The sequence below is a fragment of the Sitophilus oryzae genome, unplaced genomic scaffold (assembly GCF_002938485.1).
Source record: "Sitophilus oryzae breed Bouriz unplaced genomic scaffold, Soryzae_2.0 scaffold_2016_pilon_pilon, whole genome shotgun sequence".
In the NCBI taxonomy this organism is placed as follows: domain Eukaryota; kingdom Metazoa; phylum Arthropoda; class Insecta; order Coleoptera; family Curculionidae; genus Sitophilus; species Sitophilus oryzae.
The window spans coordinates 1-67,084 of record NW_022146743.1 but is presented as its reverse complement, the minus strand read 5'-3'; the positions used below and the strand labels follow the sequence as shown (position 1 = coordinate 67,084).

At 33.2% G+C, this 67,084-nt stretch overlaps 5 protein-coding genes across 7 annotated transcripts; 1 reads left to right on the top strand and 4 right to left on the bottom strand.

Moving 5' to 3' along the window:
- Window positions 1-30,816: 30,816 nt before the first annotated feature.
- On the top strand, window positions 30,817-39,300 carry LOC115884125 (intraflagellar transport protein 80 homolog). Of its 3 annotated transcripts, XM_030902624.1 has the most exons (15): window positions 30,817-30,985; window positions 31,390-31,554; window positions 31,611-31,717; window positions 34,538-34,716; window positions 34,892-35,119; window positions 35,299-35,329; window positions 35,378-35,447; window positions 35,556-35,780; window positions 36,227-36,390; window positions 36,447-36,644; window positions 37,249-37,510; window positions 37,563-37,746; window positions 38,802-38,941; window positions 38,993-39,116; window positions 39,168-39,300. In XM_030902624.1, the coding sequence occupies exons 1-15, from the start codon at window positions 30,891-30,893 to the stop codon at window positions 39,231-39,233; spliced, it is 2,238 nt and encodes a 745-aa protein (XP_030758484.1). In that variant the 5' UTR covers window positions 30,817-30,890; the 3' UTR covers window positions 39,234-39,300. The 3 variants fall into 3 exon arrangements, with proteins under 3 accessions (XP_030758484.1, XP_030758483.1, XP_030758485.1); XM_030902623.1 differs by having other exon boundaries at window positions 35,299-35,447; XM_030902625.1 differs by lacking the exon at window positions 34,892-35,119 and having other exon boundaries at window positions 35,299-35,447.
- LOC115884127 (geranylgeranyl transferase type-2 subunit alpha-like) lies at window positions 39,258-40,656 on the bottom strand. Its single transcript, XM_030902626.1, has 5 exons — window positions 40,540-40,656; window positions 40,251-40,486; window positions 39,991-40,196; window positions 39,603-39,929; window positions 39,258-39,512 (listed from the first exon to the last, which is right to left on the bottom strand). Exons 1-5 carry the CDS (start codon window positions 40,540-40,542, stop codon window positions 39,358-39,360), a joined length of 927 nt encoding a protein of 308 aa, XP_030758486.1. The 5' UTR covers window positions 40,543-40,656; the 3' UTR covers window positions 39,258-39,357.
- Window positions 40,657-40,793: 137 nt separating this feature from the next.
- On the bottom strand, window positions 40,794-41,657 carry LOC115884124 (COP9 signalosome complex subunit 8-like). Its single transcript, XM_030902622.1, has 4 exons — window positions 41,510-41,657; window positions 41,386-41,456; window positions 41,143-41,324; window positions 40,794-41,081 (listed from the first exon to the last, which is right to left on the bottom strand). The coding sequence occupies exons 1-4, from the start codon at window positions 41,564-41,566 to the stop codon at window positions 40,831-40,833; spliced, it is 561 nt and encodes a 186-aa protein (XP_030758482.1). The 5' UTR covers window positions 41,567-41,657; the 3' UTR covers window positions 40,794-40,830.
- Window positions 41,658-41,941: 284 nt separating this feature from the next.
- LOC115884129 (5'-3' exoribonuclease 1-like) lies at window positions 41,942-60,449 on the bottom strand. The gene is given in 27 exon segments (XM_030902628.1): window positions 41,942-42,163; window positions 42,218-42,526; window positions 43,927-44,141; window positions 44,245-44,346; window positions 44,566-44,814; window positions 45,002-45,305; window positions 47,245-47,437; window positions 47,494-47,776; window positions 48,164-48,311; window positions 51,149-51,425; window positions 51,484-51,606; window positions 52,198-52,298; window positions 52,301-52,366; window positions 53,554-53,694; window positions 53,697-53,752; window positions 53,755-53,842; window positions 55,147-55,320; window positions 55,967-56,159; window positions 57,103-57,212; window positions 57,270-57,383; window positions 57,434-57,532; window positions 58,797-58,939; window positions 59,018-59,138; window positions 59,194-59,361; window positions 59,420-59,584; window positions 59,639-60,079; window positions 60,137-60,449. Coding segments are annotated over 27 exon segments (4,536 nt in total). The 5' UTR covers window positions 60,212-60,449; the 3' UTR covers window positions 41,942-42,085.
- Window positions 60,450-63,515: 3,066 nt separating this feature from the next.
- On the bottom strand, window positions 63,516-67,078 carry LOC115884128 (serine/threonine-protein kinase OSR1-like). Its single transcript, XM_030902627.1, has 5 exons — window positions 67,036-67,078; window positions 66,770-66,946; window positions 66,503-66,714; window positions 65,538-65,724; window positions 63,516-64,301 (listed from the first exon to the last, which is right to left on the bottom strand). Exons 2-5 carry the CDS (start codon window positions 66,920-66,922, stop codon window positions 64,224-64,226), a joined length of 630 nt encoding a protein of 209 aa, XP_030758487.1. The 5' UTR covers window positions 66,923-66,946; window positions 67,036-67,078; the 3' UTR covers window positions 63,516-64,223.
- Window positions 67,079-67,084: the final 6 nt, after the last annotated feature.

Sequence of the window (67,084 nt, the reverse complement as noted above, 5' to 3'; positions counted from 1 at the left end):
AAAAAAGAAGAGGATTTTAATCCCATTATTTTTGTTTTTTTTTGTTTATTTATGAGAGATTAAATTTATAAATTTATTAGAAATTTCATTAATTTTGAATATTTATTTTTTAATGAAACTACAAAGAGTAGTCAATGTGTCTATGATCGCATACATCATTCAGCAACTTTTATCAAGAGTGTCATGCACCTTCTAGATATTAATTTTCTCGGATATAGGAAGAGATTACCAAGACTTCTCCTGTCAAGCAAAATAGAACAGCATCCTGAGCTTCTAAAACTTATTATCGATAAGAATTATTTTCTTTAATCCAGTTTGCATAAATCCATCTTAAAGATATTATCCCCATCTTATTAGGAAGAGCCATTTAGGATAATTTTTAGTTTCTTTTTCTTGCGAATTAATTCTTGTAACTAGTTCTAATTATAATTAAGTATAAATATTTTTTTTTTTTTTTTATTATTTAATAATACTAGTATTTACAGAATCATTTAAAATATAAACTAATTTAACTGGTTATAAGTAACAATTGTTTACATCTAATGTGAAAGGAGCGTTCAGTCTTTTAGATGTCTTGATGTTACTTTCATTAATAAGTAACTACATAAATATAGGTACAGATGTATTTAGTTTTTTTTTCTTTTTTTTTTCTCATGGATAGTGAAATAAGATATATTTTAAGTGGAATCTTAAAGTAATACATATTGGTAACTAGTTCTGTAAAAAAGGATAATTATAAAAACGAAATGATTATCTAATTGTAAGGGCGAAAATCAAACCTGACTCCCAATACCTCGCATTTCTAAAATCTATCATTGCTACAATAATCTACGTCAGATAGGTTGACAACCCTGTATAGAAAAATATGTCCAATTAATTACCATAATTTGGCATTTCCCTCTTCTGTTGATCTTCTGTTCTGTTTCTGTGCAAACTTGTAATTCATAGCCTCAATTCTGCTTTAAGCATTTTTCGTGTCTTGTACTTCAAAATGTCGTAGAATTGCTTTCCTCAATGAATCCCGTCGCGCTTGGCTATTTCTGTCGTCGTTCAAAACACCTGATGACAATTTCTCTGCTCTTCTTCGATGGCTTTAATTTGTGCCGTCGCACCGAGCTTCTGCCTTCTCACAATCCTGGCATCTCACTTCACTTACGGCTGTTCTACGCCATGCAATTTTTCAGATAATCCTAATTTATTAAATTGAATTTTTGATCAATAAATCTGATATTATTTTTATTAACAAAAGAATGCATTAACGATTAGTGAAGACATGAAATGTGAAACAAGCGACACACATTACATACCTTTGCACCCTTTTGTCAAAATATGAAAAATAGAATAAGAACTATTCAAGAATTATAAACAAAGAGAAACTAAGCTTAACTTTAGGGTATAAAATATTATGTAAGTTAATACCTAAGTGGCAATTGTATATACCTCTCGCCCTGATATTTTGATTGTATACGGAAACAAGTGTAAATGCCGCAGTTCCTATAATTCAGAAGGAAGCCATTTCGAACACGTGTGTGACACGTTTTGTTTGATCTTGTAGTCTTTCCTCAATGCATGGAACCTCATGCTCTCTGATGCCCCTCCAAAGTAACTAAAGCAATGTGTTCGATTTCATGTTCGGATTTTCCTAAAAATTGTTCGCATGCCGCCAAGAGCATCTCCTCATTTTGTCCTTGGATTTTAACCTTTTAGGAGTTCAAAAAATTAAACAATTTAATTATTTATTAACAATAGTTAGCCTGAAGCTATTCCAGGCTGACCGAAATTGGAAAAACACTTGGCTAGTGTACACTGTGGGGCTATCAACGATTAGTGTCATGGTATTTAAAGAAATTCTAAAATTTTTGAAAAAAAAAAAAAAAAAAAAAAAAAAAATATTTTTCTTGTAATATTTACCTTTGATATTCCTTTCGCGACGCCAAAGGCCATATAAATGCCCGCACCAGGACTAAACTGGGGTTTTCGCCTAAACATCCTAAAAAAGGGGTACTTGTATAAAATACCCTATGGTAATATGTATGGATCAAAGTGAGTAAGCTTGATTTATTTCTTTTACTTTTTATATTTTTAGATTTTTTTTTTAAAATTCAAAGTAAAATGTTGTGGGGTGTTGTAGTAAAGAAGACTTATTTTTTAAGACAACATATCCATTCAAATATATTGCTACTCTCTACACACATTTTCACTGGTACAAACAACGAAAAAAAAAAAACAAATAGTACACAAATTAATCAAAATATTAAAATGTACTACGAATGCAGAGAGCACAGGAGTAAGATATTACAACGCGAAATTGACCATGACCAAAATGGGGATTTACAAAAGTATAGTAAATCTTTTAATTAAAAATCTATAAGAAAAAAGTAATATACTTAAAGATCAGTTTAATCTTAACGACTTGGTTTTATGAGCATTAAAAACAGGTGCTATCTTGTTTAGATTATACATGAACAGTTTAAAAAATATTTTATTAATGAATTCTGTTTACGCCAATGGTAACTGGGCCGAGGGGTGTGTCGGTTATTTATTGATTTCAATTGTTTTGGATAAACATTCATATTTTTAACAGAATACTAGTTCATAAAAAGTCATAAATGGAACATTATTGAGTTCACATTTATAATGAATAACATTAATATTCGTAAATTTCAGATGCAGTGTGTTTTGAAAAATGGTATAACATTAACTTTAAAAATTCAGTAAACTGTTTTGTATATTTTTTTTTTTTTTTTTTTTTTTTTTTTTTTTTTTTTTTTTTTTTTTTTTTTTTTTATTTCAAAATTAGTCTGTAAATTGAAGTGAACTTGAATCACCAGGAGTTATTGCAAATAGCTTTTCTTACCCGCTTTTTACCTAGCCATATTATGATTCGACTCATAACAGTATGATATGTGATAATATACGAATAACCAAAAAACTTCGGCGTCAAGGTGGCTTCACTTGAATGTTTAAAGGTGCTAGATGTGTGGGTGGTGCTGGGTCGGGGGGTCGATCTCATCAGATCTCCTAATGGTCTTTAAATTATGTATCTGCTCATTTATCGTGAATCTTTAATCATAGAATTAGCATCTAGAACTCTCTTTCAAGAATTGGGAAAAACCAGTATTTAATATGCACAATATGGAGTTTCTTCCAAGTAAAAATTGGGTTTATAATAAATAAAATTTGCTACAGAAACTGAATAGGGCGTTGCAAACATTCTTTCTTCTCTTGTGTGAATATTTATTTTTAACGTATTTTTTATACGTCAATTTTATTATATCGATGGAGTAGGGAGACATGGCAAGGCACGACATTTTCAAAGTGATACATCTTCATCAGCATATCATCTGAATGACCCAATGTTCCTTTTTTTCTCAATCGTTTAGAGTATTAAGTGATAATCTTATAATGCGACAGGGATTTTGAAAATATTATATGTAAAAAAAAAAAAAAAAAAAAAAAAAAAAAAAAAAAAATTTTAAAAACAAAAAAGGATGGCTTTTTACATATTACCTATTTGACATTTTCTCACTGATTGATGAGGTGAGGTAAATAATGAAGATAAATGGTACACAATGGTCCATGTCTATTTTAGAATCTATATTTGCCTTTTAGGCCAGTCAATCTGGAGGTTGAGGTGGAAACAATTAGTAACCAACCGATCTCAACGGGAATGTGTAGATAATGATGTCCTATTTAACCCCTCAAAAGTCCCATTCGGTCCCAGTGGGGGAAGTTAGAAAAAAACCGCCGCCATCTTGGATTTTTTCGTTTTTTTTCAAATATCTTCGTTTGCATAACTTTTTTCGAAAAATCTAAAGATATATTTTTTGTAGAGAATTAAATTTAGAATATTATACTTTCAACCATTTTTTTCTTAAAATAAACAGTAACAGAGATAGAGTAATTTTTTACAATACGTTTTATAAATTTTCCAGTTTTTTAAACCAATCAGCTATAATTTTTGCATTAACAGTATAACGTTAATGTAGATAAAACAAGTATAAATTTATGCATTAAAACAATTAAAAATAACGTTTAAATATTATTTATTAAATAAAATTATTGTTAAAAAAATTATTATTAAATTAAAGTTTTAAATAAAATCTGCAATGACGTCATCCTGAGCGTAATTTTCGTCCTCAACTAAAATACAAAAGTTTCTGCAACTGATTCCGTAGCACTGACCCCACTTATTTGAAAAACATTTAAGACCTTAGTAGATTATTTTCTTTTATCTATGGTCAGGACATACTTTCAGGTAACTGTGTCCTGAGTAAATATAGTTTTGCAATGTTCTCAGTTGGAGACAAATTAGCTAAATTAAAGATAGTTTTAAGGACTTGTCTTGATGTAATCCTCTATTGTGTAGAGTGTATCTCAGATGGTTAATATGTTTAATATAGCTTGGGCGGTTTGTTTAGCTTTAAAAGATAATTTAATCTTGACTAATTAAAATGTCTTTTAAAGCTATATCACTGCCCAAGCTATATTAAACATATTATCCATTTGAGATACACTCTATAGGTACCCGGTCGATGATGTAGAGGTACAGCTCTCGTCTACCAATCTAAAGCTTGTGGGTTCGAATCCTACAGCCGGTAGTTCATATCAGTCCACTATACTTAATAAGATAAAAATAGTTTGGGTACCTAGGTCGACTCAACCTTAAATGAGTACTTGGGATTCACAATCCTGAGGTAATAATAGGCGGTTACAGCGTAGTGCTAGCCACATTACCTTCTTTGTATACCGAACGGCTCTAGCATGACAAGCAGTACCTTGCTACTCCCAAGGCGTTAAACGCTATATACGGGATCTATTGTTATATTATTATTATTATTAGATACACTCTATACAACTGGATTACATCAAGACAAGCCCTTAAGACTGCCTTTAATTTAGCTAATTTGCCTCCAACTGAGAACTCTGCAAAACTCCATTTACTCAGGACATACTTTCAGGGAACTGTAATAATATCTATGAAATTATTATTAGTTGTATTTTTTAGATTTAAGAATGGGATTTGTAATAAGTTAGATCCTTTACAATATGGATGGAAGAAAGATCAAAAAGGCAATCTTACACCTATTCAATCAACAGAAGATGTGGCGCCTCCTGACCTAACTAAAATATTTTTTTTTGCAATTGCCAAGACAGCCAGTGCTCTAAAAATTCTTGTAGAAAACTGGGTCTTAAATGTTCTTCAAAGTGTGGCTGCTACGGAATCAGTTGCACAAACTTTTGTATTTTAGTTGAGGACGAAAATGACGCTCAGAATGACGCAACAGCAGGTTTTATTTGATAACTTTAATTTAATAATAATTTTTTTAACAATAATTAAACTTAATCAATAATATTTAAACGTTATTTTTAATTGTTTTAATGTTTAAATTTATACTTGGTTTATCTATATTAACACTATACTGTTAACGCAAAAATAATAGCTGATTGGTTTAAAAAAATGGAAAATTTATAAAACGTATAGTAAAAAATTGCTCTATCTCAATTACTATTTATTTTAGAAAGAAAATGATTGAAGGTAAAATATTGTAAATTTAATTTTCTAAAAAAAATATATATCTAGTTTTTTCGAAAAAAGTTATGCAAACGGAGATATTTGAAAAAAACGAAAAAATCCAAGATGGCGGCTGTTTTTTTCAAACTTCCCCCACTGGGACCGAGTGGGACTTTTGAGGGGTTAAATAGGAGATCATTATCTACACATTCCCGTTGAGATTGGTTGGTTACTAATTTTTTCCACCTTTACATATAATACTCGGCTACGTTTACTGGCCTATTTCTTTTCTTCTCATTTTTAAACTGAAATAAATAGCGTCGATTGATTACCATGATGCCGTTGATTACTATTATAATTAAGCCGACTGATATCCACGTTAAGAAAATGAGAATGAGCACCTCAAACAAATAAGTTTACTTGGGATAATTTTGTACGACAGTATTATGTTTTCAATAAGTTTCTAGATACTTTTTTGAGATTGATTTACTAAAAATACCAGGAAAAATTTGCTTAACTGCACACTGCACAAAATTGACATTCTTTATCAAATTTGCGACACGGTAGCAATTTTTATATCAAAAATGGCACAATTTATTATTAATTGATGTACCGAAGCATGTTTTCTAGGAAAAACAAATATATCTTTGATTTACTGTATTAAGAGAATTTACTCCCAGAGAGAATAATCTCCCTATACAGGGTATCCCAGAAATAAGTTAAAAACAGACGAAATATAACTCGATAGGTCTCGGTCTGAGTAATTTTTCTTCTGTCTTTCACTTATACAGGTTGTCTCAGAAATAAGTGCAGGTATTTTAACTGGTAGTATAGTTCGACCTCAGAAACACGCTTATGAAGTTATTTTCGGGAAAAAAAAATTTGAGAATTCGAAATTTTTTGAAAATTTTAGTTAAAAAACATAATTTCTTGATAATATGGCAACATAGGTATTATATTAAATTTACAAGATAGAAAATCCAGAAAAGATCCAGTGGTTCTCAAAATTTTAGCAAAAAATATTTTTTTTGGAAATTTTCAAAATAAAATAACTCCGTTATTTTGGACTTATTTGAAAAACGATAAAGAGAAAATATGTTTCTTTTATCGAGATCTACCACCCCTTAAAATATTTGCACTTATTTCTGGGACACCCTATATATTCAGAATAATGAACGCCTTTTTTAAATTCCAGAAATAAGTGCAAGTATTTTAAGAGGTGGTAGATCTTAGTGATGGGAATACCGGTTCCACATGAGTCGCGTTACAATAGCGACCGTTCCAGAAAAATACCGCGATTTTGTAACCGAAGTTCCGACTTCCAAAATGTTGCGGTCCTCGCTAAAAATATATCTAACTTATATATCTATATTTGTAGATTAATGTAACTTTTATCCGCCACTCATTTTCCAAATATCGAGTTTATAATTGTGTATAGCCACTCGATCTCATTTTTAGAAAAACGATGACATTCCTTGTTATTTTTTTTTCTTTGTCAATTTTCGTTTAAATAAAATGAACGGCTCATATTTATGTGTATTGCAATATAATATATTTAATGTTAAAATCAAGAACAAAGTCCAAACCACTGTCAAAAAAAATTGTTTATTGGTCTAACCTAACCTTAAAAATAGATATAAACAGTAAAACTTATATAAATGTATAAAAGCAAATAAAATATTTTTATCTTATTTTATTTGCTTTTGCGTTTCATCTTTCAAACAACACTATTTTATACCATGCCTAGTATACATACCAAAAATCGCTATTTCGAAAGTAACGTTAGCGACGCGCGACGGGAGTACCAACGACAATAGTAACCGACCAAATCGCGACAGGCAAAACCGAAACCCTAGAAGCGCTCCAGCGACTGCTGGAACGAAGTACGTGGCCGTCGAGGTCGAGCGTCGATAATCAGTTACGGCAGTTACTTCTGTTCGTGACAGGGAACTAAAACTCTAGGAGCGCGACGGCTGGAGCGAAGTAGGTCGCCGCCGAGGTCGAGCGTCGATGCCCAGTTACAGCAGTTACTTCTGTTCGCGACAGGGAACTACAACTCTAGGAGCGCGACGGCTAGAGCGAACACGTCCCGATCGAGATCGCGCGGCGCTACGGACATACCAGTTACAGATACTACTGTTGGCGACCGACAAAATCGCGACGGCTGGAGCTAAACACGTCGCTATGCGGTTACTACGGTTCGAGCTAACTTCAAGTGCGATTATAAATAATTTATTTGCAAATTATAAATAATTTATAATTTTGTCGTCATTATGATCGTCGTTCTTCGGTAACAGGTTCCTGTTTCGTTGTGGAGCGCGACACGACGTTACAAAAAAATACCGCTCCAAAATCGCGTTACTCAAATACCGACACATCACTAGTAGATCTGGCCAAAAGAAACATATTTTCTCTTTACTATTTGTAAAATAAATTATTGATAATAACCGAGTTAATTAACTTTGAAATTTTAAACAAAATAATGACATAACATTTTCAGAGCCGCCGGCAATAACCGATAATCAGCCGCAAATACCAAGCAATTACCAGAATCTCAGTTTGTTCGACGCCCAGTGTTAACACATCGACTAGAATGATTTATAATAAACTACTTGGAAAATTAAAATTAAAAGTAAAAAACTTACTTAACATTAGACAACGGGACTCCAACAGATAGCAAATCGATGTAATTAGGTTAGAGCGTCGTTTATCACTTTACCAAAAACCGCAACTCTACACTTAACAATACTTCATTTCATTGCGATTCTTGAGAGCACTAAACTTACACGTCTGAATTATTAAGGATTAATTGTTTGAAAATTTAAACTCCTCTGTTTTTATATCTCACACTCTTGTTTTAGTGAATAAATACCAAAATAATTGATATTTCTATTTGAATAATAGAAGTATTTTTACAGGTTTATCTTACATTTGCCTATAATAGAAGGGGCTGATTCTGAACTGTTGAAAAGCTGTTATAATTGTTCATTATTTAGTTTGATTATTTCAATTTACTAAACTGTCAAAAAGGTATTTCAAATAAAGTAGACGTTGCACTATACTTAATAGTATTCTACAGTGATTAAAAAATCTACAGAGATTAAAATTAATTCAAGTATTTTTTCGTAGAAATTTAAAGATGTTAACTTATAGATGTTACTGGAAATGTCCGAAATGCGGTAAAACCTAGGATTTACCAAAAGCAAGTGGTAGTAAAACCAACCAACCCCATCAAATAACCACCTAACCAAATGCATTAACACCCCCAAATAACCAGGCTAACCAATGCATTAACACCCTCCAAATAACCAGGCTAACCAATGCATTAACACCCTTCAAATAACCAGGCTAACCTAATTAGTTAATGCTTCTGGTAAATCCTAGGTTTAGCGCGCTTACCCTAGGTTTTACCGCATTTCGGACATTTACAGTAACATAGACATACAGAATGTGTATAACGTAGGAGGTGGCAAAAATGCATTCTCTCGAAGCACCTATAAGCAAATTTAAGAAAATTGAACAAGCGGCACTCAAAAGTTTTTCAATATTTTCGGGAAAATGTCAACATTTTTTTCGTAAAAAAACCTCATGGGCGTGTTTCTGGGGTCGAACTATATTACCAGTTAAAATACTTGCACTTATTCTTGGGACACGCTGTATATGTGTTTCTAACAAATAAATAAATGCCTTTATTGTCAAAAAATTTTACAATTTGTAGACAAAGGTAAAATAAACAAACAAGGTACACAAACAAACAAACAAAAGATAATTCCAAACATTATACAAATAATATTGTCAGTCTTATTGTTTAAAATAAACATTTATATAAATGTTCACAATGTCAAAGAATAAAAAAAATAAAAATTTAGTTAGTTTATAGTAAAAATATCAATGACCTCTAAATAAATTTATTTCGGTGTCATTGGTAAATATAGCAATAGCAAACATTAGACCAGTGTTTACAAGATCAAATTCGATTATCAAAATATAATTCATTGACGGCGTAGAAAGCCTTGTCTAGTAAATAAGAGTTCAATGCTTTGCGAAATGAAGAAAATGATGTTATGGATTTGATTTCAAATGGCAGGTGATTGTGCAACGTCACCGCAAATCGCTCCGCCCATTCATTTTATTGGCTACTTGCAAATTTGTCGAATTTTTATTGATGGGACGCGTCGTCTAATTTTTTACGAAAAACATCGAGAGAATATCGTTTCCCCTCTCACGGATACCCCGTAGCCACAGAACGGACAGACCTACTGTAGCAATGTCGTTAAAAAAAAGAAGAAACAAAATGGGGCCTAACACTGAGCCTTGTGGTACTCCACATTCTATTGGCTTGCTAGAAGACAACGTGGTATCCACCCTCACAAGTTGACTTCTGTTGCTCAGATACGACTTAAACCATCCGAGAGATGATCCCCTGAACCCATAGTGCTGCAGTTTATTAATTAAGATCTTATGATTAACAATCGAACGCCTTAGAAAAATCACAGAAAATTGTTGCTGTAGAATGATGGTTGTTTAGGCTGGAGTAAACTTTATTAAGGAGGGAAAACATAGCGTCATTTGTGGACTTGTTGCTTAGAAATCCAAATTGATATTCAGTAAGTATTTCGTACTTAAACAGAAAAGATACCAGCCTTCTTTTAACCAACCTTTCTATGATCTTAGATAGCGTTGGAAGGAGTGCAATTGGGCGATAGTTAGAAGCTTCATCTTTGTCTCCTCCTTTGTGCAGAGGAATGATTATTGCCGTCTTAAGACATTTTGGAAAAACACCATTTTGGAACGACATGTTTATTAAAGTTGTTAGGTGATTCAGAGTGCTTTCTGGCAGATTCGAAAACATTTTTAAAGTTAGCCCGTCGGTCCCAGAAGAGGATTTATTTTTGATGGTATTAATTGTACTCCGAAGCTCTTCAAGAACTACGGGCGAAAAAAAGAAACTGTGTAAGTTTACATTATCATTAGAGAGATATGAAAGCGGATCATGAGAAGGACATATGGTATTAGTTAAATTTTTCGCTACATTTACAAAGTAATCGTTAAGGTTCTCAGGTGAGGTAGAGATATTGCTAGATGAAGAAGCTTTGTTTCTTAATTCATTCACAATAGACCATGTTTCTTTAGCAACATTACCAGAATTGACTATTCTCCTATTATAATAAAAGTCCGTAGCGGCTCTTATAGTTTAAAACATTCTATACTTCAAAATTTCCGTTGCAACTGTCCAATTATACATATTATTATAAATAAACCAAGAAAATAAGTACCGTAAAATGGGGTGAATAGAAACAGTTTCGTAGGCTATTAGCGATATACCGGTTGATAAAAATGTGGTATTATTTTCCCCAATATTTTACAACATGGGTCTTTGTTTGTTCTTTGCGTATACATATAATTTGATTTTTGAAAAATATGCATATAAATATTAAATAAAAATAACATTTGTGTTTCTATTCACCTGCTATTCGGGAGAATAGAAACACACATTGACGTTAAGGTTTTTATCTATTATACTTCCAACAAGGTGATTAGAAACAGTAAATTATTACATATTTAAGTAGGTTTAACAATCATTAACAATACATATAATATAACAACTTACATGTAACAGCTTATGTATTACTTTAAAAATAAATATTTTATTTATAAAGTTTTCGCGTCATACAAAATAGGTGATAAATCGATCTAACATTTATTGATCAGTTGATTGACAGAAACAGTGCTGCCACAGATAAAAATATAGTTTTTACATTTTATTGTGTATTACCAATGATAGAAAAATTAGATATGTCGACTCTTTTTACTATGAATATTTTTAATCGTGATTTGATTTTTTTCAGAAATTTTGTTTCTATTCACCACTATGTTTCTATTCCCCCCATTTTACGGTATTGCTCGTGACTCTCGAAAAAACCTAAACGCTAAACCGCCAAATTCAAAAAGCCTCTTTCAATATCGTCTTTGTTCGCGCTTCGAGTGCCCTCAGTGTCAGCCAATTCGCTTTTACCGATCGTAAAATCAATTGACTCATCTCCGGAGAAAAAGGAAACGAATTTCCCTTAGACGTACAAACAATAAGAGACGATTGTATTGAATTTTTGCTGCCACCAGCAATTCCCTGAGGGACTCTAAATATCAAGTGCCTTTTTTCCGTCAACTTAAGTAAACTTAGTTAAGTGTATCTATAGAAGGGTGGGGGGACAATTTTTATTTTTGTCCTATCTATAATCTTTTTTAAATAATATATGATCGAAAAAGGGCGACGAGGTAGGCGTAGAAATGCAGATTGTTGATAATTGTATGCCTGGGTGATTTCTAAAATAATTTATTAAAATAACACTTAACCCTTGATAGGGCAGTACTAATTATTTTCTGGTTTGATCAAATTGACTTCAAACATATCTATACAGGGTGATTTTTAACCTATACGCATAAACTTGGGAAATTATTGCTGATGACAAATAATGACTAATAATGATTACAGTTGAGGGTTGGAACCTTTGGTGTTACACAGCAAAATAAACACAGTTTATAATCATCTGCTGATGATGCTAACATGGTTAGCGAAACGCGCGTCCAGTGTAAAAGTAAAAGTGTTTTGGTGTATTGTGGTGATTTAGTGTTTTATTTTACTAATAATGAAAAAAAAATGTTAGTAAAATATTTTTAGGTTCTGAAATAATTTGATTTTTTTTCACAAAAATTTATCAACTTTATCAGTAATGCACATTCAATTTAAGGGAATTTACGTTTTTTGTTTTTATTTCAAATAGTTTGTTATCTCCGTAAATAAAAATATTTAGTGCACATTCCATTTAATGGAATTTACGTTTTTTGTTTTTATTTCAAATAGTTTGTTATCCACGTAAATAAAAATTAGTCATTATTTGTCATCAGCAATAATTTCCCAACTTTATGCGTATAGGTTAAAAATCACCCTGTATATATACATATAACCAAACTAGCACAAAGGGAGCATATCTTCTTAATACGAGTAACAATTTTCAAAAAAGTTGAGGAGTGAGGGGGTGGTGGTCGATGTTTCAACCAGAGGCTCAAAGCAAATAGAAAATATGGAATGAATTGTATGTATCATCCAAAAAGAGTAAGTTCATTTTGATTATCTCTGTTAGCTCTCTACTCAAAAATATGCCCATATCAAGTAAATCAAATTTTGTTTTTCCAGAAACTCGCATCCTATGAGAAATGATCGAAAATAGACAGTATATATTAACGATTTTAGAAAGTATCATCCAAGCCGCAAATTTAGTGCACTAAATAAAAAAATAAATGTCACAGATACATTTGTTTCTATATTTTTAAATTTTTATCACACGAAATTTTTTTAGAAATAAAAAATAATTTAAAGAAATTAATTTAGAAAATGCTTAGACGACGATTATTACCTATATGACACACAGCAAACACAGTGTCATCAATGCTCAGTGGTCGAATATTCAATCGCTTACCTGTTACTGTTAACTTTTAAAATAATAACACATTAGCGCATATAAAAACATTTCAGCTTAATAGCATTAATGAAGCAGATCTGCTTGATGCCCTTGCTAGCATTAAATCCAATGCATCAGGCTGCGATGGTATATATCTCTATTAAGGGTTAAATTGTGCTGTCCTTATATTGCCCCCTACCTTGCTCATATTTACAATTGCTGTTTAAATAATAGCTATTTTCCGATTAGTTGGAGAAATGCCATGATCATGCCCTTGCCAAAAATTTCCAATCCTACAAGTTTAAAAGATATTCGACCTATAAGTAAATTGCCAGTTTTATCAAAGATATTGGAAAAGTTGGTATATAGTCAAGTTTTAAATCATTTAACTAAACATAATTTAATCCCTGATTGCCAGTCAGGATTCAGGAGTATATATGGTACTTCTGCCGTTTTAGCTAAAATTTTGGATAATATATTAACAGAATTAGATACAGGTAAGGGTGCAAGTCTGCTTTTATTAGATTATACTAAGGCATTTGACACCTTGGGGCATGACCTTTTACTGGCAAAGCTTCATTATTACGGGTTTTCGGAAAATGTTGTGAAATTGGTTGGCAGTTATTTGTCTAATAGGTGCCAGTGGTTAGTTCTCGATTAGGCTCAGTCGGATGCTTTACCGCTTTCTAGGGGTGTACCTCAGGGTTCCATTTTGGGACCACTCTTGTTCCTTATTTACACCGCTGATTTGAAAAATAATGTTGTGGATTGCGAACTGCATCAATTTGCCGATGACACGCAAATATATGCAACTTACACTGCTGAAAATGCAGCAGCTGTTTACAATAATATTAATTCTGCTCTTGAGAAAATAAGTAAATACTCATTGAATCATGGTCTTCAGTTGAATCTTGGCAAAACTCAAATGATTTGTTTTGGTAGGGTACCCTTAGCAAAGGGATTATCTGTTAAACTGAATAACGAAATAATCCATCCATTAAAAACTGTCAAGATTGTCAAGTTTGGGTTTGGCTCTAGATTGTGATTTGAGATTTCGAAATCATGTCAATTCGATTGTGCAGAAAAGTTATACAGCATTGAGGGGATTGTATAGGAATAAAAATATTATGAGTCAAGCATTGAAACGTAGCCTATGTGACAGTTTGGTTCTTTTTTGACGTGCACTCCTCTTCCAGAATACACAGAATACAGAAGATTCAAAATTCATGTGTACGTTTTATTTGTTCTCTGGATAGAGGGGAGCATATCTCACCTTGGCTTAAAGAATTGAAGTGGCTTAATATGTATGAACGCCGTAGACTGCATTTGGCTACCTTTGTACACAAACTAATTTAATTACAGACACCATTATATTTAAAATCTAAATTAAAACTGCGCCAAACTGTTCATAGCACAGACACTCGAAATATTAAGGCCAGGGCCCAGTCACTCTTATGAAACGTTAAATTAGAAATTAACGATTCGGCCCACTATAGATGGCGCAACTAAAGTCGTGTATATTTGGTTGCCTGATTATTGCATATCAATTTTAAACGTTATGAATGGTTCGATTGACTTAGATTGACTCCCCACTATGGCTCCCCACTCTTCAAACCATTAGTTGCCCGCGCTCTTACTCGTCGCGTCAGTTTTATGCAAATACGTTTAAAATAAAGTATACGGAGGGTACCGCTTAAATTCCTGTCCCGATATTGAAGGATGGCTATAGAATTTCAATGCATTTCCTACATAAGTCTATCCTTGGTGTGTAGGAGGTTTGACTAAACAAGGATGAACCTATGTCTTGAACATTCGACTCAATTTTCTGTCCTCCTTCAATACTGGGACGTAAATCCTCTCATTGCTCTTATGGGGAGGCCGTCGTATATTTTATTTAAACGTATTTGGTTTTATGGTTTTATACGAGCGTTAACGTTTGTAGTTTGTTGTTTGGCCAGTTCCATTTTTCGTGTCTCGTCTTTACTTGTGTATGTGTCTCGATATCTATCCCGATAATAAGAATTCAATCGAGCAATTATGTTCTAATTTGTTTAGATCTAAAAAAACGGCATAAAAGTAATAAATATATTATAATTAATTAATGTGTTTTATTGATTTAAAATAAAATTGTTATTACTCCGAATGGGCATCTAATTAAATAAAAAAATTCAATATAGGTTGAATGAGTAGGCCCGTGAGCCTATATTGACATTTTTATTTAATAATAAGATGCCCATTCGGATTAATCTTTAATTCTGAATTAAATATGAAATTAAAATTTGATTTAGCGGGGCGAGGGCGAGGGAGTGTACATAATTTAACCTTGAAGCCCTGAGCCGCACTCGGCCCACTATAGATGGCAGCAAAAATTTTGTTCGCTTTTTTATTACATTGACTTATCGTTCTGTAGTTATTCGGTGGTTATATCTACCTCAATATAAGACCTCTTTATATCGACGATCATTTACGTATATAAGAAACAGCAGATCACATCTTGATGTTACCTTTGGTATGACAAGAGCAATGGTACTGATGAGAAATTGGCGCGTTTTGACTGAGGAATATCTTTCCGACCATCGAACAATAAAGTTCGAATTTGGGATTAATGATGGGAAGGAGAGAGGATATATTCTGAAAACGCTGGAATTTTAAGCTAGACAAAGAGGAGAAGGTAAAGCTTTTCAATAAGAAACAACATACCAACCTATAAAAATGTTGGAGGAGAGGAACTCATTAAATGTTTGCAAAAAGTATGTCGAGAAACTTTAGAAAATAAATCTTCAAAATATAATAGAAAACCAGCATACTGGTGGAATAGCGATATAGCGGACGCCCGAAAACAATGTCTGAGAGCTAGAAGAACTCTTACCAGATTGCACAGAAATGAATTATCCCAGACGAATTCAAATGAAGCCGAAACAGAGTACCGTATAGCGGGCAGTACCCTTAAGAAGAAGATTCTAAAATCAAAAGAGCAGTTATGGAGAGACATGTTTAGACAATTTGGAAGAGAGGACATCTGGGGACAGGCATACAAAATCGTAACCAAGAAAATAAAGGTCAGACGTGCGGTTCATAAAAGACGCAGCTGGAAGAAGCGCAAAGGTTGTTTCCCAAAGCGAGAGTATTAAATGGACCAAGGTACATTATGATCACTTCCCCTAATTACTGATGAAGACATACAAAACTCAGCACGAAATCTTAAACGAGGCAAGGCACCGGGACCGGATGGCATACCGGTCGAGGTTGTCAAATCTTGGCCGAGGAACAACCCAAAATTATCTCCAACCTCTTTAATGACCTCATCAAGGCTGCTAACTTCCACAAATATGGAAATGTGCACAATTAGTACTTGTGGAGAAAGCCAAAAAGGAAGCTGATAAACCTTCATACCGACCTATATGCTTATTGGATTCTATGGGTAAACTTCTGGAAATGACCCTAAAGACGAAATTGGAAGAAGAAATAGAACAAAAAGGAGGTTTGAATAAGAGACAGTTTGGTTTTAGAAAAGGAATGAGTACAGTAGATCCACTTAGTAAGGTTACAAAAATGATTAAAAATCTATTAAGGACATTAGCTTGACAAACAGGGACGTGATGCTGCTTATAACATTAGATGTTAAAAATGCTTTCAACACAGCCATCCTGGAAAGTAATAATAAATGAACTCACGTCATATTGGAATGTTAGCCAGTATTTAATTGAAGGCATCAAGAGTTATTTAAGTGATCGATCGATTCTGGTGGCAGACTGCGCCATGGAAATAACAAAAGGCGTGCCCCAGGGATCCATACTAGGTCCGCTTCTCTGGAATATTCTCTATGACGGACTTCTCAGGCTTCAATTCCCCTATGGAACTGAAGTACTGGCCTACGCTGATGACATTGCCTTAATTATTAGGACTAGAAGCGCGGAGGAAATAATTGCGATAGCAGAACAGGCAACGTCCCAGGTATATTCCTGGATGGAGGAGGTGGGATTGGAAATTGCCCCTCAAAAAACAGAATGTGTTGCACTCTTAGGAGGCTGCAAATTGTCAGGCCGAGGCATTTTAGTTAAGGACAAAGTCATTGTGCTTAAAAGCACAGTAAAATACCTGGGAGTAACGTTTCAGGCTGGAGGTAACTTTACTCAGCACATACGCACGGTTGCAGCGAACTTATGCCGAACTGGTCCATTATGGGGGAAACCAAGCGCAGAATGTTGGCCGCCGTTCAGACGTCTACCATTCTGTATGCTTCCGAGGTCTGGGGAAGGGCCGTTGAAGTGAAGAAGAATAGGGGAAAGGTTAAGGGCAGTTCAAAGGCGATTGGCGCTGCGAATATGTCGAGGTACCGTACTATATCAGCAGATGCGGCAGAAGTAATTAGTTGCATGATACCGATGAATCTTCTAATACAAGAGGATGCAGAGAAGGCGTGTCGGATAGTTCGCGAGAGTATAACCGGGAAAAAATACTGAACACATGGAGCGACAGATGGAAACACAATGTAGACCGGAAAGCGCAGTGGACAAGACAACTTATACCACATATAAGAAACTGGATAGACCGGAGGTATGGAGATGTTACCTACGCTATGACACAATGTTTATCAGGACACGGATGCTTCAAGAATTATTTATATAAAATGAAACTTACCGATAGTCCAAAATGCATCTACGGTGACCACGATAACGACACAGCAGAGCACACAATCCTGGAGTGCAAAAGGTGGACCTGTGAAAGAAATAAATTAACGGAGAGTCTAAATACAGAGAAACTAACTTACACTTGGTTCCAACGATGCTTAAGTCAAATGAGAACTGGAAAGCAGTCCGGGAATATATGAAGGCGCTGATATCTGCAAAGGAAAACGAAGCCAAAAGGTTTGGAAAGTAAAAAAAAAGAAGAAGAATTTGAGTGTACTTACCATACTGCTCTAGTACTGCTTTGCACTTACCACACTCGCTAGTGTCCAACTTTGACTGAAGTGCTCAATTACCTGCAACATCACAATAAAACTGCCTCCCCCAGAAGTAATGCCGAAAGATAGTTCCTTGGGGAGATACTCAAAGCGGTTTGTGGAGGTTTTTTAGTCGGTAAGGTACCTCACCCACCCCGACAGTACCACTTACGGTCTCTGGTTTGCAGATTTTTCCCCCACGAAAAAAAAAACTGTAATGGTACTCGGTTAACTAAGCAGTTATTTACTGAACTTCGCCGAGGATTATTAAAATAAAGACATATTATTATTATTACGTTAACTTTTCGCGCCAATTCGGCCAACATATAGATATGGTTGATTAAATGGCAAAAGCGCGCATAGAAATAAGCTTAGCAAACAAATTGGGCTATAATTCACTTCCACGAGACTGTTTTACTTGGTTAAATTAAAGTGGTCGATTTAGCGACCAGCAACCTATAAAGGGTTCAAATTTTAGTTATTAACTTTCGTTTAGAACTGAAATTGTTTATATAAGAAATATTTTTTTTTTAGTATTTCAAACCTTTTCTGTATATATTTTTTTTTTTTGTATGTCACCAAAAATTTTCTGCGGAAATGCATCATTTTCAGTTTTTCAACTTTAGCATTTCTGAAATCAGGGTAGCTATAATTTAGCTGCAATCGGTTATGTACGAAATATTTGTTTATTTAGTATTTGGAAGCCTTTCCAAATAGAAAGTCACGAATTTTTTGGGAGGAAATGCATAATTTTCAGTTTTTCAACTTTAGAATAGCTGAAACCAGTTCGAGAAATTTTTCTTAACATAGACACGCAAAAAACTTGCAGAAGTGTAGCATTTTCATTTATTGATAAAATATTGTATAATATAGCATGATTTGAAAAGCACTCGGCAATTAGAATTTGTAAACAAGTGCATTTTTGCTTACGGCGTGTTTTGATTGCTTTGGTTTCGTTTGGTTTGTATTGGTTAATTCATTCCTTTTTGTTTATTTTCGTGTTTTTTTGGTACGGTATTGATAAATTAACAGTCTCTACTACATAAGTTCATACCTACACACGAAACGTGTTTAGGAGGTATAGCCAGGAACATGCTTTTATGTATCTGATTTCAGTTATTCTAAAACCGAAAAAAAGAGAATAATGGATTTCCGTAGAGACATTTTCATAATTTTGTGTTTGGGGAGGCTTCTATATACTGGATGTTTTTTCCTTATAAGTAATTTCAGCTAAAAAAAAGTTCATCCAAAATTTTATCAAAAAGTTTTCATTACTGAATTTTCATTTTAATGGCCACTCTGACGCCGTTTATTTTTCGTTACAACATGCATTTAAAAATATGATTGAAACTGATACAATGAGGAATGTGTGTAGTGTTTCCAATGGACTTAAACTTATCATTTTTAAAATTTACCTTTAATGCATCATAATTTCATGGGTTATGATAGTTGTTTCTTTGTAAGAAATTTAGCGCGCGCGCTGATATGCAAATTTTAGTCAACCAATTATTTAGTTGCTAAAGTGAAAACAACCCATTCTTATGGAGCCGATCGGCCTACTATTTGAGTGGGCGACTCCATAAGAATATATTAGTTAGAAATCTGCCACTAAATAAACATTTTGATTACAATCTTTACATGAAATTTCATAAATACCCGACCTTTCCAGTAGAGGTGTTTTATCTTTACACCTACTTACTATTACCTAATAGTAAAACACCTCCACTGAAAGGTCGAGTATTTATAAAATTTTATATGAAGTTTGTAATCAAAAATAAATTGGGTAAATTCATATATTTAGTAAGAACAGATATCACATTGTGCATTTTAACCCGATCAAACAATTTGACTACACAAGGTTGACTACGTACTGTAAAAACCAACTGAGATAGAGAAGGCGACATTGCCACATCTCAAATTTGCGCCTATCTACTTAGTTTGATTTGCAGAAAATGTGACTTTAAAAAAAAGGTGACTTATAAATCTCAATTTCTTAATAAAATTAATAGTTTATTTTTAAAGAAGCATGCGTAATAATATGTTATTAACCAGAGGATATATACGTTACTATTAAAGGACGTGTTTACTGTTTAATGTGCTGAAACGTCTAGAACTATTGGCAACGTCGCTGCTACTCTTCCAGAATGAAATGAGCCGTCCGTCCCACCATCCCTCGCGTCGGCCCTTGGTCCGTTATAGCGTACTACGTTCTTACGGTGTGTTTGAAGTCGGAATCAAGTCCGAAGTGAACTTTTCAGTAGTTTTTGATTTTGTTTAACATACTTTTGAATCTGCGAATTTTCAATATGGTAGGACAGTGTCAAATGTGTGGAAAAATAAGCTCAAATTACCCGAATTTGTCTTTTCACAGGTAGGTATTGCGTCACACAAGGGAGCCTCTCACAATTAAAATAATTTCTAATTATATTTGTTGAATTTTGATCTATTAAAACAAGAACGTAGTAGCCGGTAATTGAATTATAATTCGTCTCAATTACTACCTAACTGTTGTAGATCATAACAAATTTGAATATAAACGTTGCATATATTTGAAACTTTATTATATACCAGAAAGTGACATTTTTTTAATTGCGTCATATTTTGGTCATTATATAAGATATTCTAAAGATTTTTGCTCAACAAATAAACAAAGGTGTTTACCGTCCTGTTTTACATTTTATTGCTTTATTATATCTTATATCTGCCCTTCGGTCTTGTTTAGACAAGTTTTTACCACCGTACAATACAAATACCTCTTCCTAGAGTTATTTGTACGGTGTGTTACCTTTTTTAGAATGAGACGAACTGTAAATAATTCTTAGGCTACCTACTAGTTTTATACATACCTATATACCAGAGTAACCCAGGCCTCCAAAAAGCTTTTTACCTATTACGTTTTTGGTTTGTGATTTTTATTTCAATCTTTACATAAGATCAGGGGCCATTGTAACGCACATTTTCAAAATATTTTTGTCAACATACAGGGTTATTCAAACCGCAATACATATGCTTAATACAGTTCATGAAGATTGGGACGTTTAACTAAAATTTTATTGTCTGATTAAGCTACCTAAGTAATAGATTTGTAAATAAACGTAATATTCATTATTATGCGAGAAATCCCATACTGCTTAACTTTACAGATTTGATACTTTTAATGATAAATGCCCTCTATTGAGAGACTAAAAGGTAATTGCCTCGTATCAGAGCCATCATAATACGAGAAGAAGACCGAAAGTCAAATCTTCTCTTATATTTTCAAAAAAACAATTTTCTCATTAAAATAAATATTGATTTTAGGTATAGGAAGTTATTACTAATTTTGAAAAGTTCTTTTTAAGATAAAAAATGGTAAAATCATTTGAGATTAAACGGGAAGTTCTAAATAATGTTGCCTATTCTAAACAAGAAAAATTTATTTATAAGTTTTATAACACCTCTAATTAAATTTGGACTAAAAGAATATTTCTGTTTGCTGTAGGTAATTTTCTCAGAGATTAAACGGGAAGTTCTAAGTTCTCTTCTTCTCCCAGGAAAATACGTAAATAAAAATGACTTTTTTTTAAGTCAAAAAAAGTCAAAAGGACAAGTTATTCCAAAAAGGACTGTCCTTTTCAAAAAGGACAGGTGGCAACTAGGTATTTCTGGAATGGAAATTTAATGGCAAATCTACAACTTTAGTTTGAAAATATGTTCCGACCACCTATGATTACAAAAATGTCTAAAATGTGCTTTACCATTGCCTCCATATTCTAAAAAAATTGAAGGAAAAGTCACCAACCACAAACCTAATATAGAACTGTTTCGGAGGCCTGGAGTCACCCTGTAAATATTCAAAAAGTAACTGAAAGTTTATATAGAAGTAACTGAAAGTTTAGAATTGAATATCGACGTTGGAGCGATTTTCGAAAACTACCTACTAACGTTTCAACATAAGTATATGTGGGATATTAATTATATTATTATATTAGACCTTATAACAAAAACTCATCTAACGAAAAAGTGTTAATGTAGTATATTAATATGGAGTAAAAATTTTACTAATTACTTTACTTTTACTTTACTAATTAAATTCGTTCCAAAAAACGATACGCCACTGGCCATTAGAACAATCCAAATGCACCTAGTTGCCGGCTCGGTTGCCGGGGTCGGAAATTTTAGACTTCTCTGTCTCGTCTGTCTTTGTTTGACACATTGGAATGTTTGATACACTACCAACGAGTATTTATGAATGAGATGTTCGGTCTATCTTTATAATGTCTTTGGGCAAACTAGAAGATCAATTTTAACTAGATTCAAAAAACATACGGCTCAGTTAAGATGATAGAGCAGATAAATCTTGCGTTGCTTAACATATTTTTGATAAAGATCATTGTATATATGTTAAAAATTTAAAATTAATCAAACAAGTCTTAAATTACAGGCAATTAGTTCTCTGTTCCTATTCCTCTAGAGTCGGTAATTAAAGGTTACGCCCGATTGGTTTTGATTCGCTTAGATAATTTTGTCACGCTTGATCAGGAGTGTCTATATAAACGCTCTATTTTGTTTACTCTATCTATAAAATTTTATGTTTTAAAAATTCCTAAAGAAATATTCTGTTCTACACATTCTGATATACCCTGTATAGATATATAAACATTATATTTCCTGTCGAAATTCAACCCTAGTTTACTCGTCCCCTTTTCTAGAAATGATTGATAGGGCAGTCTAATTCTATCCCCAAAAATAAAAATGAATGCCATGCGGTATTTTTAGATATTCACCCATTAAGGGCGTCCCTGAAGAGGGTGGTTTTTAGTTTTTATATCTATAAAATAATACCTCGATTGATCCCATTAACCTAATTTAGGAAAATGATGAGATAAATCGTGTAGGCCTAATGGGTCTCATTATCTGAAGAGAAAAGGACTATAGTAAAACCAACTGTGCTGACTTCCCTGTGTTTTTTTTAAAGAAAGCTAAGATAGTCCCGCAGTAGGTAAAAACTAATGTTCTTTGAGTTAGACAAAAAAATGGTGTGTTAGAGACTTTTCTACAGGCAATTAGACATGTTTTATTATTAATGATTTCTCAGGATCACTCCCTATTATGAGTTTCGAGGAATATAAAATATTTTTTGATGTCATCGCTATGAGCTAAGAGAAAATCGAGGGGTAAACAGCTGACCCAAATTCTGTACACTAAACCTCCTAATAGCTAAAGAATTCCTGAATACCTCCTGGGAATTCATAAATACCTCCTGGGAAATCCCATATATATATTTTGGGAATTCCTGATACTATTGAGCATAGGAAATTTGTAATTAGTTTTAAACTTTACAGAAAGTTGAAAAAAGTATTCAAAATCGACTCGATAAAAAAGAGTTTGGTTTGGTTTGGCTTGGTTTGCTCATTAGTTTTTCACAACAAAGGGCCGTCCTCTGCTGGAAACACTGCGACCTGTGAGGCCTATTGTGTTTTTGTTTTGCTCATTAGTTTGGCTGACTGTATTCTTAAATCGTCTATCTCTTCCTCCTAGATTTCAAAAATACTTTCTTCGGCTATTTGCGAATCATCAATGACAGATTCATTGAAATAATTTTCCGTTTTTCTGAAAAACGGTAAGAGACCGCCAAGAAAAAAGTAGATTCGTAATCTACGACCTCAAAATAGTGTGTATACCAATTTTGGTGAAAATCGGACGATTTCCAGTTTTTCCAATAATTACCACATTTTTTATTATTTTACAGGTAACACCTAAAAATTTCATAATAATGATTATTTTTTTACTGATGGATGTAAGAAGATTTTTAGTTTTATTGTTTCAGTGATCCAGGGGGGGGGCAAATGCCCCCTCTTGCCCCCCCTGTCCGGCGCCCATGTCCTAAATATTTATTTATTAAATCACAAAATATCCACCTAAATGTTTATTTACTAAAAACACTGCACGCCACTGCTGTGTACATACAAACCGTTCCCCGTAAGGGTTTGTAATTTAAATTGATTCGATTAAACTCCGAACGTTAAAACAACACAAATTTCGACGTGCAACCCTTCACGTTTCAATACGTAGGAAATAAAATGGAAAATCATCGACATATCACTAACACACCTAGCCGCCTCGCCGCCCGTCTAATTATCTCATTATAAACTGAAAATCCCCAAAACCGAGACGCGAATAGCGTGAACGATGTATAGAATGATATTTCGACCTCAAATTTTAATTATTTACAGCCAACGGTACAATAATAACGAGAAAAGCGACGTTTCCAGACTTCAATTTATTTCTCGCAAATCAAGATTCAGCGATAAGATGTCAAAATTAATCGTAATTTTCAGGATGTTTATTATACAACTTTTTTTCCCAATAACAAGGGGCCGTCCTCTGCCGGAAACACTACGACCTGTGAGACCTATTCTGTTAGTCCCCTTTCTATATCTGCACCCATTCTCCTATCCCTGTACCCTGCACTAAGTTATGCAGGTCCTTGATAGGACCGGAGCATAGTTCCTCCGGTTCTAGCCTAGCTTTCCCAAATAAAAAGTATCGCTGGCGATTCAGAGCCTCGCAGTGACATATTATGTGCTCCGCTGTTTCAGGATCTTTATCGAGTCTGCAGCAAAGACTTCCTTGATAAGGTTGAGCTTGTTCAGGTAACACTTGACAGCCATGTGTCCTATCAAAAGGCCTGTTGTAATCCGCACTTTATTCATGCCAAGCATTAGCAATTCTTTTGCGGTTTTAGAGCTAGTTCCTTGGATAAAAGCCTGGCTGTGCCTATGCCCCTGTCTGTTTCTCCAGTGGACATTCTGCTTTTCCCTGATCCAGAGTTTTAGTACACTACGGGCCATAGCCACGAGCCGAGAATCCAACTTACAGCAGAGCTCAAGAACCTTGAAGACTCCATTCGTAACCTGGAATCTTCCAACGCTTCTTCGAGTATCTCAGACTTGAAGAAAATTCTTGGGACTTAGATGAAAAATCTTCACATTGTCGCGGTTTTTTTTAACAGGTCACTGTCTCCTCAATGGACACGTCGGTAAATTGAAGCTAAGAAACAAAGGCAAACGCAGATTCTGAGTGGAAAATGGGGAAACACCAGAACACCTCATCACTAAGTGCGCCGAGACGACAACCATTCATACGATAAACTTTGGTACAACTAATATCAGTGATGGAGAACTAACATCTGTAAAACGGTCTCAGATACTGGCTTTTGTCAAAGCCCTGAGACTTTAGAGAGATACAGTAGATCTGTAACTTCCCCCCTCCTGATGTAAAATCTACAATCTACAGGATGTTTTAAGGGAGCGTCCATTAATTACGTGAGGGAATTAAGGGGGGGTTAAGCCAAAACTCACTAAATCTCTAGTGGGGAAGAAGGGGGTTTTGGCAAATATCACGTAATTTTTTACAGACATAAAATAGTGTACAAATGTGAGAAAATGAAGATAAAACTGATAAAGAAAAAATACCATATAAGGTACGTAACGATATTATTGATGAAAAAGAAGGTTACAATTTATTCCTTTTCCATAATAATTTTCTTTTATTTTTGCAAATACGTAATTTTTTTTCTTGATTAGAATTTTATTTTCCGATCGTAACCGCGTCGAACATTTCACTCAAAAGTATCCATATTTCAATTTCGCTTTTTAGTTTATTTATGTTTATTTGCTACTATAAAAACGCAAATAACAAATATTTATAAAAAAGTGACGAAAATAGAGAGAAACTCCAGAAGCCAACCGTAATGGTATTTCAGATGTTTATATCTTATTTTCTTGTAGAAAGAACTTCCATTTATTGTGATTGATATTTTGTTGGTGAAAACTTTTTTTGTTGTTTTTCTAAGAAAATGATCTTGCAGAATGGCCTGCGAATAAAGAAGAAAGTGTTTTTAGAAAAAAATGTTAGATAAACAGTTATATGAAAGAAGTCAGAGAGTTATCAATTAAGTTATTATCATTATTTTTACTGTTAATTAACTAGGTTTGTTAAAGTATAAATTTTGTAAAATTTTTAATAATTGCCTTAAAGAGAATTTAAGATATTAGTTTTAATATACAACTTTTAGTCACGTGATTAAGCTTGACCGGTACAGCGTTGCCAACTCATATAACAGATGTTATTTACATCAACAAAACTCGCATTCTTAACAGCACTTAAGGAACATAAGGGCCATTACTACCTCTTTCCCCTTCAAAATAAAGATGCGATTTTTTTACGGCTATTAAGCTATCTTGTAAACTTCGCACTAAAAGAAGTTCTAAAAAGAACAATGTTCGACTGCAATGTCTGTTGGTCAACATTTTTAAGCTTAAGGTATCACTATTTGTTTAAACCAAAAACTCGTAATACAAGACTAAAGTTTCAAAACGAATGACAATGTCAGGAAATAAATAAATAAATGTGGCAACTTGACATTTTTTACAGCAGAGCTACCACCTGGATCCCCAAAGGGAAGTTTTAAATCTCAGTTAGTCACCCCGGCGCCGAATATGTCCATGATTGGTAACCAATGAATTGGAAAACCGCGCCCTTGATTACGTAACTAAAAGTTTAATTGGTATCAAATGTATATTCTTGTCTTATGGTCTTCAGCGTCAAATAAAAAAAAGGTATGTTTTATGTTCTATAATTTACTTTCCAAATACCATTTGCGTTCTGATTTCTCATAACTTAAAAAACTGTGAAACTCACTTAATTTTTTTTTAATAAATTAAAAAATCGATAAATTTAGCATATCTTCTGGGTTTACGAAATTCTAGTATAAGATCTATAGTACGTTTTTATGAAGGAAAGGGTGTATGTTGTCACTCAACTACATCCAAAAATAACTTTTTTTGGCCTATAAAATCGTTAAGAATGCAAAATAAAGGATCTTATTGATTGAACAGCTCAAGTCCACGATGGACTTGAGCTGGAGCTGGACTTGAGCCATGGACATAATAGGTACATCGAATATCGCTAGAGAATCGCAAGGAATTAAAGATGCGGACGACAAAAGGTGTGACCAATCAGATCTAACAATCCGATGAGCAGTGAACGAAGCGATCAGGCGACGCGGTTGAATAAAGCTTGATTTTCATGCATCCGTTGTCCGACGGTACGATGATACGATATTAATTTTATTGGTTGAATTCAGATGCTTCGATTGGTTAACCGTTTCTAACCAATCAAAGTCTTTCAATTCTACCAATAAAATTAATATCGTATCAACGTATCGTCGGACAACGGATGCATGAAAATCAAGCTTAAGTCTGATGAAAGATAACAATAGGCATGGAACGAACTGGCAAGTTTCGTATATTTATCATACTGCGTTTGAGAGTTTTACTTAGAAAGTAATAGTAATATGATAGTAACAATAATATGACACAAACCGTTTATATAGAATTATTAATGAAAGAATAGTAAAATTTAAATAAGTTTTTTTTCAGCATCTTTATGCACGTGTATGTCTTTTATTTGAATTCCTTCAAGTTTAGTGTTTTTCTGTTAGTTCCAATGAGTCTGGAGTCTTCTGTTACTCCAAGTTTGCTTTATTATAAATCCATTTACCGTTTAATATGTTCGGCACAAGTGTCCACTAAACAGACACTTCTAAGTTGGAATTAATTTAGGAAAAAGGGACTAATTTAGTATCGGATCCGTATTAAATTCTCGTCGGGAGAATCTCTCCGACCGCAACAGTTTGATCTTGGCTAATTTCGCAAAGTTGCAAACTCGACTCTCCAGACGGCTGCGGCGGGTTAACTTAATGTCAACCTAAGGTAACATTTCCCCGTAGTAAGATAGAGGGGTGGTGGTCTTCTAATAGCGACCCCTTTCGCTTCTAATGACGATATCGAGCGAAACAGCTGTGTCGTCTTATTTATACGACCCAAGCTTGCGGCTTGAAACCAAACAACAGCAAACGTGGAGTTTATAGGAGTTGGACAACATGCTGCGTTTTACCATTTTTAACTTTTATATTTACGTTATTCTACAGGGTGTTTCAAAAAACATGTGCTATCTCTCGTGAGGAGATTTTTCACGTAAAAAATAAGATTTATTTGTTATATCACCTTAGGTCTGATTCCGCTTATTTTACTCGAACTTTAAAATAACTCGATTAAATTTTTTCAATTTTATACAGTTTTTTCACAATATTTTGAACTAATCACTTGTCACTCAAATTTTAAAATATATTAATTTTCTGCTATGCGTTCCAATTGTACGAACTTATTTCCATCTTATGTCTTTGTAAAATAAAATAAACTACTTTGAAAATAAAATGACAGACACATCTCTCACTATAAGGATCTTGTAGTTAGACAGACCTGACCGAAACGTTGTGTAAGCAAAATAAATAAAGACAATGGAAATCCGAAATTATTTTAGCTTTGTTACCATTACCGTGGATCACCCTGTATACGCCTGCACAGTTGCACAGGTGGCCAAATCTACAAACGCGACCGCTTCAAATATTTTCTCCGCTCCTAATACCTGGCAGGAGTAGCCTTTACCCACCATGGTTCCACCGCTACGCTGTCCTCCTAATGGATTGTTTGGTAATTGGATTGGACGGTAGTTTGGACCGCGGCCGACAGAGGGAGACTTCCCAAATAAGCGCGGGAGCTCGTATATATTTAATCTGGAACGGACCCAACTCAGACACCGGTGAAATATGGGCTAAGGGAAGGTGTAATGAGGTACTTAAACGAGATATTTATGTGTTTTGTTTGGGGATAAGCGAAAATAAGAGAGTTGTTGTGGAGAGTAAGTGTTTTAGACCTTTGAATAAAAACATTCGAGGAAGGAGTATAATGTTATCCATGTTTTCATGCATTAGAGACGGACGTTTAACGTTTCAATAATTAACACATTTGAGTAATCTATACTAATATATAAAATCTTTAAGTGACTGACTCACTGATTAATCGCGATCCTGCTCAAACCACTCAACGTAAGAAGCCCCGTTTTGGCATACAAGTTGATTCTAAGATGTAGAGGTTCGATAAGAACTAATAAGACGGGATTTTTCGAAATTCCAGTTCCAAGGGGGTGAAACCACCCCTCAAATATTACAATATGTTTTATTTAAAAAACGGTCGAGTTTCCGAAAAAACGCTTAAACACGTATATTTTATTTTGTTTTTTTACATATTTTAAGATTTTTTGAAAATGTATACAGCGTGTTTCGAAAAATCTGGTCATTGATTAATTCCAATCCTGCTTAAAGCGCTTGACGTAAAAAGCTGATTTTTGGCAAACGGATTGACTGTGGGGTTGAGGTTCGATAAGGAGGGGTTTCTCTTGAGTAATCACGATTCTGCTTAAACTGCTCGACGTTTAAAGCTGATTTTTGGCAAACGGATTGACTGTGGGGTGTAGAGGTTCGATAAGGAGCGGTTTCTCGAATCTCAAATTCCAAGAGGGTGAAAACGCCCCTCAAATATTACAATATTTGTTACTCAAAAACGGTTAGTCTTCCGGGAAAACGCTTGGACACGCATAATTTATTTTGTTTTTTTTTTTACATAATTTGAAATTTTTAAAAAATCAAACAGGGTGTTCCAAAAAGTTCGGTAATTGATTAACCACGATTCTGCTCCAGTTTGTATGTTAATGGAAATTCTTGCTTTGCTTTATCATCACCATTACAAATGATTAATTCGACGCGAACGAAGTCGCGGGTACACGCTAGTTTTACATATAAAATGACAGCAATCTTCATTTCATATACATCGCTGACGCCGTTTTTTTTCGATTATACGGTATATTAGGCATTTACTTTAGATGGTCTGTACTTACTTTACCATAAATATCGTAATCTTAAATAATACAGGGTGTTCAAAATTCTACGCCAAACTTGGTTGGCGAAACAAAAAATGTTGCTCACCCCAATAACTTTTTTTATTTTTTCAGATAAAAAAACGAAATTTGGTATGTTAGTATATGACATAACTTAGGATTGACTGATACATTCAATTGATTTTGGTCACTTCCTGTTTCACCGGAAATGACTACAACTTTTGATTTTTAAACGGCACCCTCGGTATTTTTTTACTTCAATTCAATAGAAAACGTCACTCTGAATAGAATGACATATGATATGTCAACTTTTTCAATCTAGCTTGCCATGGCTGTATTAAAAACACTAGTTTTTAATCAAAGAGCCTTGGAAAAATAGATATGTTCATCTAATATTTTTCGTGTCTTGTCCTGGCCGGTTAGAAGATGACCAAATGGTATTTTTAATCATATCTCAATTTTTTTCAAATGAAACGATGGTGGCTCATTAGCATATTTGGAAAAAGCATTTTCTACGAATAATTTGGTACCACACACCGTATTTTTTTTGTATTTCGAGTCAAATTGTTGTTATGAACCGCATGTTACAATTTCAAATATACCATATGAGAAAATGTCAAAAGTTGACATATAATATGTCATTATATCCAGAGTATCATTTTCTATCGAATTAAGTAAAAAAATACCGAGGGTGCCACTTAAAAATCAAAAATTGTACCTAGTCATTTCAGGTGAAACAGGAGGTGACGAAAAACAATTGAATACATCAATCAAGCTAATTTATGTCATATACTAACATACCAAATCTCGTTTTTTTTTATCTATAAAAATAAAATAATTATAGGGGTGAGCCACTTTTGAGACGCACCCGGTATACTGTCTGGTTGGCACCGTATATTCTATACACCCGGTATACTGTTTATTCTAATTTATGTCATGTCAAATCTCCACATACTCCAATGTCTTGTTATCAAATAACAGAAAACGTTTGTAACGCTCGATAGATGCAAGCTCTACGTCAGGAAGGAATACCGAACGGTAAATTAAATCCGGTAATAGACGGCTATGACGCGGTCGCCATGACGATCCGCCGGCCGCTACAAACAAAACAAATACTAATCAAGAAGCGGCCGCAACGCAGGGCCCACAAATATTTGACGTCTATTTCGTAAACAGCTTTGGCTTAGCGATGAAGTTTAAAGTGACACTCAGTCAGAAACTGGACCAGAACGTTCCAGTCACTTGCGTCGGCTGGAGCAACACAGAAGAGGTTTACTCGATTAGGTAAAGTTAATTAGAAATTAGGGAAGACCGAGCAGCGCGAATTAGTCGCTGTTTTAACATTCAACAAGTGACGTACATTGTAAGATAGAGTATACAAAGTTAGTAAAATAATCCTTTATTATTCTCCATACACGACGCATGATACAAAGAATACGTGTACAAGAGGTACATTTTTTATATACAGTGACGTAGAATCTACATCACTGGGTATACAAGGTGTTTCAAAAAACATGTGCCATCTCTCGGTGGGGAGATTCTTCACGTAAAAATAAAATTTATTTTTCATATCAACTTAGGTCCGATTCTGCCTTGTTTCGTAGCTACAGGGTGTTAAAATCTTAATAATTTTTTTTTAAAATAACATCTTAAAAAATAATATTCTTATAATAATATATATTTTACAGTGATGATTCTCAAATACTTTCGTGGTCCGTATCCAACAATCAGCCGACCAAAATAGCCCAACTAGACAAAGATCTATATGCAACCGACATCCAGTTTTTACCAAGGGTTGGAACAACACTAGGCAAACACGGTGATTTAATTTTAGTGACTTCTGCAGATGGGAAGTAAGATACTCGATATAAGTTGTTTAATATAAAGAGAGAAATTCATATTTTTTTAGGTTCCATATAATAAATAAGACTGGCAGAATAGAAAGAAGCGTGGATGCCCATAAAGGGGCTATTCTAGTTGGACAATGGGGTAATGATGGCACTGGTTTATTGACAGGTAAATAAATGTATATTATTTATAATTATCGCACTCTTTAATGGGGGGGGGGGGCATTATAAGATTTAAAAAATTTAACAGTTGTATCAACAAATATTTTAGAACTATCTAGGGTTACTTATTTCTCTGAAGTCTTTTCAGTATGTCCATGGATTCTCTTTACAAGGGGAAAAACTGTTTTATTACTGACATTTTGAGAACAATTTATTCTTCATAAAAATTTTTGCTTGTTCTAAAATGGTTAATATCGTTTATACTATTCCAAATTTCCATACTGTTTTAGAGAAAATTAAAAAAAAAACATGAAATTATGTTTGAAGTTTTTGAAGATCAAAAGTCGTTTCTGTTGTAATATAATTTAGATTTCATTCTTTGATAAATGTTTATTATCTTTGGTTATTACTAATTTTGATTAATGTCATATTTTTTGCTGTTAATAAGGTATCAAATTTTCCGATAACTATTATCACCCTTACCGTAGTATTGAACTAAATAAATTTTGTGCTTCTTTAACATTATATAACAGCAAAAAATATGACGTCAATTAAAATGCAATTAATATAAATCTATCAAAGAATAAAAACGAAATTATATTACTATAGCAACACGTTTTGATTTTTAGAACTCATTATTTTTTTTAATATTCACTAAACCCGTATGGAAATTTGGAAAAGTATAAACGGGATTAAAAAAATTCAAAACGAGTAAAAAATTTTATTTAATTTTTTATCTCTTCCCTAAAATCAATCTTCCCTAAAATCACCGACGAAGAAATAACATAATCCTGACCTAAACCTCATCGTTGTCTCCACACCAACCCCATCGTCGCGTTTCCAATCCTCTTAGAAAATAATTCCACCCTAATTTTAACGTTTCCACTCCCAAACTTCAACCGCCGCTACAGCGCTCATTTAAGACAGAAGATTTCGGGTTCTGCAATCCCGTCTTTCTAAAAGCAATTTCCTGTCATGTTTTAATGCACCATAAAAGCTGCCCGCCGACATTTCAAGTCGTGCACTCACACAGAGCAAGTGACTAATGAAATCAATTTAGGTTTTAGTTAATAACTGTGTTGAGCATTTCGGGAGTTACGGTTACGGCTGGTCAAATATTGTAAATTGTGTGTTTCTTGAGTTATAACTCATCATACAGTCTCCGGGCTTTGACAAAAACCATTAACTGAGACGGTTTTACAGAGGTTAGTTCTCCGTCTCCGATATCAGTCGTACTAAAATTTATGGTATGAAAGGATGTCGTCTCGGTGCACTCAGTGATGAGATGTCCTGGTTTCCGCATTTTCCCCACAGAATCTCCATTCGCCATTGTTTTTTGGTTTCAATCTGCTGAGATGACCATTAAGGATGCACTGTCCTGTCAAAAACCCCGTGACAATCCGAAGATTGTTTTTATTTAAATCAAGGAAGGTCTTTGATTTTTCAAGGTAGTAAGTCCTGAGAAATGTCTTCGAGTGTCTTAGACCGTTGGAAGATTGACCGTTGGAATTCCAGGTAACAGATGGAGTCTTCAAGGTTCTTTAGTTCCGCTTTAAGTTGGTTTCCACTGGTACAGTTAGTGGAGTATTACATATAATTACATATAACCCCACTTCTATAGTCCGGGGAATTCCTTATTATATTTCTTTTATTTTTTATAAGAAATAAAAACCTTTTTCAAACTTGACAAAACCATAAATTCGTAGTTATATGAGAATCTTGAAATTCAAACAAAAAAAAGGTTATATCCTTGCTAAATAATTTAATAATGGGTTTAACTTGCATTTTAAGACGGTCCTACACGATGTGGCAAACACCTTCCAACGTTGGACACACGGACATTCGCCACATCGTGTGGGAGACACATTTGCCAAATAGGTGTATTCTATGACATTGGCGAAAACTGTGTCGAATGTTGCTTCCAACGTTGGAACCAACGTTGGACGCATCGTATAGGACCGGCTTTGTGAACATAGTTTTACAAATTTTAATATGAGATTCCGCTTGTAACAGTATTTTTAATGATGGCAGTATTTTTAAGAAAATGACTCATTATTATTCCTTGAGCACACTTTGCGAATGCTAAATATCTTCACTGATAGAGATGACATTTAGAGATATACCGTATGATCAAAATAAAACGACGTCCAGTTGGCATGGAAATGACGATCGATAACATTCCCAATATAATTTTACATATAAAATGGCATCGCAGACGCCGTTATTTTTTCGATCATATTCTATTTTAACGAATGTTATTGAATTTGTAAAGAATAGAAATACTCATATATCTGCCCAAATGAAATAAATGTCAAAATTATGTTTTTTTTTAAACGTCACAAAAGTATTAATTTTTGCGATGTGATTGACAATGTAAAAAAGTCATTTCAACGCCTAGACATAAAAGTAAAGCACTTTTACGCCTAAGCATAAAAGTACGAAAATATATTATTAAACTGACATAAAGTGTCAAATTCAACGAGCGTAACCATAGTTTCTCGATATACCGTATGATTGAAAAAAACGGCGTCTATTTGGCTGGGAAATGACGGTCGATGACATTTCCCATATAAATTTACATATAAATGACAGCGATCTTCATTTCAAAGCCATCGCTGACGCCGTTTTTTTCTCGATCATACGGTATAATTATATACAAAGTATGACTTTTAAATATTTTTATATTATTTGGAACGTTTGAAATTGTATAAAAAACTATTTGTGGCGTTTGAAAAAAATAGCATGTTCTATTCGGAGTAAAAATGATCATTTAATTAATGGTCATTTTTGCTTCTAATAAAACAATATACGAGTACTATTTTATTAGGTGGCGAGGACGGTTTTATCAAAATCTGGTCCAGAAGTGGCATGTTAAGGTCTACAGTAGTGAGCAGCGACAACTCAATTTATGGAGCCTGTTGGTCTCCAGATAGTCAGAGCATAGCGTATACTCAAGGCAAATGCGTAATCGTCAAACAACTAGCTCCTAATACCAAGCCATTAAAGGTATGCAAACAGTCATGTACACATCTCAAAATAAGGAAAAGCAAGAAATTGTATGACCTAGTTGGCTTGGACTTATAAAAAATTCTAATATTATTTCTCCTAAGAATTGTTTATCTGTCAAAATATCAAACACACTTGATCATAAAAATGTTTGATCACATTGTATTAATTTCAGTGGAAGGCACACGAAGGTGTTGTACTCTGTTTAGCATGGAGTGCAGCTTCAGATATAATAGTGTCTGGAGGTGAGGACTGTAAATACAGGGTTTGGGATGGTCAAGGACGTCCAATGTTCTCCAGTGTCCACCACGACCATCATATAACGTCTATTTCTTGGACACCTTCGGGTGATCTTTTTGCTGTTGGGTCGTATAACACTTTAAGATTATGTGATTATTCGGGGGTAAATATCTGTATCTATTTTATTTAACACATTATTTATTGATAACTGGAAAAATAATTTTCAATAACAAACATGATTACTGATGAAAAGAGTAGTTGCCATGTTTATTAGCTAATTAAATTGGTGTTCTTGACTCTTGTAGTTGTTTTACACCAGATATGTATGTATGTTTGTTTTAGTGGTCTAGATCTCTGGAGAAACCCAACACTGGTAGTATTTATAAAATGTCATGGTCAAATGATGGCACTCAACTTGCAGGAGCATGTGCAAACGGGCATGTGTTCTTCGCCCATGTGATAGAAAGGCACTCTCATTACTTAAATTACACGTAAGAAATCTTATATATTTTAACTTTACTATATATTTGTATTATTTGCAGTCTTAACAGAACTAATACTAAATAATAATTTAATTTCTCAATCTGTTGAATTTTCAGAGCATCTCTAAGTGAAAGAAAAGTAGTGACAGTCAGAAATATCATGGACGATACCGTAGAATACTTGGAACTACCAGAACGCGTCATACAAATGGCAATGAGATACGATCATTTAGTAATAACAACCCCATCCCAGTGCTTCATCTACAGTACTAGCAACTGGAACACGCCCTTTATTTTCGACCTTAAAGATGGAGCTGTCAATCACTTGGAACTAACAGAAAAGTATTTTCTTAAAAACTTATTTCTATAAAACAGAATTTCTCAAAGTTTAGATATAACTCCACAACTGTTAGAATTAAAGGACCATTGAAAATCCATTTTAAAAATTCAAGCTACAGAAAAATATACAAAAAAGATACCCTCAAATTGATATGACAAAATACCTTATAAATTTATAAAACTCAACTACAAAAATACGAATTTTAAAATAACTGTAATTGTTAAATTAATATATAAATAATTGTTATTATATGAGAAACAAAGTCGAAGTAAAGAAGTCAATGTCTCTTTTTTGTATTTACCATAAACTTTTCAGGTATGATAAACACTTCGTTATAATTTGTCATATCATAACCTAACGCAGTATGATAAACACTTTATAACAAAGCTCACCCATCAATTTGCAAGGTCCACTTTGAAAACTCCTAAAACTGCTTTATTATTTACAGACATTTCTTAGTTATCGAAAAAAAGAGTATAGGAATCTACAACTATCAAGGCAAGCTAACCGGACAGCCACGTTGGCCAAATATGAGATTAGACTATCTCAGAGCAGTGCTCTTCTCATTTTCTAATGACACTCTAGCCGTAAGAGACGTAAACGATCAAAAATGTATGGAACCATTTAAAAAACTAATCAACAGACAATAATTACTAATTGTGTTTTAGCCATACACATTATAGATTTATCAAACAACAGGTATACAAATGAGTCGTCTGTATTAATCCAGCACAGTGCGCCTGTTATACAGATAGCTTTAGACCAGCAAGGACCGTCATCCTGTAGAACTCTAGCTGTATTGGACAAATCTCGTGACCTGTATATTGTGCAGGTTAGGACTACAAGTAGATCTTTCTCAAAATTAGGTAACTATTTTATTTGTCAGGGTATTTCGCTATCGATACTATTTAGTACACAACAAAACTGTTCCAAAAAGGCTTCATATCAGGTTTCTTCTATCGCATTCAGTTTTTAGTACCTATACTGGGTAATAGCGATACAACTATGTTATACACTTTTGCAGGAAAATAAATAAAATTCTAGAACACTTTATAATATACAGTATACAGGATGAATAAATACTAGATATTTGAAGAAATACTTGTTATTTTTCTCCGTTACGTCCAAAGGACTATAGTCTGTCCAACGGTATAATCCCTGACAGTGACAGTTGTGTCTGTCGTTTTAATTGACTGGCAAATTGTAATATCTTGCTGGTGACCAATGATGACTCATTGTTTGCCATCAAAAGAATGGCCTCTAAGGTCACAAATTCTGCTGCAGCCCGTATATGGGCGTTACATGTCCTTATATTCTTTAGTCATTGAGCAAATATTAAAAAGAAATGTTTTAAAATACGAGGTGTCATTGCCAGCATATGTCAGCTTTCGTCATAATATATTATTTAAGAATAGAGAAAAACTTCAAATAAATGCAACATGTATTTTTGTAAAAATATAATGTTTTTAGGAAGAAAAATCGATTCCTTCAAATGGAACTCCAACATAAATATTCTAGCCGCCATACAAGACGCCCAATTAATTGTTTGGTATTGTCCATCTGCCGCCTTCAATTCCAAGCTGCTGCACATGTGCTCCTTGCAATACGACTCGCCCGAACTGGGTAGAAATCCAAGAATAAACGACTTCGTAGGAAACTCCGTTTCGATTAGACGAGCTGATGGATCTTTGATCAGCGTGCCCATATCTCCATTTCCTGAACTAATTCACAAGTAAAACCGCGTGCGGAATATCTTATCGCTTAATAAAAGCTTAATTTTGTAGGAAAATACAAGATAACAAGTGGTCGGAGGCTCTGGACTTGTGCAGAAGCGTCAATAACGACATGGTGTGGGCTTGTCTGGCGGTGTTGGCCACCCAGTCTAGCTCGGAGACGATGGATATAGCAGAAGAGGCCTTTGCCAGTATTAATAATTATGAAAAAGTTATTTATATTCAATATATAAAGGTATTATTATTACGAATTAAATTACAGAAATCCGTTGCTATAGGCTTGGTGCATTCTCCGCCGGTGCTGCCACTATCGGAGAATATCATAAAAAAGTGATATATACACAGACACGGGTTTAAGTAGCGAGTATACGAAAAATTTATTATATAATTATTATTCTAAAAGTGTTAAGAAGTATAATTTGTAAAAATTCTAAAAAAAATAAAAAAGTAAATATCTTCAGAAACTTTTTAGATGAGTTCAACGGTAGCGAGCCTAGTTTTACGCACAGGTTTTTCTAGTGGGGACATAACATGGGCTATTTCGGCTATAACGAAATTTTTTGAAGGTACATAATTATAATTTTAGAAGATATTCATAAAAAATCTAAGCACTAGTTGATTAAAAAAAAAGTATACCATTAATATTGCCAAATTATATTTTATCCTCTCATAGTATATCTCTATTATTTAATTATTGATTATGTAATGGGCACTTTGTTTACTCACTTGTATCGTCGAACTGCTTGACTCCATAAAAATAGATTTTTATTTAGCAAAAGTTTTAGATCAAATCGGTGTTAGAAGCTGTGAAGCTATAAAATGTTGATTCGAGAGAGTTGAATATGGGAGTTATATAAGTTGAGTTATTGAATGTTATTGCACCCAACAACCACGTAATTACGCCCTCCTTTACGAGTTAACGGTTTTTCGGCAATTTTTTAACATTCGAAATTGTCGGAACACAACACAACGCCCACTTCGAGTTCTTCTTCACTTAATTTTTACTACCCGAAACAGCGTTACATCACACAAACCTCGTACCTGAGTGTTTTATAGTTTCAATAACTGCACTAGCAAAAAACTAAAATACTTAAATATTATGACAAAGCCACAATTTCAATATTATTTTAATGCGATCAACATGAACTGTAACCGGGACGGCGTGAAATACACAGTGAAAACTTCTGATTTCTGCCGTATAGAGCGCTGCGGTCGGAATTTTTTGAAATCAACTGGAATGCACCAAGCCTATAGGTAAATAAAAATAATTTCCCAATCACCTTCTTTTAGACGTTACCAAGTAAAGCTGAACAGAAAGCCCACATGGCTTTACTAGGTGGCAAATTGGAAGAAGCTGAATCAATCCTACTTCACAATGGCATGGTATTTCAAGCAATTTACATTAATATAAACATGCATAATTGGACCAGGTAACAATATTCCAGCATAAAAACCTCTTAATGTAAAAAAGATCTTTACAGAGCATTAGATTTAGCCACTAAACATAAAACACACGTCGATACAGTATTGTATCTTAGAGAAAAGTATTTGGAGACATTAGGAAAATCGGAAAATAACAATAAATACAGCAGCCTCAAAGAATCAGTAATTAAATTTTAAAATATATTAAAATAATTTAATAATGTATAATTTTAGGTGACTATTGATCCCGAGAAAATTAAAGAAAAAATTACTGCAGAAGAGAACAGAATACGACATTGATAAATATTGTCTTTTTATTAAATGTTTTGTTCTTAAATGTTATATTAATAAAGAATATTTATACTTAATATACAAATGTAGGAATGCAAAATACTTTAAATCCTATGATTATTGTTACATTTCATCATTTTTGTGCTGCATCTAAATACTGTTGGTACTGGCCTTTCCTTAGGGGATCCAATTTAATCAGCTCTTTATAATACACAGCTCTCTTATCTACATATTCACTATCGCTTAGAACCAAACTACCAGTAAGCCAACATTTGGCCAATAAGATCCCTAAAAAATGAAACAGCTATAAGAAATAACCATAGAAAGAATATTATAATTAGTAATAAAAGGAACTCATACATATTCTGATAAACTTACATTTACAATCAGGCTCTAATTCTTGCAATTGTTCTAACGCCTCAAGCAGTTCTTGCTTTTTATCTTTGGTAAGAGCTGGATTACTTAAAACCCATCTTAAATAAAACCAGGCACTGCTGTCTGCTGGATCTGTAAACACAGCACTTTGAACAAGTGATAATTCTCCCTCGACACTAGATTCATCCAATGTTCTCAGTTTACTTCTATAATGCCACGAAGAATAATTAGAAAAATTTACATTCAGTCTATCTTCTGAAAATTTCAACTCTGCAGACAAAGTTATACCTATTTTATTCACCAACAGTCTCCTATAATCCCAACAGTGAACTGAAAATATACAAAATATGAATATTTACATATAATATTCAGCACTAAATATATTACTTACAATTTCTGTCATCATAACTTAAGTATTTGTTGCATAGATTAAATTCTTTGTCCCAATTTGGTTTAGGATGTAACATTAAAACCCAGTATCGATGATGCCATGATCCGTAAGATTTTGGATTGGCTAGAAGGCACTGTTCTGTTAGTGATATTTCTGATTCAAGGAACTTTATAAACTTCTCTTCCCCTTCTGTTTCATCCTCACAGCTGAGAACATGTATAAGATGAACTTATTTATCTATATTAGCACTGATACTATACCTTTTGTCTTTCTCAATTAATATTGCTTCTTTTCTATAATTCCACAAAGTATAAATGTCTGGATTAACAAATAATAATTGAGACGCAATTGCAAACGACTCAGCATCATAAGAATCAGATTTTCGGGATGATAAGATCTTTTTCATGCCCATCCGATATGCTGTGAGCTTCTTTTGTTGCTCCCTTCGTTTTTCTTCCTTTTGTACTTCCGTTGATTTTACTTTCAATCTTCCGTGCTTAAAATAAATATATCTTTATTGAATTAATTACAATTTTCAGTTTATATTACCATTTTAGTATATTTTAGTATTATCTTCTAGTATTTAATTAACTTAAAAGTTTATTTTTGATTGTCATCTTACGATAACTTAACCTCAGATTTGATTTGTACATTTAAACTACACACATACTCATCTCTGATTTGAACCATTTGAACTACTTGCAATTTGAGAGATTTATTATCGGGTTCTAGCATATAAGAAAGGCAAAAAAAACATCTTAATATAAAAAAATATGAAAAGAAATCTTAATAATTTTATAGTTTATTAGATATTATTATATAAATTAAGAAAAAAACTCTTTAATTTTCCAAGAAAGATACAAAATCTGTTAGTTTATACAACTGATCCTCGCTACTAGGCTGAACTATTGGATCGGGTATTTTTCTAATTGGGTAAATCATTTTGGTTTCATGCTCCACACGCCAACCCCTTTCCGAACATGCTGCTGCACACACATCTGGTGGCAAGCCTGTCATTGCAGAAACTGTATCTAATGTTATTGAAGAATATGCCTGAGAAATCAAATCAACTGCTCTGGATCTCACAACATCTAAAGGTGATATACATAACAATAAGAAAAACAATATACAGCAATTGCATATATTCAATACCTTGAACATTTTTCATTATTTCTGATACTGTATCTGACCAACTCACTGCATTTAAAGATGTATATGTGGCTGTAAAGTCACTTTTCCATAAATGTTGTCCTACTGTCCATATACATCCTATTTCTGGATTACTGCTTTTAATACTCGAAGGAATTCTCTTCCACAAAAACTTGGCATTGCATCTAAAAGAATGGACATAACAATAAACCAAATATGTAACGTTTCTGGAATAATATGTCTTACAAATCATTTTGGTAAAGATAAAACGCTAATAATCTAGAGTAAACCTGCGGACTAGCAATTCCGGTAGGAGCCTAGAATAATTAATTGTTAAATAAAATCGACATAATACAGAACTTCAAAATACCTCTAGTTCTTGTCGCTCCAAATCTTCTACTATTTTATCAATATTGCTTGCAAACATTCTGTTTATTTCTCTATTTTAATGGAAAAATCGAAATACCGGACATTTACTTTTTTTAAACTTTTCTAAATACTTTTCATAATAATAAACAAACTTGTCACGTCAGGATGGTTTAAAAATAGTGCTCTGTGGATGTTTAATGATTATATGACTTTTAATTTATATATGATTTAAAGTAGGAATGGGGTTAAAAAACATTTATTTTAACAGGGAACAGGGATGTGTATAAAAAAGATCCAAAACAGTTTTTTACGTTGCTGTATTGTTGCACAAAAACGTATAAAACATGCGTACAGAAGTGTATTAAACATAAGGACGCACATTTCCTAAATTGTTGTTTGTTTTTTGTTGAATTTCAAAGTAAAAATCCGTCTATCTATAATGATTCCTTTAGTTTTCTCAAAATAATATAAATTTAATATAATGTTTAATAAAGAAGATATTAAAAAAATAGTTTTTATTTCTCGTTAAACAATCTAATAACTAAAAATAAAAAGGTTTTTTTGCTCTTAAATAGATTCATTTACATTGAGAAAAATTTGCAGCAATTCTAGGTAGTCTATTCTTCTTTGCCTTATGATGGTTATTTTGATGATTCTGAAATTAAATATGTTACAATAATAATAAAATTACAAAATTTAATTAACTTACCCCATTCTCTTTTTCGTTATTCTTGGCAGGTTTATCCGTGTTTTTAAGATGTTTTTGAGTTTTGGAAGATGCAGACACGCATACACTATTATCACCTTGAGTAGTTTCGCTAATACTTTTGCTACTCTGCCTTTTAATAACTTGCGTAGGAACGAAAGGATTGTGAAGGGCTGTTTTAAGAGCCTGATCGTTACGACGCCGTGATGATTTTGTTTCACTAGCGGTACTCTCTTGTTGTGGCTTAACCCAGGTTTTGGGCGGCACAGGAAGATTTTTATCTGGTCCATGTGATGCATCAGTTCCCTTAGCCTGAAAGAAAAAAAAACATTTTTCTGGGGGTATTCAAAAATATCTTCCAATTAAATTCTACATATTTCTTCAGTGTATAAGTGAGTTTAATTACTGGCAAAATACATGACTTCAAGATATAGTAAAATTAAGTGATAGAAGATACTAATAAGATAAATTCCTATATTAAGATGGCAGTGATATATGCTTGGTGCATTTCAGTTGATTTCAAAAAATTCCGATCGCAGCGCTGTATACGGCAGAAATTAGAAATTCTCGCTATGTATTTCAGGCCGTCCCGGTTACAGTTCATGTGGATCGCATTAAAATAGTATTGAAATCGTGGCTTTGTCATGATATTTAAGTATTTTAGTTTTTTTTTCTAGTGCAGTTATTGAAGCTATAAAACACTCAAGTACGAGGTTTGCGTGATGTAACGCTGTTTCGCGTAGTAAAAAATAAGTGAAAAAGAATCCGAACTAGGCATTGGTGTTGTGTTGCGACAATATAGCCGAAAAAATGTTAACGCGTAAAGGAAAGCCTAATTAGAGCGTTGTTGGGTACAATAACATTCAATAACTCAACTTTCCCAGATATATTATATTCAACTCTCCCGAAACAACATTTTATACCTCCCTAGTGTCTCACACCGATTTGAGCAAAAGCAAAAAGGGATTCAAGCAGTTCAACAAAACGAGTTAGTAAACAAAATGCTCGTTACATAATCAAAAATTGAAATAGACATATACTATGAGAGAATAAAATATAATTTGGCAATATTAATGGCATACTTTTTTTAATCAACTAGTTTAATGTTTTATGATCATCTTTTAAAATTATAATTATATACCTTTAAAAAATTTCGATATAGCCGAAATAGCCCCAATTGTGACCCCATTAGCAAAAGCGGTGCGTAAAATTGTGCTCGCTACCGTAGTTGAACTCATCTAAAAAGTTTTTTTAGCTGGAATAATAAATTATAATACCAGTTAGACCTTATTAGATATTTACTTTTTTATTTTTAGAATTTTGACAAATTATACTTCCTGACACTTTTAGAATAATTAAATAATCATTTTTTCGTATACTCGCTATTTGAACCCGTGTATTTGTATATATCAGTTATTTACGATATTCTGCGATAGTGGCAGCACCGGCGGAGAATGCACCAAGCGTATAGCGAAAGTTCTACATTTTAAGAAAGCCTCAAGAAATGTTAAGGCAGAAAATAATTAAAAAGAAAAGATAGATAAATATGGAATTTGTGAAAGCGCAAGTTCAGTTCAAACTCTTATTGCATATTAACTACCGTGACAATTTTTGAATCTCTATTGTCCCCTCTAAAGTGACTACTTTTTCAAACAAAATCCCACATGAGACGATTCTCTACAAGTACCTACATTTAAATAAAAACAACTTACCCTCTGAATCAGTATATGTAACACATCAGAAGCAACATTTTCAGTGGCTAATTCTTTATTCTGACCGGGCTTTCCCATCACAATCTCTCCATTAGACAAAGTGATTTGAGCTCTATACTGACCATCCGACTGGAAATACTGATACCTTGGAATTCCTAGGTTATTTGACTGATAATAAGTTAATAACCTGACACTAGAGGGAGCTTCGCAACTTTCTACAACCACAAATCATTCAATCAAACACCCGAAATTGTTTAATAATGTTCATTAACTTACAGCAGCCAACATTTCAAAAAGACAGATTCCCGCTATTATTACTATTATTATTAGATGATGTACTTTTAGGGGTTGAATCTTGAACTGGTTCAACTTGTTTAATTTTATTTTTAGGCGCATTCAGTTCCTTGTTTTCTGACATGCCTATTTTCAAAAGATTTTTCAGATATTCCGTATTTACAGTCCTTGGTGGCATACTTGGTAGAGAGACGGATTTTCAGTTTTGTCTTTAAAAAAAACTGTTATATTAAAAAAATCAAAATAAATCAAGTTAAATACCAAAACTTTCTTTGAAGTTGTTGGTTTTCTTCATCAGTCTTTTTTCCAACTTTTTATTTGCCTTGGTTGAAAACTGGATTCAACCTGCGTAGATGAGTTGTAAGGCAAAATTTGCTGCTGTTGGTTTTTTTTGGTATGGCGGTTCGTTGGCTTGATTATTAAAACTAGCAAACGCCGAACCTTGTAGATTATGCTCAGCTTGGCTGTAATTAGGTAAATATGATTTGTTTTGATTTAGACCCAGTTGATTATTTTGACTGAACTGATTGAAGAATCTCTGACTATTATTGTTGAGCAGAACAATAGATTGCTTTTGCCCAGATTCTGCTAATGCTACCCAAAGATCCTAAAATACAAGTATTTGGTTTCAAATATTTTAAAAAACCTAAAATAGTCTCAAATTAAAGTATTTTCTGTCCAGCCAGAGAATATGTCATTCCGAAAAACGACATTCAAAATAATTTTGAATTAAAATAACAGATTCTTTCGCTGGACAGACTATATTTTGAATGTATATAACCTTGTTTTCCTGTTTTCTCCTCCAGTAATCTTCTACCATAAGAAATGTTTATAAACGCAGTTTTGGGTAATCTATACCCTCTCTCCGCTGAACAGTTTAGAGTCATACCATCTTTAAACGTTTTGTCAAATACCACGTCGTACAAAACGTCCATATCGTTGTTGGTTAATGACTCGGTTTTAGCTATGACCGTGCCTTTAAGGCCAAACGGTACACTAAAACCTTTCCTGGTATTTATTATTCTGTCAAGTATTTCTACTGTCATTTTATCGTCAGGTGCCAAAGTTTTACTTTGTATCTCGGGCTGAAATAGAAAATACAAGAAACAGCGCTTAGATGCGAAAAGTCATTAATTATTTTTCAACTATAGTTCGTCCAGCATGAGATTTTTTTATTGATTTTGGGCGACAAAACATCCAAAAAATAATACGCTGCTGAATTAAAATGACAACAACTGTCATTGTCATACATTCAATGGATGGACAGTCTATAGTTTGACCGTAACTAATAAATTTATAGAATTATATAGTTTCCACAGAATTATTAAAACTATAATTTTATGGCCCTGGTCACTTTATTTCCGTGTATTTTCTGTATTTTTATGCATACGACAGAGCTAGATATACCGATTTGGTCATTTTAGAAGTGTGGTCTGGATTTTAAGGTGTAAGATAGTGATGTATCAAAAAGAGATAAAAGTTGGGTTAAATTCAAACCACACAAGTAAGCGTTTATGGAACACGTAACATCTAGGGTTGGAACCTTATTTTTCAATTAGTTACCCATTTTACTATAAATGTAATAGATTATATTTATCTATCTTTATTTCAATAGTATATATAAAAAAAATTAAAATAGTTTTTTTTTACACAAATTTTCCTACAAACGTAAATACCGGCAACACTGTATACCGCTTTTGATTTTGTCTCTCTCTCTCTGTTAACTGGTTATTTATATTATTCTCTGTCGTACACGTTAAAATCCAGACCACACTTCTAAAATGACTAAATCGGTATACGACCAGTTGATAGACAAAGACAAAATAAAAAGCGGCATACAGTGTTGTCGGTTCGTACGTGAAATAACATAATAAACGAAGATAATATATCTAAGTTATTTACTAATGCTCAGCAGTTGCATGAAAACATGAAATAAATCTGCAATCACCCCTTACAAATACCATAGAAATAAATATTCATTGGTTTGTTCAGATTAGTTCAGAATCGTATTTTATAGTGTAAAGCTTCGTTCTAAAACTACGCAATATCAGGGGCTACACGCCATAGATCTAATAAAATTTGTACTAAATTCAAACAGCTGTCAATTTTGACTTTACTTACTAAACTAACAACTTTGTTTTCGTAGATTCCCCAGCAACACATCGTAGTTCTCAGACCGAGGCTTAATAAGAATCAATTTACAGCTGTTGTAAAATGAGTAACTAACTGTGGAAATTAAAGATCCAACCCTAGATGCAACATTTTTCGTAGGGTTGGATCTTTAATTTCCACAGTTAGTTACTCATTTTACAACAGCTGTAAATTGATTCTTATTAGATGCAACATTTTTCGTAAAAACTCTGGACCAGGGAAAAGCACAATGTCCACTGGAGAAACAGACAGGCGCACAGGCACAGCAAGGCTTTTATCCAAGGACCTAGATCTAAAACCGCAAAAGAACTGCTAATGCTTACAACAGGACACATGGCTGTCAAGTGTTACCTGAACAAGCTCAACCTGTATCAAGGAAGTCTTTGCTGCAGACTCTGCGATAAAGATCCCGAAACAGCGGAGCACATAATATGTCATTGCGAGGCTCTGGATCGCAAGCGACACTTTTTATTTGGGAAAGCTAGGCTAGAACCGGAAGAACTATGCTCCCCCATCCTATCAAGGACCTGCATAAGCTAGTGCAGGGCACAGGGATAGGAGAATGGGTGCAGATATAGAAGGGGGATAAACACAATAGACCTCACAGGTCGCAGTGTTTCCGGCAGAAGACGGCCCCTTGTTATGAAAAAAAACACATTTTCCTAAACGCTTACTGGGGCGGTATAAAATTTTGATACAAAATCCGGAAACACCGCATAGAAGAAATGTATCAACCCAACTTTTTTCAATGTCTTAATCTTTAAAATCCAGACCACGCTCCTACAGTGACCAAGTCAAAAATTAACAACCTATATCAGTTATGAAATAAAAATAGTGTAAGGTACATACATAATAAATTCAATAAAATTTTACCTTATAAAGAAGCGAAGGTTTGACCTGCATTGTAATTTTCTTAGACTGAGCAATCTTTAAAAATTCATCTACAGTAGATTCTATTTTTTGCACAATATCCTGCTCTATATAGTTGCTACCACACGTTTGCTTTTCCGAATTAAATGTGGGCAAACTTTTTAGCCAGGTCTGCAACTCGCTCATTTTTTTCTCGCTAAAACAAGAACTGTTGATGTCGTTCATTTCCATTGGTTTAATGATATTTAATACCAGATATCTTCGGAAAATATATCCTTTGCGGCGATTTCATGTTTATTTACGTTTTGACAAAAAAAGCAAAAAACCTCTGGAAACTTTTCGGTATATTGTCTTACTAAATCGAGACATTTGTCCGAGTAGTACCACGTAGTACCCACTCTTTTCGTGTAACCTGGAGTTTCCTTGTTTCTCTTGTTAAGTTTAAGATCTAGCCCAATATTAACATCTTTCGACGATCCTTTTACAGACACGAATATTGATCCTGTGGTTCTTGAAAACAAAATGTGACTCATTCCTGAAATATACGTCATAAAATCAGTATTACATAAATTAGAAGACCTAAACCCTTAATTCTAAGCCCTTTCGACTGTCAAAATTATTCGTGAGCCAATGAGTGAAAAAATATGAGATTATTATGAAGAAATGCTTCAAAAATAGTCACTTGTGCAGTGTGCAATAACTTCCAGACTAACAACATAAAAAAAGTAAGTACGCCACTGGTATAACAACCAAAAAACCTGTCCAAACCAAGATAACACATAAAAAGTTGTATAGTGTTTTTTTTTTGACAAGTTGTCAGACAATTGAGATACGAGGTAACTTAAAACTGCAATATTTTAGTTAGTTTTTGCAAAAAAAAATAGAATCAAGACCCTGCCCTAAGAATAAATAAAAAAATAACCTAGTTGGCTAGAAACCACATGCAATGGCTTGTAGGCTCTGGCACTTTCAGCGTATTTGCGTCTTATATGTTCAAAGTCTGGCTCTTCTGTAACAGATATGCAGACTTTTATCCTTCCTCTGGCGATGATTTCACGACTGTCCAGTACCTGAAAATTGATTTCAGAATATGTAAAAATAATCATTATATCAAATTTAATACTAGGTAGAATTAAGCTTGATTTTAATGCGTCCATTATCCATTGATACGATGGTCCGACGGCGCTCTGATTCATAGCATTTTCGCGCCTTTTTTTTCATCTGTAAATTTTTTACTCCATCCCTTCAACGGAAAGAGACCGTACGATAACGGACGTTTTGACACTTTTTTAACAAATTTAATCTAACCTTAATAAAAATATAATAATACAAGAGCTAGTAGCAACATCAGGAAAACGAGAATTTTAAGAAAGCTGTGGTGGAACTCTGTAACTAAATAGCGATCGGTAGCGATAAAGAATACTGACCTTGGTCGTACAAACTAAACGGCAAGCGACAGTATTCTTCATCGCTACCGATCGCTATTTAGTTACAGAGTTCCACCCCTGGTTCCTCAAGATATATTTTGCTATGCTCTCCTGGGCTGTCTAGCTGCCGGTAGACTACTGCGGTTCACTACTGCGCATCACATCTGACAGGGTATCCCATTTTCGTCTGTTTATGGGATTTCTCGTTTATAAGTAGATAATGATGCAATTGTCACATTGCTTTGCTACTTTTTTATGAAACTAAATATGCTACACGTAGGTTTGTTCTAGCCTCCTTAGTTCCTAAAATACAGGGCGAATTTGTGATGCGCAGTAGTGAACAAATGTTGAATACAGATATGATGTATGATGCGCAGTAGTGAACGCAACGTCTACCGGCAGCCAGACGGTCCGCACTCTCTTCAGGAGAGCATAGCAAAGGATATATTAAAGAACCAGCTTTCTTAAAATTCTCTCTCAAAAACGTTGCTAGCTCTTTAGTAAAGACTATAAGCACAGAATATCTAGCTACGCAACAGAAGCCTCGTTACATGTATAAAATTGTAGGTAGCAAAAGGAGACAGGCTTTAAAAGTCTGTCTCCAAATCAGATATTTTGATGTGGTAGTTTCGCTACTACATAATAGAGGGCAATAAATTTAAAAGAAAACAGTTTTCTACAAACAAAATTTAAAAGAATTTTCTGCAGTGTTGCCATTGTGTAATTCATATCGTAATACTTCCTGATAAAGCCTACCTTCAAATTTGCTACATTATTTAAACATATTAAAATAGATCAGACCTGTTTTTTTCAGTTTACCATGTTAGTTGGAATTAAATCTTATGAGCTAAATTACAATCACTTCCTGACGTTTGATTGTATAATTGAATCCTGAATTTTCATTGTAATTCGGCGACAATATAATAAGTATTGTTCTACTATTATGATACCACTTCCTGACGTTCGATTGTGTTCATACCATAGATAAAAGAAAATAATCTGGTTCATACCAAGTTCATATTGTATAATCGGGAAAAAACGGCGTTAGCGATAGCTATGAAATGAATAGCACTGCCATTTTATATGTAAATTTATATGGGATATGTCATCGATCGTCCTTTTCCAGCCAACTGGACGCCGTTTTTTTCAGAAGCATATCAAGTGATACCATAATATAGTACTATATTACGATACATGGCGTTCGATTGGGCTTAAACTTGGTATACTATATCTTCAGTGACATTGTAATATCGTGGTACCATGGAGCATATAAAGTGGTACCTTCTATAGTACCATATTTGATGACATAGCAATATTAGGTACATGGCGGCAATAGGGCTTAAACTTCGTATACTACGGATCTTCGCTGATATTGTAATATTATGGTACCTTAAAGTATATCGAGCGGTGTACATAATATAGTACACTATTATGATATCATTTCCTGGAGTTCGATTGGGCCCAAATTTGGTATATTTGCGTTTCTTTATAAAGATTTGTTTAATTAATAATTTTAATTTATTTTACGAATTTTAATTTATTGTTCGATGTCGTGACGGCAACTTTTATGTTGAACTAATATATTATTAATTGTACCTGTGTCACTTTTTAAAATCTACCTAGGTCTATATAAATAACGTGGCAAACGGAAGAAATTTGTTATTATAGTATTTTTTAGTCAGTTAACATTTTTTGTACTGCATTTTAATAAATTATTTCCATTATTATTAAACTTATATTTCATTACTAACGTTCCAGCATTAATAAATATCACTATCAATCGCCCTGTATATTATTAATTTTTAAGGTAATTAAAGGTATTTTCTTAGTTAACATTATAAGGTAGTGTATATTAAAAATGTATATGTTTTGTAATAATATACTTAAAACTATTTTAATAGCCAAAGGAATAATTAATATAAGTGTATCTGACAAGAAAAGAAGAATATAAAGAAACACATACTGGCATTATACACAGTAAAAAGAATGGGATGCCAATTCAAGTCTTTTTGAATCTGGCACTGTGCATATTTAGCCGAGCTATAAGGCCGTCGACGAGCCGTCGATCCAAAACCGAAAGTTCAAAATTTCTAATTATATTCTGATTATGATATTGTCGCGCCATCTAGTATTCTATTTGTGCAATTTTAGCTCTTTCATTTCGAGTATTTTTCTGTTGCGTAGCTAGATATTCTGTGCTATAAGTAAAACACCAAAATCGTTATGAAAATGAAAATATAAAATAACACCAATGACAAATGCAATAAATTTAAAATGCATGAAAATGCAAAAAATTTAAAGACTGCATAATTTCCTAACCAATCGAAGTCTTTAAATTCAACCAATAAAATTAAAATCGTATCGTCGGACAACCGATGCATAAAAATCGAATTTTATCAGTAGATTTTTTGAACTGACGACATGGACAGTCCTCAAGACCTGTCGTTCGTCATAATCCTGTAACAAGTGAGTAGACTTACGATTCCTTGAGACCCATAATATGGATTACACAACGTGAAACAAATGGACCCTTCCGAAAAAACGTCCAGGACATCTCTAAACGTCGAATGGTGTTGATCAAAAACACTTATTTCCGATACCACCGTTTGCAACGGATATACCGCAGTGTTTTCAGAAAATTGTTTCTCCAAAGTCAAACGGCCGCTAGGGGAAAACACGTATTTGCGACCGATCATTACTTGTACGTGGCACACAATTTGTACATCTCCTACTTCAACACCCAAATTGTTCTTGTACCTTAAAAATTCAAATTACTACCAATAGAAATGCTTCTATTATTAAACGTATTTATTACCTGTCAACTATACCACCATATAGTGTCTCGAAGTAATTCTTTTTGTCGTACTCTTCGGTATTGTACTGATTCTGGCCTCCCATACTAATATATTTTCGTTTGGCGTTTGATATGGCAACAACCCTAAAATACATCGCTTTCAACATTGATGAGTGAGCAAATATAATAATATATCAATCAATACACGGTAAAAGAAATATATTCGATACCAATTAAACTTTTAGTTACGCAATCCAGGGGCGATTTTTAAATTCATTGTTGCCAACGATGGACATATTCGGCGCCGGGCTGACTAACTGTAATTTAAATTTCCCGCTGGGGATTCAGGTGGTAGCTCTGCTGTAGAAAATGTCAAGTTGCCACATTTATATATTTATTTCCTGACACTGTCATTCGTTTTGACACTTAAGTTTTGTATTACGAGTTTTTGGTTTAAATGAATTGTGTTGTGATACTTTAAGCTGAAACATTTTTACTAGCAGACCTTGCAGACGAACATTGTTCTTTTTAGAACCTCTTTTAGTGCAAAGTGTACAAGATAGCTTAACAGCCGTAAAAAAATCATCGCAACTTTATTAGAATATTTTGAACGGGAAAGCGGTAGTAATGACCTTTTATGTCCTCTAAGTGCTGTTAAGAAGGTGAATTTTGTTGATGTATCGATGAATCGATATTTTAATGTATTAGGGTGAGGCAAAAAAATTATCTGAATACCTTGCTTCAATTAAATGGGGCCAACCAACAAAAACATTCGTGTTTAACATATGAACTGGAACGTCATTTTCCCCGTCTATTTCTTCCTCCTGTATAATTTTTGTAGTATCATATTCTCGTAACGACTGGGTTGCTCAAACACACGTACTTTCGCCTTCTCTAGCTGGGCCTAAGGCAATATTTTAATAGTTAAATTAAATATTTTAATCGGAATATTAGTTAAAATTTCTGATGTTATCCATAAAATATTGTGCCACAGATAATGTATCCGTATCTGTATCATATCAGTAGAATGTCTGAATTTTTATTAAAAATTACATTAAGTTCTTTATTTTTAACGGAAATATACAGGGTGAGTTTTAATAAATAGGAAATATTTTCAGGGCTGGTAAACCTCGATAAAAGAGACATGTTTTCTCTTTACCATTTTTCAAGTAAGTCCTAATAACCGAGTTGTTTTAATTCGAAAATAAAAAAAAATGCTTAAATTTTGAGAACCTCTGGATGTTTTCTGGGTTTTATTTCTAGCAAATTTAATCTACTAACTATGTTGTCTTATTATGAAGATATGTTTTTAACTAAAATTTAAAAATTCCAAAATGTTTTTTTTGAAATTATACCAATTTCCAATTTATTTCAGTGTTACTGGGGTCGAAATATACCAACCCTAAAATATTTACACTTATCTCACTGTGTGACTCACCCTGTATTTTAAATAAATATTAATAATTATAAATTTACTTTTTTAAATCAATATTAATAATTATAATTTTACTGACTTCATAAAACAAGACCAGCAAATTACTAAGTATACTCTGCTTTATATTTTAACATGTTGAAAAAATATACCGATTTGGTCATTTTAGAAATGTGGTCTGGATTTTAACGTGTAAGACGTATTAAAAAAATCAAATGTATTAAAAAGAGATAAAACTTGGGTTGGTACATGTCTTCTATGCGGTATTGCCGGATTTTGCATCAAAAGTTCAAACAGCACAAGTAGGCGTTTATGGAAAATATTGCATCCATGGTTGGAACCTTAGAGTTTATTTTTTTTTCTACACAAATTTTCCTACAAACGTAAAAACCGGCAACACTGTATGCCGCTTTTTGGTTTTGTCTCTCTGTCGGTCAACCGGTCATTTATATTATTCTCTGTCTTACACGTTAAAATCAAGACCCCACTTCTAAAATGATAAAATAACTTCAAAAATGACCAAATCAGTATAACGCTACTGATACACCACAATTTAATTCAGTCATATTAAAAACCTTTGGTCATCTAACTAATTTTGCCTATATATTCCCTCTTTAGCCATTATATTCAATGTTTTATATAAACTACTATAAACTTACGGTATATTTCAGGTGCTTCATGGTAGGAAACCCAGGATAGTATACGTCAAAACTGGCTCCCGGATAAGCCCCTTTGACCAACTTGTCGCGGGGTACCCTGATGCTCTCTATAGTAAGAGGCATCAGTTTGGCGCGATACGTTTCACTGGAGGGAAATAGCCGGGAGCGTCGTACTGGCCCATATCCTGACTGGTAAAGTGTAAACCAGCATGGGACCGGGCTGGTTCCTCCGTAACTCTTCGGGAGTTAGTTTGTCGTTACATGATTGCATACTTTCCAAAAGCAATTTCTGAAATGGGAAAATAGTAGTGTCCATTTCATTTTGTCTCACTTTTTAAAAGGCTTTAACTATTTTTTTGAACTAGAACATTTACTTTACAAACTTTTTTATTTACTTAGAAAATGTAAGGTATGCATTAACAGACTTGGTGTATTTCAGTTGATTTCAAAAAATTCCGACCACAGCGCTGTATACGGCAAAAATCAGAAATTTTCGCTATGTACTATACGCCATCCCGGTTACAGTTCATGTTGATCGCATTAAAATAATTTTGAAATCGTGGCTTTGTCATAATATTTAAGTATTTTAGTTTTTTACTAGTGCAGTTACTGAAACTATAAAACACTCAGGTACGAGGTTTGTGTGATGTAACGCTATTTCGGGTAATACGAGTAAAAAACAAGTAAAAAAAAACGAACTAGGCGTCATGTTGTGTTGTGACAATTTCAAACGTTAACAAAATTGCTGAAAAAATGTTATCGCGTGAAGGAGAGCGCAATTAGGGCGTTGTTGGGTGCAATAACATTCAATAATTCAACTTTCCCGGATATTTTTTCCGAAACAACATTTTTATAGCTTCACAGTTTCTCACACCGATCTGATCAAAAGCCAAGAGTAAACAAAGTGCTCATTACATGATCAAAAAATTGAGAGGAGAAAATATAATTTGCAATATTAATGGAATACTTTTTTTTAATCAACTAGTGATTAAATGTTTTATGAACATCTTCTAAAATTACTATTATGAATCTTTAAAAAATTTCGTTATAGCCGAAATAACCCCAATTATGACCCCACTAGCAAAAACAGTGCGTAAAACTATGCTCGCTACTGATATTAGGTATATTTTTAGTTGAAATAATAAATTATAATACAAGTTAGACCTTTTAGAATAATTATATAATAAATGTTTCGTATACTCGCTATTTAAACCCGTGTATTCGTTACTATATTATTTGTTACTATATTAACTATACCAGTTGTTTATGATATTCTCCGATGGTGGCAGCACAGGCAGAGAATGCACCAGGCTTATACAGGATATCTCAATATTTTGTGGATATAGAACTACTAAGTATTTTTGGAATTAAACAAGTTAATTGAACACAATTTAACTTTACACAAAACTCCTTTGTTTGTTGACACTTGGAACCAGTAAAAACTCAAAAAACAGTTTTGTGTATTTTTTTTAAATTTCTTTCAAAATTGAAATTCTTATAAAAACAAATAAAATATTAAAGAAAACACTGTCAAGCCTAATTTAAAATAACTTATTTTAAATAAAGAAAATAATACAAAATAAATTCACATACCTCGTCCATAAAAGGTATCAATACAACAGCTTCCCATTCCTGCTTTTTACCATTTAAATCAGTTTCAAAGTTGTCAGGATAATATTCTTTCATTACTGATTCTTCACTGGTCATCAAAGCATGATAAGCAGATGGCAAAAGGTCTTTACTGGCCGGCGGCAAAACTGCCAACAGCTGAAAAAATGTATGATGTGTGACAATTTATTACATAATGGTATTTTTTTCTCAACACCACAAATAATACAAATACAAGTCATAGTTCTGAACCGTTGTCTATAAAATATATAAAGTGTGCAGTACTTCAGATGGGGTCATTGAAAAAAAATTGCTGGTGTATAACTTCATATAATTATGTTAGTGTTTATTATTTAGCGTATGGCGTACATAGATTTAATTACAACATCAAATGTATATATTCAAACACAATATAATATGTAAACAGATTGTCGTAAATTGTAAAAATAAAACTAAATATCTAAAAATTTATAAAAAAAAATGTTAGTGTTGATACAGGGTCTTGGGACACCCTGTATCGTCTGTTTGGAATTTTCAGATTTTCAGATCACTGTGTGTTATCGATAAGATATAAGATACAAGAATGTAAAGAAGGAAATCAAAAAATGCAACAATTTCAAATTCGCCCAGTATTTCAGGAACTAAAAGGGCTAGGACAAATCTGTGTGTAGCATGTTTAGTTTCATAAAGACGTAGAGAAGTGGTGAGTTAACCGCATCTTTGTTGCTGCTCTACACATAAACGAGAAACACTATAAAACACACAGAAAATGGGACACACTGTACGGTACAAACGAATTGCTTACTTGTTCATATGGTTTAAAAGGTTGTCCCAATTCAAAGTCGATTTTTAAATTGGAAAAGTCTTTAATATCGGAAATGTAAGGGGCATAATGGTGGGGATAATACCACGACCAAGAGCACACGCCATTGTAGTAATAATTCAAGTTCCACTGTATTGCTCTGACATATCCTTCAGCCTGATCCCGCAGTACCTCACTAAAAAAATAAAAAAAAACAGTTACAACCAATGACTAAAGAATACAAGGATATATAACGCCCATATACGGACTGCAGCAGAATTTGTTACGTTAGACGCCATCATATTGGAGCCTACGGATAAGTCACCACCTCGTCAACAGCGAGTAAGAAGAGTAAGAAAAGTAACAAGGGTTCATAGTTTCACAGTTGTCGATTTTCTAAAGAAATCAGTACATGTATATTATTTCCTATATTTTTCATTTTATTGATTATATGGAAAGCTCTGTTCATTAAAATGTTGTATCCTATGTTATAGGGCTTGTTTCTCTCTACAATTTCCTGTCTCACAATGTACCGTTTGTGTCCAGGAAGGGTTCATAGTTTCATAGTTGTCGATTTTCGAAAGAAATCAGTACATGTATATTATTTCCTATATTTTTCATTTTATTGATTATATGGAAAGCACTATTCATTAAAATGTTGTATCCTATGTTATAGGGCTTGTTTCTCTCTAGAATTTCGTGTCTCACAATGTACCGTTTGTGTCCAGGAAGGGTTCATAGTTTCATAGTTGACGATTTTCGAAAGAAATCAGTACATGTATATTATTTCCTATATTTTTCATTTTATTTATTATATGGAAAGCACTGTTCATTAATTAAAATAAATTAAAATTAGAGTAAATGTATTTTACTGACACCAATATTTTCTCAACAAAATTCATTTTTACGTTTTAAGCCAAGTATAAACGTTTTACTTGTCAGATTAGATGGATTAATTATGATTAAAGAAATTATGATTAGAAAAAATTATGATTAATTTAAAAAAAAATAAAAAGTTCCCAAATTTGTAATTTCAGTCACATGATTATCCAGATACTATATTGATATACAATTCGGATCACGTGTATTATTACTTATTTAATTTAATTGTGTACTACATTTATTAAATAAAAACTTACGGTGTGACATTCTCATAGTCTAGCTTATTTCTATAGTAGTCCTTTTTAAAATTTTCAAATGCCAGTTCGTCCTCATCTTTATCACTATCGTTTTCCGATTCTTCTGAAAACTACAAAAATATTTCATAAAAAAATAAGAGTAAGTTAAATCTAATGTTAAAGACTACCATATCATCAGTGTCCTTAATAAGAGCTGCTAATTGCGAATCGGTATTAGATTTGGATTTTTCAGACTTAAGCAACTCTCCTGGAATATCTCTATCTCCATTATTCTGCTGAGTCTAAAAAATACTTGTGATATTTTACTAATTAAAATTAGATAAAAAATTACATCTTTCTGTGAAGAAGATTTCCCTTTAGGTTTGTAAGCAAACATGTTTGATAATTCCTTGAAAACTTTTGGATCAACAATGAGTGGTTGAAGAAAATCCTAAAATTGTCAATTACACAGGGTGTGCCAAAAAGTTCACAGCAAATGAGAAATTTTAAATATTAAGTTATTCAAAAAAGTTTATAGAGAATTTCATTGTGTCCGATAACAAAAAAAAATCTAAGGCGGCAAATTGTAGTCTTTTCAACAAATCAGGAGAGATTTCGACAAATGACATTCAAAAAATGACAGAAAATACTATTAACCTGTGAATAAAAATGACAGATACGACTGTTACAGTCGTGTATCCTCTTTTTGGACAGACTATACCAATCTTATACCGGGTGCGTCTCAAAAGTGGTTTACCCCTATAACTTTATTATTTTTTCAGATAAAACACGAAGTTTGGTATACTGTTTTTTTTCTCAGGTAAGATTTCGACAGGCGATGACAGAAAAAAAGCAGATGACTTCCATACCAATCTATTTATTTCACTAAAAAAAGTATCTAATGTTTTTTAAGTTGACTATGTATGGGTTTATAAATAAATACGTCATGCGTCATCTCTTGTTGTTTTTAACCAGTTTTATTGGTTTATTTCAAAAACCAATAAAACTGGTTAAAAACATGTTTTATTTCAAAATCATATTTCAATATTATTGGTTTGACGCAACGATGAACGACAAACGGACTCCGATGCGTATGAACTCGACTTAAGATTTTTGAGAGTTGTCAAACTCTTGCCAAATTATAGGTTATAATTTTGTGTCAAAAATAAAAAAGTTATAGAGGCGAGCCACTTTTGAGGCGCACCCGGTATACATATCCAAAAAGTGAGGTTAGATGACAAAATGTTAAAAAAAGTCAAAATGGAAACTTCTTCAGAATCAGTTTCAGGATCTATGTAGGTACCAAGTTTGATAAATATACAGAACCTTTCAAAAAGTAGCAATTTTTGGAAGTCCTCTGTATTATTATGCAATTTTATACCTTAGATCTTATAAACTTCCTTTGTACATACAGTAAATCCCCGTAAGGATTGTCTTTACAAGAGGAAAAACTTTTTTATTGTAGACATTTTTTGAGAAAAATGGTATTCTTCTAGACATAGAAACAAATTCTGAACAACATTTTTCGTTTATTAACACCTAACCACTCATGTTGCATAGTAAAGAGGATTTTTGTAATTTGCCACCTTGCCACATAATGTCAAATTTATTATATTTGTTATTGGGCATGCTCAAAAAATTCTTAAATTTTCTTTTCAAAATCTCAATGAATTTTGGCAATCCCTGTACAATATGATACTTCGTTGTCAACATACTTCAGCATTCATCAATTTTTTTGATTCCAGAAACATTTTGTCATCACGAATATCTTCAAAATTTTCTATGTCAAAGTCTGATAGTTTCTGCATAAACTTTTCGAAACGTGATAAATTTAAAGTGCCAGCTTCATTAATGTACCCTGTATTATTAAAAAAAACAATATAAAATAAATAATTAACCAGATTGTATAACTGGTAAGATAAAAAGCTTCAAATACCATCTAATGTAGGTAAAACGTCCATGTATGCTTTATACAAAATGGGCAATGCTCCATCAGCTATGTGCAAATGTGGCAAATTGGGTATAAAGTCATTGCCCACTAAAAATCCCATAAGAACCTAAACAGATTATAATCAATATTTACAGGTATATACATGGTTAATTGTTTGTTACCCAATCATCGATGATTTTTTCAAAATCATATTCAAAGTTAGTCAATTTTTCTTTAACTGGTGCAAATTCAAGTTCCAAATATTCTCTCATCAGTGATAAGTGAAGTAAAAAAAAAGTAATCTCTTCTGGAACTGACAGTCTTTTTGTAGACTTTTTTCCAAATTTCACCTTAAAACAACATAACATATAATAAAATAGTTGTATGAGATTAGGCAAAACTGATTACCTCCTCTCTCAACAAACTAAAATGAGGCTCATGTGTACACAAACCTAACATAATTAAATCGGCATCTAATCCATATAAACAATGCCTTGTGTTAGGGTCGTAACCTGGCTGGGACCTCATATACCTTATATAATCCATAATTTTGTGTTCACCTTCACCAGGTGTCTAAAATTTATTATCTGTTTCAAATGTTATCTAAGGCATAACAAGAAAATCTACCTCATGTCCTGATAAAATAACAGTCACTCCTCTCCATAACGAATCATTTGATAATTTATCTACTACAAAATACTTTAACTGTTCGTGTAATCGAGCCATAAACACAGTTCCCGGAGTGATACAATTCGAGTCAAACCTTGATTCGCTTGGTAAAACTTCACCCTTTTTTAGAGCGTCTGCCTCTTGTTTTTCTGCATCTTTGGCTGACCTGAACCTACGCCCCCTCTGCTGGTTCATTTTAGCCCTTGGTGCTACACCATCAATAGCCATAAAAAACAGTTTTTGGGGCCTAATCATGCGAAATAAAACTTCCAAATAATGAAATATATCTTTAAATATTTTCTCCTCTGTGATACGAAAATGTGGATTGTTATCATCAGGATGAGAACACATATGTATTATACCGTTCATATCCAAATACATGTTATCAAATTCTGGGATCTGGTAATATACAATGTTTAAAAATAAGAAAGGAAATATTACCTATATTTACAGTACCTGATAATCCTTAACTACTTCACTTAAACAGGGGTATCTTTCGCTTATATATCTAAAAAACTTTGGAACTCCCATTATAGAAAAGGTTTTGTAATAAGTGTAATATTTATCAACTTGTAACTAAACGGTGCACCTAACTAAACTATAACACAATCTATAACACCTCAATCGCAGCAAATATCTGTTATTTCACAGAATACTTGAACAAGCATTTATTTATCTTGAAAAAAGATAAAAAACCTCTGTCTGCATATGACTTTATAAAATATAAACTTCTGTAATTACCAGGCATGGAAAAATAAAAAATATTGGCTTTTCTTTTTAAAATATTGAAATCTATAAGTTGACATTGACATTTGACGTTAACACTTCGTTCTTCGTTCTTCTTTGCTATTTTATTTGGCATTTTTTAACATATCACTAACATATTTAACAATGATGCTAGCACTCAGATTTTTGTGGTGGTTGAAGTGCGTGCCCAATTTTAAATGTTAGAAAAATAGATAATCTGGCTGAATCATTGGGCTGAATGGCTGAAATCTGTGCTGAAATGGCAAGCAGCCGTTAGCCAAAAAAAACAAGGATCATATATGAAGCATATATAATTTGTTGGTTGATCTATGGAAAACGAAGGCCTATAAAAACTAGGGCTGGGTATAGTATTTATGATTACCTGTTCCGTTTTTTACACATATCTACATCTTGATAAAAAATCTTAAAAAAAAAATTTTTTAGCCTTTCAAACATAGAATTGGGTGAAATGGTGAAACCTAGATTTGTCTATTTTTTTGCCTAAAGCCCCGTTCTCAGAACTGCGACTGTCGCCAGCGACACGACAAAAGAACCAATCAGATTTGTACAAAATTCAAACAGCTGTCAATTTTAAATATAGCACAGCTCCCATTGGTCGTTTGAAGTGTCAATCAGTGTCGCTGTCGACACGACGCAGTTCTGAGAACGGGGCTTAAAGCCCCGTTCTCAAGTCCCGTTCTCAGAACAACGTCGTGTCGCGGGCGACACGACAAAAGAACCAATCAGATTTGTACAAAATTCAAACAGCTGTCAATTTTAAATTTAGTACAGCTCCCATTGGTTGTTTGAAATGTCAATCTGTGTCGCCCGCGACACGACGCAGTTCTGAAGCCCCGTTCTCAGAACTGCGTCGTGTCGACAGCAGAGCTGTACTAAATTTAAAATTGACAGCTGTTTGAATTTTGTACAAATCTGATTGGTTCTCTTGACGTGTCGCTGGCGACACTCGCTGTTCTGAGAACGGGGCTTAATTTCGATTTCTACACAAAATAAAAATATATAAATTACCAGTAAAATGATGAGAAAGAAATCAAAGGTGAAATATCAATTAACTTAGGAGTTAAGAGCACTTATTATTGTAAAAAACTGGGTTTTGACGTTAAGGTTTTACACGCCTGGCTATATAGAAAATGAAAGAAAAGTATACAGGTTGAATGCTATTCTAATATAGCACAAAAAAAATAAAGGGTAAAGGTGTGGATCCGGTGGCTGACCTTGAAGCCCATATTTGCTGCTTTTGATCATCGATACTACGCAAGCGCACATCGTCGTTGTTGCCAAATTGCAGTTTATTTTCGAATTATTTGCAGTTGAAATTTTTTTTTTGCGTGTTAATCAATAATAATATGAATTCTATAATTAATTTTATAATTTCAGATTTATCTTGATATCCAAAATTAAGGTAAGAAGGATAATGAAGATTGTGAAATGAAAGTATTATGAATATATAAAATTGTAATAATAATAACATTTATTTATATATTTACATTAGAATTAAAATTTATCATTTACGGATTTTTGCTTAATGGTTTTAAACTTATTAGAATTATTTTATTTCTTTCAAGTTATTTAATTTCTAGTTATTTACAGGCAACAATAGTTTTGATTATATGTATTGATGTTTTGAAGTACTACCATGACGGGTCTTATTATAGAACAATAAACGTCAATCGGAGATAAAGGTAACATTTTACCTATTATATAATGTTACTAATATAATATACTTTGATTATAATTAATGTTTTTATCATAATTTCTTAAAAATATCAAGTTAGTGGATTTTATCGAAGAGTGTGTTGATAAGCAGTGGCGGATACAGGGGGAGGGCCCATGGAGCCCGGGCCCCCCTAAAGTCTGTGAATTGTGTAAAATATTAGGCTTTTGTGTTAAAAATGGCGCCCTAAAAACCATATTCTACATTGCTTTTCATTTTGGGCCCCCCTAAAATAAATTCCTGTATCCGCCCGTGTATTGATAAGACTAAAATAAGCTTTATGTTTTATCTTTTTCTCTTTAGAAGGGAGATGGTTTGTACCGTAGAATACATTACAGTATTTAATATCGTGTACTTTGATATTCTTTTCTTAATTTACTTAATTTCTTGTTTCCTATAATGCCAAATCTTGACAATATGGTGAAGGTTGAGTTTTGATCTTATTAGTTTTATAAGAATAATAATAATAATAGAAATTCAAGACTAAATTAAGACTTAGTTTGTGATTTATATTAAGATCTTTCTTATAATATTTGTTATGTCTTAATCTTAATACTATATATTATGCTTGGTCTGGAAAATAAAAGTTAAAATATCTTAATTTTGCATATCCTATTCCATCCTTCCATTAGGAAAAATATGGTTTATAAATCATATATGCTAAGAAAATCACATAAATTAGGTGTAAGAATAGAGAAATCTTAATGTAGCAGAAAAATTAATGCAATATATGTATAAGCAGAATTAAACAAGGTAACTGATGATGTTAATGTTGCTGAAGCTGAGGCTAAAAGGCCTTTTAAGGCCTCCGTAGTTTTGATGAAATGTTAAAAAAAAACTATTATGAACATGACATGGAGCTACAGCTTAAAAAAAAGAAAAAACTTGGACACATCCCTTTTAATTTCCCGAATTTTTAATAAAGCACTTTTTAAACGTAGCATAATAATCTAGATAGGAATCTAGAGTTTTATTTCTATATAATTTTATTGACTATAAAAATACATAATAAGCGTTCACGTGTTGTGCGAAATATTAAAATAATATACCGCGTACTATGATTGAAAAAAAAATAGCGTCAGCAATGACTATGAAATGAAGATCGCTGTCATTTTATGAAAATGTCCTCAATCGTCATTTCCCAGCCAACTGGACGCCGTTTTTTCGATCATACGGTATATATTGACAAAAAAAACACTGAAAAGCACATATTTGTTTTCTACTGAAAATAATTCCAAAATAACTCGCAATTTGGCAACATCGAAGATGTGCGCATGCGTAGTGTCTGTGACTATATGCAGCAAAAACTCGTTTCAAGGTCAGCCACCGGATCCACACCATTACCAAATAAAGTACTTCAAAAATGCAGCTAGATTTATTTGGAATAAATATATTATATACATTTTTAGCCCCCCCTCATTCCCCATATAAATACACATTTTTCTTGCATAGTAGTCAATTAGGATATCGTTGACATGCCCACCAAAAAGCCTACTAGAAACAGTAAACTAATATTCCTTTGAAATGATAAGCAAAATGCAAAAAAATCATCTATCCAAGGTATTCTGTAATTACAAGGAAAAATAGAAAGTTTTTGACATACTATAGAGAAAAAATACATTGTAAAATCTCAAAAACTTACAATATTATAGGAAAGTCTAATTAAAACTGCGAATTTCATGGAACTTTTAAGTACAACTATACTTGAAATCTATTGACCAAACAACACTTCAGTTTTGATCTGTAAGAAGACTATCTTAATTTAATTATAAAAAAAGTTACATACATTCTTTAAACCTTAGGCCTCACATATATAAAGGAGAATATGGAAGTTAGTAGACATAAAATAAAATAAATAAATGTGAAAAACTACAAATATAAAATAATTTCGCTAATAATAATATATAAATTAAGTTTAAATTGCTAAAACACAATAAAAATAAAACGAAATCCTTCCAGATCCTCTAAAAATCATCTAAAACATGTACAATGGTCAGTAGATTCCAGGGAGAAAATTGGTATGTATCAAGAAAAAATAATATATTTGATATCCAGTCTCTTTCAGTCTGTAATTGAGATCTGAGCAAATCCAATTAACGCCTTATCATCCGGGGTCTCATTACTGCCAATACTTGAATTCTGTAAAAAAATAAAATATTTTTATACATATTTCATCATACCAGTAAAAAAGTTTGGAACAAATAGTATTAGATGATAGGTTTGTTGTGACTTTCTAAGATTATTTTATGCTTTGAATCTAATTTTATCTAATCGTTTAATCTAATTTTATTCAAAACGTGTAAAAATATGGTGTAGGGTAGACTCGATCATTTGTTGCTTTATTTTACGTTGTCAATAAATGTTGGTAGTTATTAAAAATGTTAATAAAAATAGTTAACTTATAGGGCTCTAATTTCCGCTTTACCCAACCCCTGAGAGCAACTCGAACAGTACAGCGTAATAGACTCTTAAAAACTTAGGTAAAATGATAAAAATGAAAAGTAAAAATGTCTGTGAATGACATAGGCCAAAGCCAAGAACGGTAAACTAATATAGACAGTTGTGACGTCATTGTAGTCCTTGTCAAGATAGTGTGTATTCTAGTTGTCTATAGTAAACTTATCAGAATAACAGCTGAGAAATTTTGAGATAATTACTTTGTCAATTTTAAATGTGAAAAAGGTGTTTTTAAAGTTTTTAGAGCTATAGAGTGTATAAATACGTTCATTTTGTGTTGTGGATTGTGACAAAGTGCTTACTAAGTGCCTACCATATTGTTTATTAATTATTTTAAAGCAAAATATGGAAATACATACTCTAAAAAGAATGCCTGCAAAAGGTGATGCTGGGAACTGCTGTTCTTAAAAATGCATTATCCGAGTATTTAATACAATTTATACAGTTAATTTTCTATACTGCATACATATAAGGTGTTTAAATAAATAAACTAAATAATGAACATATAATGAACGTTTTGCATTCGGCAACCAAAAATGCACGTGCGTGTATTATTGGTTGCCGGATAAGGACTAAAATAACCATGACCAGGACTACAATGACGTCACAAAGCGAGTAGTTTTCGCATGCACCTGGCGGACACTTTTGGCTGAATGAGCAGACCTATTAGGTTAACTTTTCTTGGGCCAAAGCAAATCAATCAAACAAAAATACCAATTGCAATATTTTTAATTACCGTCTCTCAATCAAATGTGTAAACAACTGAAACTTACTTAGAAATGGTCTATAGAAAAAACGTATCTTACAAAATGACATTTTTATTTTTTACGAGACAAAAAATATATTGTATTAAATAATGTTTTGTCGACTTGTTGCATTTTTTGACATATACTGTATAAATTATTAAACAAAACTTACCAATTGGAACGTCACCACTTTAACAGCGTGCCTTTGATCGATAAGTTTTTGCAAATTCTGTGATATAGGTGTTATATCTTTGCCATCAACCAGACCAGCGCCCACCAATTCGCTTGCAATTCCTTCTGCGGAATCTTTTCCAACGGCAAACTCGAATCGAATATCGTTTAGTTCCCGTTTCGCGTTCCTAGAAAATGAAATATAAAAATAAACGTAAAATTCTCAATAATAATAACAGTAATAAAACAATTTACGGATTTGGCAGGACAAGGGAGGACTAACCTAAATGGAATGGATCGTTCCAGTTCTCTAAAATGGGTAAGGAATGGATTAGGAAGGAATATTAAGTAGTTAATTAGTTATTAGTACCAGAGGATCGAAAAAACGGCGCCGGAATTGGTTTGGAAATAAAGATCGCTGTCTTTTATTTCTTTCCAAAACATCTGGATGCCGCTTTTTTTTTTCATTGTGAAATATTAAAAGGATTTCAGCTTTTTTCTACACTGTCGCAGATAAGTACAAAACAAACGCCTATTATTTAAAGCCCGAAACCAAGTCTTGTCTTATATTTTCAAAAAAATAGCACATTGTTTTATGGGGAGTAAAAATGATACTTTTTTATGGCGAGGCTGTATGTCTGACATTTAAGGGGAGGCACAAAAAGTACATTTTTACTACAAATAGAACATGCTATTTTTTTCAAACATCGCAAATAATATAAAAAGTAATACCTCGCAAGAAATTATATTATACCGAGCAACAATCGGTACACTCGTTGAATTTGATACATTTGACATAAAGTCAGTAATATATTTTTGCACTTTTGTGCTTAGGCATAATTTATTTAAAAATTAATTTTCTGTACAATTTTTTTTCGTATCGCGAGCTGACAGACCCGCGTAGTTTATATAGTTGTTAAGATTTCGAAAAATTTCCAATTTTCTAATGATATCAACAAGACTTACCTCATCCTTAATACCAGATTTACTGGCGGAGGTTCACTCTCACTACTCTCATGGTCCGACCCAGAAGACCCGGCCGATACCAGCGTGTTCATGGGTTTAACGTCAGAATCGCTGTCGCTCGAATCGTCTCCGTCCTCGTCCTCGCTGGACCACACCCACCCCGTCTCTTTCCTGTGCAGCCTGCCCGAAGCGCCAGGTTGTCTTCTCGAAGCCTGCAATACAATACAAAGGCATAATGTAATAGAGAGAGTTGCGCAGATCCCAAACCTTTTGTACTCTTGTCTCTAAGCTGGGGCCGATGGCAATCAGCGTTTGTTGCAGGTATTTCTTGTCCTTGGCCTTCTTGAAAAAGGGGTGCTTCAAGAGTTCGGCGGCCGTTGGCCTCTTGGCCGCCTCTTTTTGTAAACAGTCCGTTATCATTTTTCTGAAAGTTTTGCCGTACGCCTATAAGGTAGAATAACATAAATTTAGGACCTTAATTTATTTATTTTATTTTAAATATATGAAAAAATATATGTATTAAATTATATTACCTTGTATTGATCTTTTTCTTCAGCTCCTGTATCTAGATTAGGAGGGTCG

What these genes read in the sequence shown, in the direction of transcription:
- LOC115884125 (XM_030902623.1), top strand. Translation starts at nt 30,891, where the DNA reads ATGAAGTTTAAAGTGACACTCAGTCAGAAACTGGACCAGAACGTTCCA. An exon ending in TTTCCTGAACTAATTCACAA is followed by an intron (nt 37,511 to 37,562) that starts GTAAAACCGCGT and finishes TTAATTTTGTAG; the next exon opens with GAAAATACAAGATAACAAGT. An exon ending in ACAGCAGCCTCAAAGAATCA is followed by an intron (nt 39,117 to 39,167) that starts GTAATTAAATTT and finishes GTATAATTTTAG; the next exon opens with GTGACTATTGATCCCGAGAA.
- LOC115884127 (XM_030902626.1), bottom strand. An exon ending in TTAATTGAGAAAGACAAAAG is followed by an intron (nt 40,197 to 40,250) that starts GTATAGTATCAG and finishes ACATGTTCTCAG; the next exon opens with CTGTGAGGATGAAACAGAAG. An exon ending in AAGTTATGATGACAGAAATT is followed by an intron (nt 39,930 to 39,990) that starts GTAAGTAATATA and finishes GTATATTTTCAG; the next exon opens with TTCACTGTTGGGATTATAGG.
- LOC115884124 (XM_030902622.1), bottom strand. Translation starts at nt 41,566, where the DNA reads ATGTTTGCAAGCAATATTGATAAAATAGTAGAAGATTTGGAGCGACAA. An exon ending in TGGAGCGACAAGAACTAGAG is followed by an intron (nt 41,457 to 41,509) that starts GTATTTTGAAGT and finishes TAATTATTCTAG; the next exon opens with GCTCCTACCGGAATTGCTAG. An exon ending in TATCTTTACCAAAATGATTT is followed by an intron (nt 41,325 to 41,385) that starts GTAAGACATATT and finishes CCATTCTTTTAG; the next exon opens with ATGCAATGCCAAGTTTTTGT.
- LOC115884128 (XM_030902627.1), bottom strand. Translation starts at nt 66,922, where the DNA reads ATGATAACGGACTGTTTACAAAAAGAGGCGGCCAAGAGGCCAACGGCC. An exon ending in AATCTGGTATTAAGGATGAG is followed by an intron (nt 65,725 to 66,502) that starts GTAAGTCTTGTT and finishes TTCATTTTCTAG; the next exon opens with GAACGCGAAACGGGAACTAA. An exon ending in AAGTGGTGACGTTCCAATTG is followed by an intron (nt 64,302 to 65,537) that starts GTAAGTTTTGTT and finishes ATTTTTTTACAG; the next exon opens with AATTCAAGTATTGGCAGTAA.